The sequence below is a fragment of the Silene latifolia genome, chromosome 9 (genome assembly GCF_048544455.1).
Source record: "Silene latifolia isolate original U9 population chromosome 9, ASM4854445v1, whole genome shotgun sequence".
Lineage (NCBI taxonomy): Eukaryota > Viridiplantae > Streptophyta > Magnoliopsida > Caryophyllales > Caryophyllaceae > Silene > Silene latifolia.
The window spans coordinates 40,142,232-40,214,320 of NC_133534.1; the positions used below are offsets into that span (position 1 = coordinate 40,142,232).

Here is a 72,089-nt window from a genome sequence, read left to right on the forward strand (position 1 = left end):
CAATTATTTACCAAATAATAATATAATTTAAATAAGCATTATAGAATATATATTATTTACTTACTTGACCTCTAAACCAGTCAGGTAATTTTGTTTCAAATTTGTTCCAAATATCCTCGGCCATAGAAACCTCAGGATATTCTCTTTTGATGTAATCCTCAAACAACCTATTCAAAAATGCCGAATTAATTTTTGCATGTTTTACTATTGAAACAACATTTAAAATTAAATTTTTTTTCACCTACCTTTCCATACGTTTCAACTCATCAGAATCACAATTAGATAAAACATAGAGGTGTGCACGTTCATATTCGTTATCTTCCAAAAATCTTTTACGACATTTTACAGAAGTAGTGCCCTCATGATCTTGAAATAGCTCAGGCAAGGTAGAATACTTCGGCTTTTTCTGACCTATGTCAAGGTCTTTTGCCTTCTTGTCTATATGTTCTTCAAAGTAAAAAGAACAAAAATTTGCTATTTCTTCAAGCAAATATGCGTTGCATAATGACCCTTGAACACGAGCTTTATTTCCAATTTTTTGTTTCAAATGATTCAAGAACCTACAAAAAAATTGGTTAAGAATGAATGACATTAGGTAATAACCTTAAAAGGCTTCGTAAAAGATATTGATATTACCTCTCAAAAGGATACATCCACCTATATTGCACAGGACCACCCACTTTCACTTCATATGGCAAATGCATTGGCAGATATTCCATTGAATTAAAAAATGAAGGTGGAAGTATTTTTTTTCCAATTTGCAGATTATCTCGACAATATTTTTCTCGAGACTTGTTATTTTTTCAATTTGTACTGATGAAGTGCACAAGTCTCTGAAAAATTGACTAATCTCAGTTATGGCATTCCACTCATTTTTAGGGAGAAGGTGCCTTAAAGCAACCGGCAGTAAACGCTCCATAAATACATGACAGACATGGCTTTTCAAGTCATTTAGCTTCAACTCATTCATATCGACACATCTTCTCAAATCTGAAGCATAGCTGTCTGGAAACTTTAAATTACATATCCAATCACACAACACTTTCTTCTGCTCTTTTTTCAAAACGACTGAATCCACCTTTCGCGACCTTGAACAAAGTTGTAACATGTCTTTTTGTGTATTTGGGTTCAAGGTTGTCTTGTTTTTTCTATCCATCACTGTGTGAATTAGTTGTTCGAAAAAAAATTTCTCAATATGCATGACATCAAGGTTATGTCAAATTAGTAGTGTGCTCCAATATGGAAGCTCCCAAAAAATACTTTGTTTCCACCACCCAATTCGTTTCGCTTTAACCGTTCTCAATTCATGGTCAGATGCATCCACGATTTTTGGTAAATCTTTCACACATTCCCACACTTGTTCGCCTGATAACCTCGTTCCAGCAACATCGTTCTCTATTCTTCCTTTTCGAAAGTGGACCTTATCCTTGCGAAAAGTATGATCACTGTCTAAATATTGTCTATGAGAATCAAACCAACTCCTGAAGCCAAAACAATATAGTCTCTTTTTTCGTACAACATGGACATGCATTCTCACCACCAGTTGACCAACCAGATAATATGCCATAAGCAGGAAAGTCGTTGATCGTCCATAGGAGTGCGGCTCTTAAGTCGAAGTTTTGTTTCCTAGACACGTCATATGTAAACAATCCCGTGTCCCACAATTGCTTCAACTCGTGAATTAGAGGCTGTAAATAGACGTCAAGGTTTTGTTTGGGACTCTTTGGTCCAGGAATAATTAATGTTAAGAACATAAATTGTCTTTTCATGCATAGCCAGGGTGGTAAATTATAAGGTGTAAGCATCACCGGCCAGCATGAATACAAGTTCCCGAATGGCCCAAAAGCCGAGAAACCATCAGTGCAATGTCCAAGTCTAACATTCCGAGTCTCAGATGCAAAAGAAGGATGAAGATGATCAAAATGTTTCCAAGCCTCACTGTCACTTGGATGAGACATTGTCCCACTAACTCGGGGGTTTTCATAATGCCAACGCATTTGTTCCGCGAGGTTTTTTGTGGCATAAATTCGTTGCAAACGTGGCCCTATTGGGAAATAATTTAAGAAATTTTCGGTGACTCTTTTGCCATTTGCATTCTTTGCACTTTTCTACCTAGCTCTACGACATTTTCTACACTTGTCAAGAAGAGCGTCGTCCATCTAAAAAAGCATACATCCATTAAAACATGCATCTATCTTTTCATGAGGAAGTTGAAGAGCTTTGGAGACATTTTTGGTTTCATAGAAGTTACGCATCAAAATATGATCTTGAGGAAGAAGGTCTCCCATGAGTGACGTGAAACCATCTACACATTTATGGGCTAAGTTGAATTCACATTTCAGAGTGACAAGCCTTGTAGCCGACTGTAGCAATGAGAGTCGACATCCCTCGTAGATAGGTTGCTCGGCACATTTTAACATTTGAAAAAAGGCTAATATATTGGGATTTGGAGATTCATCAACCACCTCGGCATTAAGAGCTTCTTACCTAATTTGACCAATGCTATCGCGCAACGCATCCTCTACCATATCTCTATAAGGATTGTTAGAGGGCATTGCCATTTCCTCTTCCTCAACGGGGAATTTCTCTCTGTGACACACCCAATCATAATAGTTGTCACAAAAACCCTTTAGACCAAGGTGTTTTCGTACTTCTTGTTCAACTAAATACTTTTTATTTTTGCACTTACTACATGGACACCTAATTTCTTTAATTCTAATGAATTCGTCTTGTTGCTTAACATAATCAATGAATTTATTAACCTCTATTACGAATTCCTTTCTTAATTTTTTATTGGAATCCAACCTTTGATACATCCAGTTTCGTTCTAATCTCTTCATTGCAAATCTACATATATATTAGTAAATAAAAATTATTAACAACAACAACAACAACAACAAATACATTATTTAGAATGAATTCTCACTCTACATATGTATTCGGAGAACATTAAAGGAAATGTCAACCAAATTTTGTCTCATAACAATCAAGAAAAAAATTGAGTATTTACCACCTAAATGGCATAAAAGATTCAAAGACAGTCCCAAAACGAGGACTATTCAAGAATTACACCTAATGTGTAATCCTTGAATGGGTACTAGGTCAAAAATATATTAACAATCACAACACAAGCATAAGATGAATTAATATTTGTAAAACAAATACACACAAATGTACACAACTTATCAAAACAATCTTAATAATTACTAATAAACCTTATAAAACTAAGCAAAAGTAGAGTAAGCTTGCTAAAATTGGTTTAAACATCATAAATTGGCTTTTAACTAAACTAAATTAACTACCCTAATAATCCTAAATATCCTAATTGTCTTTTAATTAAACTAAATCATTTTAATAATCCTAAATTTAATTAAACTACGCATCCTAAAATTGGTTTAAACATCCTAAATTGACTTTTAACTAAATTAAACTACCCTAATAATCCTAAACATTCTAAATTGGATATTAATTAAACTAATTTATTTTAACAATCCTAAACTTAATTAAACTAAGCATCATAAAATTGATTTAAACATTCTAAATTGGCTTTTAACTAAATTAAACTATCCTAATAATACTAAATATCCTAAATTGGCTTTCAACTAAACTAAACTTCCTAATAATACTAAACATCCTAAATTGGCTTTCAACTAAACTAAACTATCCTAATAATACTAAGCATCCTAAACTAATCATAATTAATCAAAATAATAAAATAAATTAAACAAATCTTATATTAATTAAGACAAGGAGACAAGGGGAGGGGGGAGCGTACGGCAGGCAGGCGGCGGCAGGCAGTGGAACGGCGGCAGAAAAAAAGGAAAGGGGAAAGGAGAAGAAAGGGGAAAGAAGAAGAAAGGGGAAAAGGGAAAGGAGAAAGGAGAAAGTAGAAAGGAGAAAGAGGAGGATTGATGTGCGGAGTAGGGTGGTGGTGGTGGAATATGAGGGAGACGGGTTTTAGGGATTTTTGGGTAAAATAATTGAAGAGTGATAATGAGGGAGACGGGTTTGGCTGCTGCCCGTATAAAGAAACCCTGCGACAGAAATTCCGTCGCAAGAATAAAATATTAATAAAACCTGCGACGGAATTTCCGTCGCACGATTAAAATAATATTAAAGTTCCAACGTGTTGTGAGCTGTACAGGTGGACATTAAAAAAAGGCTGCGACGGAAATTTTGTCGCAGGAAAAATATTATTTTAATATAGCGACGGAAATTCCGTCGCAGACTTTATTATTATTTTAATATTGCGACGGAAATTCCGTCGCAGCCCTTCCCGCCATGTCAGAGAATTTGGCGGTCTGGGAAAATTTGTTGCGACGGAAAGTCCGTCGCAAGTCCGTCGTATGTTCTGTGGTCCGTCGCAGGTTCCGTTGCAGGTTTGAATTTGTTACGGGTTAATATTCCGTCGCAATGTGTCCGTCGCATCGAAACCTTTTTTTGTAGTGAATAAGACAACAAAATCAAATGTATCCTATCTCATCTCATTAGTATTCAAATCATAAGGAAAATATAGATTTACCCATCTAACCAACTTAATTAAATATATAGAGAATACTATATTTACACTATCTTGCCTTAGTCATATTTGTAATTTATTGTTAATATCAATCTTGATAAATTTATTACACATTAACAATGATGAATATATTAAAAACATCCACAAAACAATTTATCACTATTGAAAAGAGATTAAAAAAACTAAAGTTACAATTTAGTCAAGTTATATTACTACGAAAACGCGGGTTACTGGCGGGCAAAATCCATCCGTAACAACATTTTTCCGTCAGTAATTCGTTGATGATTTCCTTCACCAAAGTTCGACCACCATTCGCTGATCATTTATTCAATTGTCGACGATCTCAAGTGTCTTTATATACATTCGACAATGCCTAAAACAAACTATATAATACAAATGCTTGTCGAATTCTCCACTTTTCTTCTACTTCTCTCTTATCTCTTCATTTCTTGTCCATTTGATTCCTACACAACACAAAGTAAAGATATAAGAATTGTTGAAAAATAAATCAAATAAAATAATTAGGTGAAAATAAACAAACTTTTTCATTAATTTGTTTTTGCTAGGAATGTGCTAGAATTTTTATCAATTTATTTTCATTTATAGGTGAAATATTTTCATAACGGTAGAATATAAAAAGATTAGCACTAAATTATGATTATTAAGTGAAATAATGCATGATAAATAAAAGTGTGTAAATAAGATGAGTAGTTAGTCTATTGATTACTACTTTGCCTTTTCATTTTCTATTTTTACTTTTTTTTTAAAATAAAAAATAAAAAATTGATCAAACATGTAAATGTAGCTCGTCACGTGTTATTCTAGTAACTATTCAATCTAGGCTTTTTATGTTACTTTTCATTAATTTTTTATTAATTTGGTTTTGCTAGGAATATGCTAGAATATTTATCAATTTATTTTCTTTTATAGGTGAAATTTTTTCATAACGGTAGAATATAAAAAGATTAGCACTAAATTATGATTATTAAGTTGAATAATGCATGGTAAATAAAAATGTTTAAATAAGATTAATTAGTCTATTGATTACTACTTTGCCTTTTCCTTTTCTGTTTTTACGTTTTTTTAAAATATAAAATAAAAAATTGATCTAAAATGTAAATGTAACGCGCCACGTGTCATTCTACTAACTACTCAATCTTGGCTTTTTAGGTTATTACTAGTTTTGTTACCCGTGAAAATCACAGGTTATCTCTAGGAAAATTAAAAATTTAGATAGTTGATTTTTTTTTTTTTTTGAATATCAAATGAAATCGGAATTTATTTCATCATTGATACATATTCCTATTCTTTACTTTTGATCATCATCTAATAAAAATTCATAAATTTTAGAATTTGATTATGTACGAATTAGAAAACTTTAAAACCAAATTGAAATATTGAAGTTGTTAGTTTTATAAAAAGTGAATTTACCTGTGGAGTGTGCATGGCATCAAGAGTTAGCCACTAACCATACGACTTCACCACAAAGTCTTCCTTTCGTACCGCCTACAAAACAAAAGTACAACAAAAAACAATACACAAATTAGTAATTCGTCATTCAAAATTCAAGTTAAAGAAAATACTGCAAATTTTTACCACCCCAAATGATTGTTTTGGAGGAAAACAAATGAGACGATCTTAAATAGCAGAGGCTAAATAATGCTAATTTGGAAGTTAAATGATGTACACTAAAATTCGTGTTCACAAACTTTAAATGACATAAATATTAATTAGAAAAAAAAAAACAAATGCATTCAAAGGGTTTTATATAATGGGTTGCTTTATATAATCTTTTTGGTGGTAGGAATTATTGCAAAATTAGTATGAGAGTTAAATGGAGTAACGGTTAGGCTAGGTTAGGGAATTAGAAGAGACTTGTGAGAAAATTCGACGATGCCTTTAAGAAAATCATTGGACTTATGTGAAAATTATCGTGGGTTGAACTTAAATAATGGTTGAATATAAAATGTCATTATTTTATGTTTAAGAATATTATTAAGCTACTCATTTGTTTTTCTTTTCAAGTTTGTATAATTTTAAATAAATAAATAAATGTATAACTTTTATGAGCTATATTACTATGAAAAATGTTAATCGATTCACTAACATTTTTTTATTGTAAAATAGGAATTTTAATTGTAAATTAAGAATTTTGATGTGAATTTTGGTAAGTTACATCTTTTTTTTTTTCGAATTTTTAAATTCAACCATGAAATATAGTTTGTAATTTGGAAGTTCATGAGTAATAGTTATTAAATGGAGGATTAGTGAACGGAAACTATTGTAGGTTTAATAGCCATTATAAACTATTGATTCCCATCTTTTAATTTGCCTTTTCATTTATTTTTGAGTTATGAGTATTATTAAATAAGATAATTTATTAGTGAGGAGCTCAAGAGGTAAAACAAATAGGAAAAAAATGTTAATGAAAATTACTATTATTATTATTATTATTATTATTATTGTTGTTGATCTTAAATAGTGGTTGAAATAAAATGTCATGCCTTAATTTTAAGAATATTATTAAACTTCACAATTATTTTATTTTAACTAAAAGGGTTTGTATAATGATCTTAAATAAATAGATTTAGGTGTAAATTTTAAGTAGTACATTTTCAGGAAAGTTAAGTTTAACTTTTTACCAAAAAAAAGTATACAATATTTTCAACCAATATTTCATCATATAAAAATAAATTAAAAAAAAAAACTATCAAAAACTTTAATCAATTCATTAACATGTTTTATTACAAAACATTCAATTAAAATGTTAATTTTATAAGTCAATGTTATATTGTCAATTGTCATTAATCAAGTAAGCAATATAAATTAAAATTAATTAATATTAATCAATCTAAAAATGACATGTGGAATAAAATTAAATGGTATAAGTAGCCTTTTAACTATATAGTATAGTTGTCTGCGTGGAGAATGGTTAGGTAGGCGTATGTCAAACTTATCCAAGGTGGCAATGTGAATGTCTATGTGGCTTTTCTACATCCTACGTGGCTTTGTCTAGTTGGCATTTTTTAGGATGCCTTTTAATAATATTTTATAGATTCTTATTTAAGACAGACCTCATCCGTCTTAAAATGAAGAAGGGTTAAATAAATACTAAATCAGTAAATCACATGAAAAATTGCCTAAAAAGTAAAAAATGCCAAAAAATGTTTTTATTATCCTCTTATCATAGTATTTAGCCCGTTTTAAGATTTAAGACGAGTTTTCCGTTTTAAACAAGACTTTAATGAATTAATGCTTTATAAATAAAAAATAAATGGTTTCTTATCATCCGGCCAATCCATCATGGTCCGAGTCTCTCAATTGATGAGACATAGAGCATGATGATGACGCTCTGGCTGACGTGGGTAGTAGTCTAATATTTTATTTAAATTATTCTCTAATTTGTCGTGTTATATTACTCTAGTAAAAGTTGTGTGTATAAGTATTTATAATTCACAAATTTTGAGATCGACGCGCTTCTTAAGACGGATCAAATAGTTAAGATAAGACAAAGTAATTGTCTTATTTAGAGTTTAGACAAATGGTGTAATATTATAACCGAAAATATTGTCTTAAAAAAAACCAATTAATAATAATTTATGTAGTTGTTGTTGCCAGCTCAAATTTTCTAATAAAGGATCCCCGTACTCTAGCCTGGCAAAACCAACCAGACCCGACCCGAAAAGGTTGACCCGAGACCCGAAATCAACCTGAATTGCCGCACCCAAATGACACCCGAAGCCCGAATTAACCCGACCCGACCCGAAAATGACCTGAGCTTTCATGGGCCCGTAATAGACCCGACCCGAAATGTCCGACCCGAAACCACTCAACCCGATAATGACCCGACAAAATATAATTCTAATTGACCCCAAAAGACTTGAAATGCTTTTTTCTCTCTTAATCATTGACCTGAAAATGACCCGACCCAAAATAACCCGACCCACTTGACCCGAAACAGACCCGATCAACAAACCCGAAACAGACCCGGAATCCGAAATGACCCGGCCCGACTCGAGCTAACCCGAAAATTTGAGAAACCCGAAATGATCCGACCTGAATTAGCCCAACCCAAACCCGACCCGTTAACCCGATTTGCCAGGTCTACTGGTACTCTGAGTAAAGTAAAATAGGACCTAAATTTTGCATAAAACTAGCTATAAGGACCTAACATATTAATAAGGAGCTTTAAGGACCCATACTTCTATTTCCGTCAAATTTAACGGAAGTGGCTAGCTTTTTGTTTTCTTTGCATGGCTGTCTTTTTTTTTTTCATTCTTTCTAATTGGTCTTTATGTTTACAATTATGAAAAGTGGTCTTTAGACGGACATATTTAACCCGTTTATAACTTTAGACGGATAATGCCCGTTTAAAGTGAGATTTTGTGTGTTATATTTATTTAAGTGTATATTACAAAGTATTGGTTAATTTAAGTTTACTACTTCGGTCATTTTGATGAAATGCCATTTATTCCATTTTGACGTATTATTTATAATTGCACCATTTCCATTTTGAGTGTATTTTTGCAAGTAAAATTGTCTTACTAATACACATACTACACTTAGGGCTTTAGGGAGTGAGAGAAAATTCTTAGTGAGAGAAAATTCTTTCATCATTTTGAATGATTGAACCTAATAATGGTCTCCCGCCGGAGACCAATCCCGTCCTAATCACTCCATCTGTTATCAATTCTGCTTCTGAATACATTAGCCCTACTACTAAGACAAATCCCAAGAATGTCAAGAGGAAAAAGATGGATTTAGGTGAATTTCTTGCCACTCCGTCTAATCACCCTACTTCGTCCAATTCCTCCACTATCCTTCCGGCTAATAATAATCTCGTTGAAATCCAGAATATTCCGTCCCTATCATACAAAGATATGGTTCAAGGATTTGGTTCTGAATCCCATTCCTTAGACGGTATGTATGAGGATGATTTTGATACTGATTCGGAGGATGATGTCGAAATTAATGCAGAGGATGAAGATGAATCGTGTCCACGCATATGCCTTACTAAGAAGGAGAAAGCTATTCTTCGCAAACCTTGGCGTCATTCTCTCATTATAAAGATGTTTGACAAAAACATCGGATATCTTTCGCTAATGAGAAAGCTACAGGCAAAGTGGTCCATCAAAGGCAAGTTAACTCTTACGGATCTTACAGGTTCATATTATGTGGCACGTTTTTCGTCCAAGCAAGACTATGAATTTGTACTAACCCAAGGCCCTTGGATGATAGATGACCATTATTTGACCATTAGGAAATGGGTGCCAAATTTTTTGCCTTCGGAGGATAGCATCAAGTATTTAACAGCATGGGTCCGTATCCCAAACTTACCAGTCGAGTATTTTAACGAAGCTTTTTTGAAGAAGGTAGGGTCGAAGATTGGAAAGGTCATTCGTATCGATAAGAATACGGCCTCAGCTGAACGAGGTCAATTTACCCGACTGAGTGTTGAAGTGGATATCTCAAAACCTCTGTTATCGAAATTTCGATTATATGGAAAAGTTTATCCAATTCAGTATGAAGGTCTAAAAATGATTTGTTTTAAGTGCGGTAAGCTAGGCCATTCCTCCGAGTCATGTACGAAGGATAACCCTAAGGATAGTGGTATGTTTCTGGATGTCCAGTTTCAATCTCAAGGAGAGTCTAATTCAGTTTCGAATGATCAGTCGTTAGAAGCAGGGCTCCGTCCAGAAGAGCAAGCAGATTATGGCGAGTGGATGATGGTTAGAAAACCACCACGAAAGAAATTCCCTGCGAATTCCGGCAAGCAAGTCCAGAATGCAGCTGTCGAAAAACCGATATTCAACTTTGTGAATAATCCGAATATTCCGGGCTCGAGATTCGAGATTTTATCAGGCAATCAAAATAATTCCGAGAATATGCAAAATTCGAATATTACACACTATTCTCCATCCAATAATATTGAGGTAATCCCACAATCTATTCCTCAAAATCCCAAGATTGCCCAAAAGATCTCTAATTTGAATAACCGTACCAATAAATTGCTCTCCCAAAATCACTCCAATACAAGCTATTCCAAATTTAGACCAAAAAATAAAAACTTTCCTTCCCAGATCAATAATGGTGCCCCCACAAATATTTCCCCTGTTTTGAAAGATATCACTAATGTCCAAAAATTCCTTACACAGGAAAATCCTTCTATTATTTCCAAAAATTCTAAGACTAATATTACACAGGAAAATCCTTCTATTAATCCAACTAATTCCTTCATTTTCAAATCTAGCCCTACCTTGATAAACACTCCAACACCAAATTCCTCTGTATCAAACACAGAGTCCCCTGTTATTCCAGAGACAAATCATGGACCTGGTACCAGCTCCCCACGTATCATACCTATACAATCCTCTCCCACAACTACGCAACCTCCCCCAACATCCGCAGTTCGAGATGATCCCCCCTCAACAGAAAATCCTCATACCTCTATGGAGGGAGATGCCCGCTCCCTTTATGGGGGTGATGGTAATGGAGTGCCCAAAGATGGAGATAAAGCTGGAAACGATCAATCAGGAGTCCACGAATCTCTTAATAGAGATGTCGATTCCATGGAACTCTAGAAACATTCTCTCGCTTGTAAGTCGAGCTTATTTATCTGCTATAAATTATTGCCCGTTTTTAATGTCAGAAACTATACCAAGATTATGTCCGAATTTGGTTCCTATCAATTGTATGGTATGGAATATTCAAGGTACCGGGGGTAAGAATAAAATTACAGCCCTTAAAGAAGTGGTTAGAACTTATAAGCCTTCTATTCTGGTCCTCGTTGAAACACATATGAATGGTGAACACGCTGAGAAGTTACGAAAAGTTTTAGGTTATGACGGTCACTTTAGGGTTGACACTATTGGCTTTAGTGGCGGTATCTGGTTGTATTGGAGAACGAATGTGGTAGATGTGTCTCTGGTTACTAAACACCACCAATTCCTCACAGTTGAAGTCACACGACTAGGAGAGATCCCATGGTTCTTTACAGCAGTTTACGCTAGTCCGAATCCGTCTAATAGAAAGGAATTATGGTCGGAGCTCGAATGTTATGCACGGCAGAATAACCATCCTTGGCTACTAGCCGGAGATTTCAATGAGACTCGTACATTAGCTGAACGTCACGGTGGCGATGTTAACATGGCACGCCGTTGTGACCTTTTCAACAATTGGATCGAAAATTGCGAACTAATTGAATTAGAATTTTCTGGCCCATGTCACACGTGGGCAAGAGGTAATTCGCTGGAAACTCGACAAAGCGCCCGCCTTGATAGAGCACTTTGTAACAGTGAATGGAGTGTAATGTTCTCTGATGCTAGTGTCAAGCACTTGCCTGCGTTTCAGTCAGACCATTGTCCCTTATTAATATCTCCGAATGGCTTTGCTCCGTTAAACTCTGTTCAGAAGCCGTTCCGATTCCAAGCAGCCTGGCTAACCCACGAGAAATTTAGTGAATTTGTTTCGAACAGTTGGTCGCCTTCCAATAATATTGTTCACCAGCTCTCGGACTTCTCGGAGAAGCTTCAAAAATGGAACGAGGATGTATTTGGGAACATTTTTCGACTAAAAAGACAGCTTCTTGCACGCATTAAAGGCTGTCAACAGCATCTATCAATCCGTCGAACAAGCAATTTAATTAAACTTGAAGCAAATCTTCGGAAAGAATTGGATGAGATTTTGGAGCGAGAAGAAATTCTGTGGTACCAAAAGTCCAGAGTCGAGTTTCTTAAGGATGGGGATCGAAATACCTCTTATTTCCATGTGAGCACACTGGTTCGGAGATGGAGGAACCGTATCACCTCGCTCAAAAATGATCAGGATGTGTGGGTTAGTGATCCGGATGAAGTAAAGCAGCTAGCTGTTGAGTATTATAAAAAACTATATACGGATGATACGCCTCATGATGCCAGTTCTAATGTTCCTTATGATCTTTTCCAAGAATTCAATAACGAGCAATGGGATTGGATTACACGTTATTATTCCACCTTTGAAATAGAAAAGGTCATATTTCAAATGGGTTCGCTTAAAGCCCCTGGACCCGACGGATTTCAAGCACTCTTTTACCAAAAACATTGGGACACGGTGAGAAATGATGTTTGCGCCATGGCTATGAAGGCTTTGGAAGGTAAGGGACTGCCAACCGGGATTAATGATACTCATATCGTTCTTATTCGAAAGTTACGGGACCGGAGTATATTTCTCAATTTAGACCCATTAGTCTATGCAACGTGGTTTATAAAATCGTTAGCAAAGTCATTGCAAATAGAATTAAGAAAGTCTTACCCTTTCGTATTTTCGAAAACCAAAGTGGCTTCGTTCCGGAAGGCAAATCTACGATAATATAGTAGTGTTCCAGGAGACTATTCATACTATGAAGAAAAAAAGAGGAAATAAAGGGCTCATGGCTATAAAGATTGATTTGGAAAAAGCTTATGACAGGCTTAAATGGGACTTTATTCGAGATACTTTACTTGATATGCACTTCCCGACTCTAATGGTCGATACCATCATGGAGTGTGTTACTTCTACTACAATGCAAATTTTATGGAATGGCGAGCCATCTGAAAAATTCAAGCCCACTAGAGGAGTACGACAAGGAGACCCTCTTTCCTCGTACTTGTTCGTTATGTGTCTCGAGAAACTACAACAAGCTATAGATGTCGAGGTACGGGATAAGAACTGGAAGCCGATCCCTATTTGCAAAGATGGTCCATTAATATCAAATCTCTTTTTTGCGGACGATATGGTTCTCTTTGCGGAGGCAAATATTACTCAAGCACAGGTTATTAAAGAAGTTTTGGATCATTTCTGTCGAGCCTCAGGCGAAAAGGTAAGCACAGCTAAATCAAAGATCTTTTTTTCTTCTAATACTGCTGGGAATGATCAGGAGGATATTTCAAGTTTGTTGGGCTTTGATATTACGGATGACCTGGGAACTTATCTTGGTGTTCCGACCATTAATGGGCGAGTTACCCGTGCCACTTTTGCCCATTTAGAAGAAAAATTTAATAAGCGTTTAGCGGGATGGCAGACCAAACATCTATCCCTTGCCGGCCGTGCTACTCTAGTCCAGTCTACGCTCTCTACCCTAGCCAATTATAATATGCAAACGGCGAAAATTCCGAGGTCCGTTTGTGACTCTCTAGACAGGAAAACACGTAGGTTCTTATGGGGTGGAGATGAAGAGAAGAGGAAAGTCCATTTGATCTCATGGGAAACTATACAGAGGCCGAAAAACGCAGGAGGGCTCGGTATAAGATCAGCACGTCAATCCAATGCCGCCTTTCTAACCAAATTGGGATGGCGGGTTCTGACAGAACCGTCTAGTCTATGGGCTAGGGTGCTTCGTACTAAATATTGTAATGGTAGATGTGACGTCAATATGTTCCAACCCCGTCCAAATATGTCAAATGTGTGGGCCGGGATTACATCTCAAGCAAAAATTCTACAGAAAGGTGCCATGGTCGCAGTAGGTAATGGTCGTACAACTCTTTTTTGGGACCATGCTTGGGTCGACGAAGGATGTCTAGCTGATAAAGCTATCCTAAATATTCCGGAATCCATCTTAGGAGCAACCGTTAGCGATATGTGGGATGTTATGACGGGATGGAAATGGGATCTTTTTTCCAATTACCTTCCAAGAGAGGAATTACTTAAAATTGAGGCTTATTCGCTAGCAACCGAGCCCTACATCTAGGATGCTCTGTTCTGGGGTGGTACTCCCTCTGGAAAATTTTCTATCAAGTCCGCTCTCGTGTTTATGCGTGCCGATGAAACTCCACCTGCACCTGCTACGGTTGATTGGCATTTAATATGGAAGCTCCCCGTTCAACAGCGCATTCGTATGTTCATTTGGCTCTCATCCCATAACCGTATCATGTGTAATTATAATCGAGTTCATCGTGGATTGTCTGACGACCCTTTGTGCCCTAGATGTTTAACTGAAGATGAAACAACGGACCACTTATTACGCTCATGTCCCTTCTCCACCGAATTATGGATGCAATTAGGAATGCCGTTAGCGTATGATTCGTTCTTTTATAGCTCGTTTACTAGGTGGGTTTCGGATAATGTGCGAAATACCTCTGCCATTGCCTCTAATGACTGGCCTATGAAATTTGCTATAGTATGTTGGTGGATATGGAAATGGAGAAACAATGTCGTCTTTGATCGTGGAATTGAAAATCCGACTGATCCCGTTCGGTTTCTTCTTCAACAATTCGACACCTCTAAAAATGCCTTTGATCCCTTCTCTCTGTTTAGCAGTTCTCCTGGTACGGCTTATGAGGAAATTCTTGTAAGATGGCATCCCCCTCCTTTCGGTTGGTTTATTCTCAACACTGACGGTGCGTCTAAAGGTAATCCGGGCCCTGCTGGTTGTGGAGGAATTATTCGCGACGACACGGGTAATTTCGTTTCTGCTTATTTGTTCTCTTGTGGTGTATGTAATTCTATGAGAGCGGAGATGAGAGCTCTTCTAGCCGGATTGGAACACGCTCGCAGCCTCCGTATCACGAAGCTACTCGTATACATGGATAATAGTACCTGTGTGGATTTCTTTCAAAAAGATCATTTTGCTAAGTCATGGACTACGTCCTTTAGTCCAACAATGCAAAGAGTTAATCAAGCTTGGTGGGTGGTCCGTGAAAATTGATCACTCGTATAGAGAAGCCAACCGTCTTCGGGCGATTGGCTAGCGAACGAAGGCGTCACTTGACTCCATCGATTCTCGTCTTGTCCGTTCCACCTCATAATCTACGCTCAATTCTTCGTGAGGATGTCTTAGGTGTTTCTTTATCTCGTATCGTAGCTAGTTAGTTCGGGGCTTTTGCCCCTCTTATGTACCAAAAAAAAAAAAAAAACACTTAGGGCTTTAGGAGTGAGCAAAACCAGATATTGATACAGTCTTGACAATCGTATCGAATATTCGGTTTTAAGATCTCACTCTTTTAGTATCCTTATTCATTTTTCAATATTGTCAATACATATCCGATGCGGTTCTGAAGAAAACTGTATTATATATACACAAATTCAAATCATAAGAAATTCATATAATTCAAACCATATACCATATCGTATACGAATAAAAAAAAATCGTATTTATATTTCTGTTCACCCGTAACTACGCTACTAGTTATGTCCCTCCCTTCTTCATCTTACTTCTTGCTTATTAACTCCTCATTCTTTATTTTTTCGATTATCTTTTTTACCCCTCTGTTTTTTTATATATCATTTTTTATATTTCCAAATACTTATTTCTCTCTTCAATATCCCTAAAAATATTTTTGTATATATTAAAGTCAAAGTCCTACATCGAATATGTAAAACGCCATGTATATGAAAAAACGGGTGGAGTACGTTATATTTATGTTCAATAATCTGTGTGGAAATAAAACAATACGGAAACATATAATATTTACTCATTACTCGGATTTATGAAAAAGACGTAAATATCTCAGTTTAAAGTGTTAGAATGACTTGTACGAAATATTAGAGAAATTGAAGGAGAAGTGCTTTGACGAGAGTGGGTTAGATTTAAGATCAAATATTAAAAGAATATAATAAAAAAACATGGTGTACAAAGAATATAGTTTAGAACACCTAAAAGAATGAAAGAAAAAGGAGGAAAAGTTTAATTTTACCTGACCATAGAGTTTTGGGGAAACATAATTTGCTCGACATTTACCGGAAAATGAAGAAACTCAAGGGCAATTTAGTCAAACTATACTAACACCGTTGCAATTCTAACGGTTGTCCTTCTCACAGGTCCTTATTTGCTTCCTCTAATATTTTAGGTCCTTAAAACTACATTATCATAAATTTCAAGTCCTCAAAGTATTGTTTACTCATCCTCATATAGTTTAAACCTCGTTATAATTAGCTCTGCATGCACGCTTTATTGCCTGAACTGAGTGCTTGGCTAGTTGGGCATTACCTATCTACCTTTATTATTTGATTCCATTATTTCTAGCACTTTTTTTTCTTCATAGGGATATTATAGAAGGTAAAATCTTTTGTATTTCAATTAAATACAAACAATGATGTCATTGGAAGGGCGATTGTTTGTGTCGAAACAAGCATGGTATCGTAAGGTATCCTAGAAATTAAATCTTAACTAACCTTCTACATTTTGTGATTTGATTTAAATATGAAAGGCTCGAGTAACGGACGTTGAATTTTAGTCAATAATGAGTGCTAAATCATTTGTATACTTTAGTGTTCGGATGAATAATACAGTCTTATGCCGACAAACACATGAATATTCAAAGATACATATAATCGTCGTCCTACCGAGAGGTCTGGGTTCTTGTCTTGTCTAGTCCCATATGCTTTGTACATGTTATTTACCGAGAGCGTTGTGTCTTATATGCGAGTGTGTAATAAGTTTTTTTCTATTGAGCACTTGGGGGTGAGATGCATGCTAAGCCACCTAAGTATCGATATGATCGGTGGGATAGATGTTCTCATTCATACTTGTGGTGAGATGTAAGTCATGGGTATGAGAGTGACAATAATATTAGTAGTCACATCTATTATGTTGTTGTCCTATTGTTATCCATGTCACATGATTTTGATATTGGTTTACAATTGTGTTATCAATTGTGATCACATGTTGTATTTGTTGCTATCTTGACATAGGATATGTAATTATGTCTTTTACCGCTCATTCTTTATTTAATGTTCTCACATGATTCACAAGTTAATTCAAGTTGTATACTTGTTGCATACTTAGTTGCTTAATTATGATGTAATATAGCTGGGCGAACCTCGAGTTACTCCCGACTGACTGTGACATTCATTTTTAATGAATGAACGGGTTGCAAATTGGTGTTTACTTTGGGTTTTGACGAGTTAGTTAGCGAGTATTGTATTTACAACGATTGACCCTACTCGGTGTAGTTTAGTCTCGTGATTAGTATAGAATTTGTGCTTAATTAAGGGATCGAGATCTCTTGTATCATTTAAGTTGTATTTTGTAACTTTGAACCGTTCTCCAGCAGAGGTCTCCAATTCAACTGATCCGAATTTTGTAACTGCTGTGACCGTATAAGGGCCAGTCCACCTGGATTTCAGCTTACCAGGAAATAAACGGATACGTGCGTTAAAAAGAAGTACCTTATCGCCAATATGGAACTCGCGCTTGATGATTCTCTTGTCGTGCCAGCGCTTTGTTTTCTCTTTGTAGATCCTAGCATTATCATAGGCCAGCAGCCTAAATTCCTCCAGCTCATTCAGCTGTGTCATGCGTTTCTCACGAGAGAGGTTAGGATCCAAATTCAAATCACAAATAGCCCAACAAGACTTACGCTCCAACTCAACAGGTAAATGACATGTCTTAGTATAAATCAATCGGAATGGTGACATCCCAATTGGCGTTTTAAACACGGTTCTATAAGCCCATAAGACATCATCTAACTTAAGAGACTAATCTTTCTGTGATTTAGAAACAACTTTAGCTAAGACTTCTTTCAATTCTCTGTTAGAAATCTCAACCTGACCACTAGTTTGGGGATGATACCCCAAACCTCTACGATGTTGGACACCGAATTTAGTCAATAAAGCACTAAGTTGTTTCTCTTTAAAATGCATTCCACCATCGCTAATGACAACCCGAGGAACACCAAAACGAGGAAAAATAATCTTTTTAAACAGTTTAATCACGGCTTTTGCATCGCAATGGGGAGTAGCAATAGCTTCCACCCATTTGGACACATAATCTACAGCTACGAGGATATATTTATTACCTTGACTGCTCGGAAAAGGTCCTTGATAATCAATGCCCTAGACATCGAAAATCTCAACCTCAAGAATGCCTACCTGTGGCATCTCATGTCTCTTGGAAATATTCCCCGATCTTTGACAAGCATCGCACTCAGCAACAAAATTGCGACTATCTGCATGCAAAGTTGGCCAATAGAAACCAGATTGGAGTACCTTTGCCACAGTCCGGGACGGACCATGGTGACCACCATAGGCAGAAGAGTGGCAAGCTTCTAGGATATCCCTCACCTCCCATTGAGGCACGCATCTCCGGATAAGACCGTCTACGCATTCCCTGAAAACATAAGGATCATCCCAAAAGTATTGTCTAGCATCATAAGCAAACCGCTTCTTCTGCTGTCATGAAAGCTCGGGTGGTATCCTACCTGTCACAGCAAAGTTAGCAAAATCAGCAAACCACGGAGGTGGATAAGACCCTGAAGTAATAATAGCTAACAGACTTTCATCAGGAAAAAAATCATTAATAGGTAACGAATCCTCCCTTTCTGTCAGCTGCAGACGAGATAAATGGTCAGCCACCACATTCTCTACTCCTTTCTTATCTCTGATCTCCAAATCAAACTCCTGCAAAAGGAGTATCCACCTCAAAAGCCTCGGCTTTGCATCCTTCTTAAGAAAGAGAGTCTTCAACGCTGCATGGTCAGTGTAAACAACAACCTTAGAACCTAACAAATAAGACCGAAATTTGTCTAAGGCAAAAACTACAGCTAAAAACTCCTTCTCAGTGGTATAATAATTGACTTGAGACTCATCCAGAGTTCGGCTCGCATAGTATATGGCATTCAAAACTTTGTTCTTCCGCTGTCCCAAAACTGCACCGATCGCATAATCGCTGGCATCACACATAATCTCAAATGGGAGATCCCAATCAGGCGGCTGAATGATTGGTGCAGAAACTAGAGCCTCCTTCAACCTGTAAAAAGCTAAAAGGCACTCATCAGTAAACTCAAAGATAACATCCTTAAGGAGCAATTGTGTAAGTGGTTTAGCAATTTTTGAAAAATCCTTAATGAAATGCCGATAGAAACCAGCGTGACCAAGGAAACTCCCCACTCCTTTAACATTCACGGGAGGAGGCAATTGCTCAATCACCTGCACTTTTGCTTTGTCAACATGTATACCCTTATCAGAAATCAGATGCCCTAACACAACTCCCTCATTGACCATAAACTGACATTTTTCCCAGTTTAAAAGAAGATTAACATCAATACAACGATGCATGACTTTATCAAGATTAGCTAAACAACGATCAAAGTCATTACCATAAACTGAGAAATCATCCATAAATACCTCCATAATGTTCTCTATATAATCAGAAAAAATCCCCATCATGCACCTCTGAAAAGTAGCTGGGGCGTTACAGAATCCGAAGGGCATCCTGCGGTACGCAAAAACCCCCTGTGGACAGGTAAAAGTGGTCTTACTCTGATCATCCGGATGAATAGGAATCTGAAAGAACCCTGAATATCCGTCTAGAAAACAGAAAAATTTGTTAGAAGCAAGTCTTTCAGTCATTTGGTCAACAAAAGGGAGGGGGAAGTGGTCTTTCTTGGTGGCGGCATTCAACTGTCTATAATCAATGCACATCCGCCACCCTGTCACAACTCGTGTTGGTATTAATTCATTTTTCTCATTCTTAACCACGGTAGTCGCTCCTTTCTTCGGAACTACCTGAACTGGGCTAACCCACTTGGAGTTGCCAACTGTATAAATAATACCTGCATCGAGTAGTTTCATCACCTCGGCCATAACAACTTCCTGCATCTTCGGGTTCAACTTGCGTTGACCTTGTCTGTAAGGCTTGTGGCCCTCCTCCAGCTTTATCCTGTGCATACAAATATCGGGGATGATGCCCTTAATATCATCCAAAGAGTAACCTAAAGCCTTCCTGTTTTTCTTAAGCACACACATCAAAGCAGACAGCTGGTCATTATTAAGCTTAGCACTAACAATAGCTGGGTACCGCTCTGTATCATCTAGAAAAACATACTTAAGATTAGGAGTAAGTGGCTTACGCTCAGGCACCTTTACCTCTACAGCACAGACAGAATCAACTTCAATGGTATAGCAAGTGTTTACCAAATTCTCGTTGGCTAGGCTCAAGAGCATCTCATCTTCTTCCTCTGTGAGCTCGTAGCTTTCCATTGAGGCTACCAAAGCATCTGGCTCCTCAGCATTCTCCGCTATATTACCTGCACACTCATCTAAACTGGTTAGATCAGCTAAGGGATCCTTGGCTAAGGATTCCCTCCAATTATAATTAACAGCCCTGTCAACAGTATCAATGGAATAACACGTGTCATCATCAAGCGGGTTCGGTAGCCTTACGAGCAAGACTAAACTCAATGGTGTCATCCCCTACCTCTAAGGTAATGATTCTGCGTTTGACATCTATTACGACTCATTTGTATCTAAAAATGGTCTACCTAAAATAATAGGTATCTGACTGTCCTCTGCAATATCCAAAACAACGAAATCGACAGGAATAAAAAACTTACCCACTCGAACGAGCACGTCCTCTAAGACTCCTAAAGGTCTCTGAGTCGATCTATTTGCCATCTGAAGGGTAATATCGGTCACCTTTAGTCTACCAATATTTAGCCTTTCGCAAACAGAGTATGGTATGACACTGACACTTGCCCCTAAATCGCAAAGGGCCTTTCCAATTTTGTAATTACCTATAGTGCAGGGAATTGAAAAACTACCCGGGTCCTTTAATTTAGGTGGTATATTAATTTGCGAAAGAGCTGTGCATTCTTCCACGAAAGCAACATTACCATCATCATGAAATTTTCTCTTACGATTCAAAATGTCTTTCATAAATTTAGCGTAAGAGGGTACCTGGGTAATTAGGTCGGTGAAAGGAATTGTTACCTCAAGATTCTTGACCATTTCCAAAAACTTACCAAACTTGCGCTCCAGCTTAGTATTCTTTAAACGCTCCGGATACGGGACTGCAACACTGGCCGTAGGATCAGTGACCTTCGGCTTCCGTAAGTTTAAAACCTCCGTCAAATCATCAATAAGTGTAGAATCATGCAAACTAGTTGACGGATTTGCGTCCTGCACTGGAGACCCGGTCGATCGACCATTGGACTCGGTCGATCGACCAATCATGCTGGGCGTGAACAGTTTTTGGTCAGAAACTGTTTCTTCAGGAACCTCAGTATACCGACTGATGTTGGTGGTCGATCGACCACTTGTGCTGGGCATGAATAGTTTCGATCGAAACTTTTCCTCAGAATTCGGTCGATCGATCTTTGTTGTTGGTCGATCGACCGCCGGTACTGGCAATATAGTTCGTTTTCGCACCAGAATTTAAACTAGCCTCTTCATCATTTCCCGAGTCTCCTATTGGCTTATCGGGACCTTCATAAGAGAGGCCACTTATGAGATTAATGGCATTAATCGTTTCAATTGGTCCCTCACATTTGCTTGAAGAATTGGCGACTTGCTTAGCCTCTATATTCTCCAACTGCTTCACAAAATTCTTTGTAGATTCAATTCCAGCTGCTTCTATTTTCGCGACTTGAACCAAAAGAGTTCGGACCATTTCTCTCAATTCCGCGGTCTCATCTGAATTATGGACAGGAATTTCAACTCTTTCCTTGGAAGCTTCAGAGGTCTCGAGCTTCTCGAGACGGGCAGTAATAGAAGTTATGAGTGTCACAACGGCACTCGTTTCACCACTTTGCTTTCGCAACTTTCCACGCGAACTTCCAAACTCGGCTCTATGGACTGCCATCTCCTCAATAGTGTTCCAACCTTTATTCTGACCGGTATAAATTTGGAATCTACCATTCGCAGCTGCATCCAGGATGACCTTGTAATCATCATATAAAGCATTATAGAATAAGTTGCAAAGGTACCACTGCTGGAAACCATGGTGAGGGACAGCCCTAACCAAGCTCTTGAAACGTCCCCACGCTTCACAAAAGCCCTCATCAGGTCATTGCTGAAAATTTGTGATTTTACTTCTCAAGGCATCTGTCTTTGCAAGTGGGAAGTATTTCTTGTAGAAGGCTAATGCTAGAGATGTCCAATCTGTGACTCCCGCTGCTTCCCTATCAAGGTAGCGGTACCAATCTCGCGCCGAATCCTTCAAGGAGTATAAGATCATTATCCCCTTTACTTCATCCTGGGTCACCCAGTAAGTGTACAGTATGGAACAAAAGTAGTAGTCTGTGAAAATTTCCATGTGCTTCAAAGGATCCTCGTCCGGTAGACCAGCAAACTGATTTCGCTCCACTATATCAATATAAGAGGAACGAAATTCAAAGTGACCGGTAGTAGGGGTAGGTAACACGTGCCTCTTTGGAAGGTGCTGCTCTTTTGGCTGAAGATTGTCATATATCGTAGCCATATTCGCAAAACTGAGAGTACTCAAGCCTTCATCTCAAAAACTTGTCTTCTAACTGTGCAGAAGCAAAACTAGAAGCAAGAGTAAGCAACGGCCTCAAGGAACCAAAGTTCCTTGAGACAAGAAAAATAAACTAAAAATAAAGCAAACAGAATTACACCGTCTCCCCGGCAACGGCGCCAAAATTTGATACCGTCGTTTTGTATCAAAATTAAATTTATAAATCCGAACTAAAACTATAGCTAGTGATAGTAAGGGTCGAACCACAGAGAGACAAGATCAATTCTATTTGCTATTTTCAGTCTAATAAAGTAACAATTAATTGGGGGTTTTGAATTTGTTTGTTTCTAATGACTAGTTGCTAAAATATGAAATTTCTCAACAAGATAAAAAGAAGATCGGGAACTTCGGTTCACCATGGCTAAGGTCAGGTCACAAAAGGATAGTAGAGGTCTTGTAACAGTCTCAGGGAGAAAGAGCAAGCCTTTCGATCAATGCTCAAATACCTTATGGTCTTCTAATTCCCAAGAATTTCTCAAAGCTTTCGCTCAAAGGAAATTCCAACCAAATGAAAGCCTAACCCACTAATCTTTCAATCTAGCAAGACGGGTTTATCAAAAGGTAATAAGATCGATACGGAAGAAATCATACTAACAAAATAACCCTAATTTATGTCATGGCTCACCTTGTTCCCAATCAAGGCAATTAGCTATGCATGATTAAAACTACAACAATTGCAAACTTAAAGGCAAAGAATAAGATTGACATGATTGAATTGAATTAAAGACAAAAGACAAAAACTGAATTGCTGAAATTAAATTGGTAACAACAAGAATTGAATTAACAAGAAATTAAAGAAGAAGGAATTTGCATAAAAGCTTACTAATTAAATGATGAACAAAGTAATCGAATCCGGAATTCCGTCGTCTCCCTTTTCTGCCTCTAAGCTAGATCTAAAACTGAGTTCTTGAATATTGAAAAGCATAACCTAAAATTATTCTGCGTTCTACTGATAAACGATGCCAAAAGTTAATTACAAATTGGGCTTTTTAAAAGTCTAACACGTAAAATAAATCTCAGCCTCGAAACTTGGTCGATCGACTGAGTAGCATGGTCGATCGACCAGCCAGTGCAGTACAGATGCTCCTGCTGAACGTCCTCGGTCGATCGACTAAAGGGCATGGTCGATCGACCAACTGAGCTGTGTAGAAACACCTTCTTCTCTTCAAAACAACCTCTTCACTTCATGCACGCATCCCGAGGTGAGTGAGTCCGAACTCCCTTCTTCCAAGCTTCCCTGAAGTTGCCTCCGAAGAACGATTTAGGCTTGATTTAGCTCACTTCCACTCATTCCTACAATAAATCATAGAAATTGCAAAGTAAACCGTTTCGGGAGAAATAGTAGCCTTAAGCTAACGAATACGCATGGAAATACGTGCCAAAACTGCTAATAAAGTGTATAGAATATACACGTATCAGTACACAACCACCATACAATCGCACTACAAGTTCCACCATCGTACTCTAGATCTGAAAAAAAAAGGGACAAACCTCGACAACAACAATAACTCGCCACCACCGTGCACAACCTCCACACAACCGCACTACAACTTCCCCACCACCGCACTCCAAATCTGAAAGAAGAAGGGAGAAACCGTCATCAACGCCAGATCTGAGCACACATCAACGCCACTCACACGTGGCCGCCACTGTCATCTCATATTTCTAAATCCGAGTTTTTATTTTTTTAAAACTGATTTATTTTTTTTAAAAAAAAAAGTTAAATTGTTGATTTGTTGTTCGTTGCTTTTTGATGTATTTGGTTCTTTATGATGTTGATGTTCAGTGTGTCGTTGTTTGTTTGTTTTATATATATATATATATATATATATATATATATATATATATATATATATATATATATATATATATATATATATATATAGAGAGAGAGAGAGAGAGAGAGATTGGATTTGGTGATTTTGGTTCTTATGGTGAGTTGTGAGTTGGGGGAATCTCAACCACTAGATTATATTAGAGATGAGTGGCTAAGATCAAATCTTACATGTCATATAAAACTATTGTCATTTATTTATTTTTTCTTTTTTCTAATGTTACTTTTTTTTTTACTTTAATTTTTTTTTCTCTTTTTTTTTTTTTACCTCGTGTTATTATGCTTTTTTTTACCACTTTGATTTTTGTTTTCTCTTATGTTTTTCTTTAATTTACTCATTATGTTACCTTTTTTTCTTTTTCTTTTTGTACCGGATTTTTTTTACTTGAAATTTTTTTTACTTGAAATTTATTTTTTTATCTCGTGTTATTATGCTATTATTGTGCTTTTTTTTACCTGGATTTTTTTTACGACTTTGATTTTTTTCTCTTTTTTTTTTACCACATGTTATTGTGCTGTTATTGTTATTCCGCTGTTATTGTGATGTTATTCTGCTGTTACTTTGATTTTTTTTACGACTTTCATTTTTTTTCTTTTTTTTACGACGTGTTATTGTGCTGTTATTCTACTGTTATTCTGCTGTTATTGTGATGTTATTCCGGTGTCACTTTGATTTTTTTACGACTTTGATTTTTTTTTCTTTTTTTTTTACGACGTGTTATTATGCTGTTATTCTACTGTTATTATGTTGTTATTGTGATGTTATTCCGGTGTCACTTTGATTTTTTTTTACTACTTTGATTTTTTTACTCTTGGGTACTCCTGGGTAGCTACCCACACGGCATACCCAAAAAGCATTGATTGCTATTTAAATAAAGTCATGCTCAACATGTGCATATTCCAAATGCTACTTCATTGAAAACATGAATACACAATTTCCTGATCAGCACTCTATAGTCTACGCTTTACATGCAAATCACTCTTGAAGAACACCGTTGTTGAGAGGTAGAATTGCAGTACAAATCCTTAATTAAGTCAAATACATTCTTTTTGGAAAGAGTTTGGATCTAGCTAAAATCTTTCTTCCTAGGGAAATCAAATATCTGAGATCATATTTCAACTACTCCATCATATGTAAGTTCTGGTCTCTCTCATAAGCTTATGCATAAGTGATGGAACTATCTGGCTTCGACATTTACAACATAAAATTGCACGCGTACTGAACTTCACAAACAACCAACATTGACGGCACTGCTCCCTTCCACCATCATGACCACCAGCACCAACAACCAATACGACTACCTAACTCATCTCGATTCCTCATTCCAGCCGCGTTTGATGTCGGTTTCGCGCACCATTGAACAGCCAGCCCCAACACCACCAAGCACCACCAAGCACACCGACATCACTCTCAAAAGGAAAGAATAAGAGGAAGCATAAACACAAGCACCACCACCATCCACCAGCATCAGCCCCAACACCACCAAGCCCACCGGCACCTCCCACTGTCCCGGTTACCTCCGAGGATACATCACTTACTCACTCAACTTCAATTGACCCAAAACTGACCAGAAATCAGCCGCCTACATCTCACCCCCGCACCAAAATCAAGCCTAAATACCGAGACAACAATAATTCACGATCAATCGATTCGAGTTGATTTAATAATCAAATTTACGGGGATAAAATTAAGATTATTAGCGAAATTAGGGTTTCAAATTTGGGGAAAAAACTGGGTGAAAAATAATTGATTTGGATTGAGTGTGACGATAATCGATGATAAGATAATAAATTGATTTGGGGAGGTGGTAAGAAAAAGGATGAAGAAATAAAAATGAAAGAGAATAGAATAGAATAGGAGCGACTAAAAAATAAGAGTGACAGACTCAAAGTGGGGTCATGTTTGTAGCAATCTTATCCGTAGATTGGGTAAGATCTAATGGTTCAGATTTTTCAAACTCACAACTCACCATAAGAACCAAACTCACGAGATCCCGTCTCTCTCTCTCTCTCTCTCTCTATATATATATATATATATATATATATATATATATATATATATATATATATATATATATATATATATATATATAAAGATTGGTGGTTGCTTTTTGATGTATTTGGTTCTTTATGTTGTTCAGTGTGTCGTTGTTTGTTGTTTGTTGTTTATATATATATATATATATATATATATATATAAAGATTGGTGGTTGCTTTTTGATGTATTTGGTTCTTTATGTTGTTCAGTGTGTCGTTGTTTGTTGTTTGTTGTTTGTTGTTTATATATATATATATATATATATATATATATAGAGAGAGAGAGAGAGAGAGAGCAAAGCTCTTCTAAGTCCCTTTTTTTTTGAGTCCATAAGTCCCTCCCACAACCCTTGGATCATGCATGGTGGAAGGTTGAGATTGAAAGCAAAAACACTTAACACTAATGAATTCACTTCTCTCTCTAGTTTTAATAATACATTCACTAATTCATTATCATACACAATTAACACCATATTTTGTCTTATACTTCAAAGTTTATGAAAATTTTGTTAACATTTTTCCTGTTTCGTTTTTTTTTTTCGTTTTTTTTTTCGAGACAAGTTTTTCGATTTGTTTTTTTTTTTTTTTTTTTTTTCGAGACAAGTTTTCGACATTTTAGGATTTTACGAGTGTAATTCTAACAGCAAAAAGTGTAATTTTAAGAAATATTTTCGAGAATTTAGCGTTTTACAAGTTTAACTTCAATCTTTTCCGAGTGATTTTAACGAATAATATTTAGAATTTTTGTCATTTTATCACAAGTTATTGTAATTTAGCATTTTACGAGTGTTATTTTAATGACAAAAAGTGTTATTTTAGTCCAGATAAGTGTAATTTCAGTCCAATGAGATTGTTATTTTTAGTCAAGGAGAATGTAATTTTAGTCCAGAAAAGTGTAATTTTAGTCCAGAAAAGTATAATTTCAGTCCACTGAGAATGTAATTTTAGTCCATTGAGAATGTAACATTAGTCCAATGAGAATATGATAATATGACCAAGTCCTGAGAATATGACCAAGTCCATTGAGAGTATAACATTAGTCCAATAGAGCTAGGTGTAATTCTAACAGAAAATAGTGTAATTCTAACAACAAAAAGTGTAATTTTAGCAGAAAAAAGTGTAATTCTAGCAAAAAAAAGTATAATTTTAACAGAAAAAAATGTAATTCTAACAACAAAAAGTGTAATTTTAGCCGAAAAATGTGTTATTCTAGCAAAAAAAAGTGTAATTTTAACAGAAAAAAGTGTAATTCTAACAACAAAAAGTGTAATTTTAGCCGAAAAATGTGTTATTCTAGCAAAAAAAAGTGTAATTTTTACAGAAAAAAGTGTAATTCTAACAACTAAAAGTGTAATTTTAGTCGAAAAAAGTGTTATTCTAGCAAAAAAAAGTATAATTTTCACAGGAAAAAGTGTAATTTTAATGGAGGAAAGTGTGATTTTAACAGAAAAAGGTGTAATTCTAACAACAACAAAAAGTGTAATTTTAGCAGAAAAAGTGTAATTTTAGTCGAAAAAAGTGTTATTCTAGCAAAAAAAGTATAATTTTAAGAGAACAAAGTATAATTTTAAGAGAACAAAGTGTAATTTTAATGAAGAAAAGTGTAATTTTAACAGAAAAAAGTGTAATTTTAACAGAAAAAAGTGTAATTTTAATGGAGAAAAGTGTAATTTCAACAAATAATCTTAGATCTATTTAGTAGATCTAAACCTAAAATAAAAATATCTCACCAAATAAAAATAAGAACTAAGAACAAAAATATAAAGAAAATATTTCATATTTAGTAGATTTAATATTAAAATCAAAATACGGAGTATAATTTATAATAACACCACCAAAACTGAAAAACAAAAAAAATATACAAAAAAAAAAAAATGAAACGAGATCTGAAAAAAGGAGTTCACCACAACACCCGTACCACCACCGACATCCAACAACAACACCAACACCGACAAAAAAAATATAAACAAGATCTAAAAAATTTCAAAAAAAAAAATCTAGTTCATAATAATAATAAAAACAAACATGAAAAAAAAAAAAAATCAGAACAGAAAAAAAAAAAAAACAGATCTGAAACGGAGGCGGCACGACAATCAGTTGCACGCCATACACAACAACCGCCCCATAACTACCAAAAAACACCCCAAATCTGAGAATTAAAAAAGCAGGCCGAAAAAAAAAAAAAAAAAAAAAAAAAAAAAAAAAAAAAAACGCAAGAACCAGATCTGGTAAGGAAGAAAGGGGAAAAAAAAAAGAGAGCATGAGGAGCGTGAGTGGTGGCGGTGGAGTGGGGTCGTGTAAGGGTGGTGGTGGCGGCAGGAGAGGAGGCAGCGAGCGGCGGTGGGGGTCGTGTTAGGGTGGTGGTGGCGGCAGGAGAGGAGGCAGCGAGCGGCGGTGGGGTAGTCGTGGTCGGGTGTTCGTGGGGTGGTCGTGGTCGAGTGAGGGTGGCTGTGGAGGTGGCGGTGGGGGTGGGTGGTGCCCGGTGGGGAGGGTTGGTGAGGAAGAGTGGAAGATTTTTTTTTTTTAGGTTTTGTATTTGTTTGGTTTTTTTAGAGAGGAGAGGTTTTTGAGAGATAAAAAATGAGTGAAATTATGAGATATGAGAGAGAAGTGGTGTTTGGAAAAGTATATATATTAAATTAGTAGTTAATTAGGAAGAGTTAGTGATTAATTAGTATAGGTAGTGAGAGAGTGGGTTTAATGAGCTTTAATCCCTCTTTTTTGCTTTCAATCTCAACCCTCCATCTTTCTCATCCAATGGCTCTAAAGGGAACTTATGGACTCAAATGTAAGAGGTGAACTCTCTTGATATTTACACTATATATATATATATATATATATATATATATATATAGAAATAGGATCCTATAAGTCCATCCTTTTAGAGTGAGTCCTTGAGTCCTCATACAAGCCCTTAGATCTAATAAATGAATGGTTGAGATTAAATCAAAATAAAGGGATGAGATATAAAAGCCAACAAACCCTAACATCTTACATCTCCCACTCTCATTTCACTGCCTCCCCAACTCTCTCTCTCTCTCTCTCTCTCTCTCTCTCTCTCTCTCTCTCTCTCTCTCTCTCTCTCTCTCTCTCTCTCTCTCTCTCTCTCTCTCTCTCTTCTCTCTCCTCCTCTCCTATTCTCTTCCCCTTTAATCTTCATCCACCAACCCGGTTGTACCTCGCCGCCACCACGTTATGCACTATGCCGCCAGTCCTCTTCTCGCATCTCCTCCACCACGACGACCCGCCGCCGCCGCCACTGCCCTTCCTCTTCCCATTTTCTCCTCTTTTCAGATCCGTGTTTTTTTTTTTTTTTTTTTTTTTTGTCGCAGGCGGTGGTTGTTGGTTATTTATGGCAAAAAAGAAAAACGAGAGAAAGAGAAAGAGCGGTGGTGGCGGCGTTTTGAGTATCGTTCCTTTTTTTTTTAAAGATCCTTTTCAGATCTCGGTTTTTATGAGTTGGTGGCTTTTTTTTTTTTTTTTTTAAAAAAAAAAAACGAGAGAAAGAGAAAGAGCGGCGGTGGCTGCGACTTTTTTTTTTTAATCTTACATCATGTTTTAGTGATGGTGGGGAGTAGATATGGCAATAAAGGACGATGGTCGTGGCCAGATCTATGCTTTTTTACGTTTTTTTTCAATTGAAGAAGTTATAGATGGTGCCCAGAAGCGGTAGGGTGCGTGTTGTGGTGGTCGGTGAGAAAGGAGGGTGGTGGTGGGGGTCATGTTTGTGCACAAGTAGGTTTGGCTAAAGTTACACCCGTGCAGTACTAAAGTTACACTCGTGCAATACTGAAGTTACATTTCTGTCGGACTAAAGTTACACTTTAATTGGACTAAAGCTGTACTCTGGACTAAAGTTACACCCGTATCAGACTAAAGTTACACTTGTTCAATACTGAAGTTACACATCTGTTGGACTAAAGTTACACCCGTATCAGACTAAAGTTACACCCGTATCAAACTAAATACACTCGTAAATGACTACAGTTACATAGATTTAGTATTAAAATTATAAAAAAATAATCTATAATAAAAATTACATAAATTTAAATTTTTACATAAAAAATGACTTTAAAATATTAAAGTTTCATTCTTAAAATATTAAAGTTACACTTGTATAGTAGTAAAGTTACACTCATAAAGTGTTGAAATTACATAAATCGTTAAAATTACATAAATTCAAAAGTGTTAAATTACATCAATGATTAAAATTACATAAATTCAAATTTTTATATTCAAAATAAAGATGTATAACATAAATTCCAATTTTTATATAAAAAATGTTAAATTTTAATTAAAATTACACTCATAAAGTATTAAAGTTACATTCATACACTAAAGTTACACTCATAAAGTACTGAAGTTACACTCAAAAAATGATTGGCTAAGATTAGGACTTAGGGACTCAACCAAATTTGTGGACTTATAAGAACTCATCTATATATATATATATATATATATATATATATATATATATATATATATATATATATATATATATATATATATATATATATATATATAAAGATTGGTGGTAGGTGTTAATTTGTTGATTGGTTTGTTTTGTGTATACGGGTTTGTTTGTGACTTTGTGTCACGGTTTTTGTGTTGCTAATTTACACTTGTATTTTATTAAATTTACATTGATAGATCTAATAAATATATAGTAGATTTTGAAAAAAAAACGCATTATCATGATTTTTATTCTTAGATCTTATAAATATATTTATTATGCTCATATTTCTTTACATTTACACTCGTATTTAATTACATTTACACTCATATTTCTTTACATTTACACGCATTTTTCAGATTTACACTCACATTTTTTACATTTACACTCACATTTATTTACATTTACACTCATATTTCTTTACATTTACACGCATTTTTCAGATTTACACTCATATTTCGTTACAGTTACACTCGTGTTTCTTTACATTTACACTCATATTTCTTTACATTTACACGCATTTTTCAGATTTACACCAGTATTTCTTTACAGTTACACTCGTGTTTCTTTACATTTACACCCATATTTCTTTACATTTACACTCGTATATTTGTACATTTACACTCGTTAAAATTATATAGATTTGCACTCATAGTTTTTGTGGATATGAGTTGGTGGTGGAGGACGGCGTTGGTGGTGTTTGTTGGTAGTCAGACTAAATTTTTATTCGTAAAGGACCGAAGTTACACTTCTAAAGGACCAAAGTTACACTCAAAGGACCAAATTTACACTTAAAATACTACATTTACACTTGTAAAACATTACATTTACACTCGTAAAATGTTAAAATTATATAAATTCAAATTTTTCGTCACAGAAAATCAAATTTACACTCTTGAAATATTATATTTACACTCGCAAAACATCAAATTTACACTTGTGAAATGTTAAAATTATATAAATTCAAAATTTCCGTCACAAAAAATCAAATTTACAATCTTAAAATATTAGATTTACACTCGTAAAACATCAAATTTACACTTGTAAAATGTTAAAATTATATAGATTCAAAATTTCCGTCACAAAAAAAATCAAATTTACATTCTTAAAATGTTACATTTACACTCGTAAAACATCAAATTTACACTTGCAAAATGTTAAAATTATATAAATTCAAAATTTCCGTCATAAAAAAATCAAATTTACACTCTTAAAATGTTACATTTACACTCGTAAAACATCAAATTTACACTTGTAAAATATTAAAATTATATAAATTCAAAATTTCCGTCACAAAAAATCAAATTTACACTCTTAAAATGTTATATTTACACTCGTAAAACTGCAATTTACACTTGTAAAATGTTAAAATAATATAAATTCAAAATTTCCGTTACAAAAAAATCAAATTTACATTCTTAAAATGTTACATTTACACTCGTAAAACATCAAATTTACACTTGTGAAATGTTAAAATTATATAAATTCAAAATTTCCGTCATAAAAAAAATCAAAATTACACTCTTAAAATGTTACATTTAAACTCGTAAAATAACAAATTTACACTTGTAAAATGTTAAAATTATATAAATTCAAAATTTCCGTCACAAAAAATCAAATTTACACTCTTAAATGTTACATTTACACTCCTAAAATGTTAGATTTACACTTGTAAAACTCATTCAACATTACATTTATACTCTTGAAATCTGAAACTCAAAACTGATTAATTAGGGGCTAGAGAGAGAAAGAAAAATTAATTAGTGTATAGAAATTTGATTACTGAAATAATTTTTTTGTTAATTTCAATCTCAACCATCCATTTCAATCCAACCATCCACATTTTTTTCTTTTTCTTTTTAATAGTCCTTAATCCATCCCTTCTCCATCCATCTCAACCATCCATTTTCTTATCCAATGGCCCTTAGAGGGACTTAGGGACTCAATGGCATATGGTGGACTCATAAGAACTCACCTCTCTCTCTCTCTCTCTCTCTCTCTCTCTCTCTCTCTCTCTCTTTATATATATATATATATGAATATAGTGTTTAATTTATATATGGGTATGATAAAAGTTCACCTATGTACTGGTTTTTAGAAGTATTGAGTTGCTATTTTTTACCTTATTCATGTTTAAGTTGTTTTGTTAAGAAAAATTAATTTGTATGAAGACCGATTATGGAAGGGCTGTCTTAAAACTGTCATAAGTCGAGTTATAAGAATGATATTGCTGTGATTCTAAATTGAGGTGATAGCTTTCTTCTTACGATTCTAACGATAGGTCACACGCCCAAAATGACCAAGTAACGAGTGAGATATGAGTGTTAGAAAACCAGACGTTGTTGAGAACTGTGCCGGAACTCGGCCAAGTAGGGCCTACTTGGCCGAGTAACTTTCGTATTCGGCCGAGTAACCCGTATTCGGCCGAGTAATCTTCCTGTGACATTTTGGGTCACCTTAGGGAGTCGAGAACACGGCCGAGTGGTATAGTTACTGGACCGAGTGTCCTGTACTCGACCGAGTGTCATGTACTCGACCAAGTACGTCAAGTACTCGATCGAGTACCTCTTTGGGTGGTTGTTTTGAGTCGGCGGCTACGTTCTTTGATATGTTTTGCGTCTTAGGTCATGTGCACACGTATGTTTTGGGTCTTAAAGCATTCTTTTACATATATGACGGTCTTGATACATAAGTTACAAGATATTATGATGTGGAGAATGTCGGCTTATGAAGGATATGTGTTGGGTAGGGAGGACATGAGTATACGGGATTGTGGTGGATAGTGGAAAGAATAAGCGAAGTTGACGAGTTATTGAGATAAGGAGCACATTCTGTGAGCTATGGTGAGCGAATTAGTCGTTGGCTAAAGTGTTGTAGTGATGACCGTATATGGTCGAGTGATGATGAGAGAGGTAATGTAAATTCGATGAATGTTAGAAACAAAAGTTAAAATGGGGGATATGAAAATTATGGTAATTTGGGATATATAGTGATTTCTGGAGAGAGATGATTATGACGATGTTGGGTGAGGAGATGTGTAATGGAAGGTGGTGAAAAAAAAATGGTGTAAAGAGAGCTTAGTTCGAGGGATGCCGCAATGAGGATTTGTAGGTAGTAGTCGTTATGGAGATTTGTATTACTAGAAAGTGAGCCTAGTATATAATCATTTGGGAGGTCACAGGATGACGTGAATCTTGGTTTTCTAGAATTATCAAAAGAAGATGTAATCAATTAAGAAGAAATCATTGAGTGGGTGGATCTATCGGTGGGGAGTATGAGTGGGAAGCATGATAAGAGGGATTGTCTATAAGAAATTAATGAAAAATAATGATATAGGCTAATAGAATTTGGTTTTTGGAAGTAATGGGAAGAGAAGGATGATGGTAAGTTGAGTGAGTGTTCACAAAAATTAGGGGACACGAAAGTAAGTAATCGTGGGATTGTGTGATACTATCATGAGGGTGTAAGTAAGGGATATATATAAATTATAGGACGACTTGTTAGTCATGAGTTTTGAGGAATTTAAGGAGTAGGAAGTTGGTAGAGTATTTGCATGGTACGAGACTATGGTGGTGAGCTAGGTGACGATATAATCAAGGATAAAATTTGAATAGTTGTTGCGGTAATTTTTGTTGATGGATTTAATGTTCGTTATTCGGGATGATAATCAAAGAGAGGAAATGAATTGTTATATTTAGAGGTGATGGTAAGAAAGTAATTACATGAAAGATGGTTGTGTCGTAGTGTTGTCACTAGTGGTTAAGGATGATGTTAAATAGGCAAGTTAGTCATTCTAAAGAGGTTTATTTTGTGGAGTTCTGATTGGTATGTATGGTGTGAGGGAGTATAAGATGTAGATATAGGAGGTGTTTGCTAGTATTTAGGTACTTATGATATGGTTACGTTTGTCGGGTGGTGATAATTGTGCGGATGGGAGGACATGTTATGAAGGGCATGTGAGTTAAGCTCGGGTGAGAGATATCCATTATCAAGTGGTAACTTACGTGATCAAGATTGGCTAGTTATATTCGACTATCGGTCTATGATGTGTGTAAATGTTTGTGTGAGGTTCTGACCTCACGAGTAGTGGTATGGTGTGATAGTTATAAGTCGTTATCTAAGTGTTCTGCGTTATATGTTGTGTACGGTAACCTAATAAGATGATATTCAAAAAGTGGTAATTTGGGTGATCTGGAATGGCTATTTATACTTGTAAGGGCTTGTTTGGTTGCCCATTAAAATCATGGGATTTTAAACTTCCTAGGAAGTGTAAAACCATGATGTTGTTTGGTTGCCAAAATCATGGGAAGTAGAACTTCCCACATGAATCTACTTCCTCCATTATGTGGGAAGTCACTCACCAAGCCCCCCTTGGTCATTGAAACTTCCCACATGAATTAACTTCCCACATGCAAACCAAACACTTTTTGGGAATTCACATGAATTGGAAATTCATGTGAACTTGAAGTTCCCGGGAACTTTAGTTCCCTTATGCCAACCAAACAAGTCCTAAGTGATAGTGTGAAGTTCCGGCCTCATGAGTAATAGTATGGATGATACTCATAAGGTTGTTATCTATTTATTCTGTGTAACATGTTGCATTGTGATCTAGTAAAGCGGTTTTAAGGAAGTTTTCTGGTCAAAGAAGTTATACTGAGTCAGTGTTTATGGGATCGTATAAGTTGCGATGACTATCAATGTGGTTGTTGTGCCTCGGGTGGCAATCCGGGCACGGTACTTCATGTTGTGATACGAGTAATTTCGCGCTGCAGTGCGATTGTTGGTGGCGGTGTTACGATGTCGTCATCGGTTGTGGTGGAGTAGGCGGGATACTGATGAGACGAACTTTCGAAAGTATATATCAGTTATATAGATTGTTGTTTTGTTTACTCCTGTTTCCTGTCAGTGTCGGTCTGGGCATATAGATTGTTGTTTGTTTATTAATGTTTCTTAACAGTTTCGGCTTGGGAGTGAGGGTAGAATATGATATGGAAGAAAGTTGCGTATGTTTCCGTTGTTGTCATGGTATAGTGATATTCTGTTAATGTTACACAGTTGTGAGAGGTTGTTAGAGTATTTTCGATCTTGTTTTAGATGAGGCATTGGTTGACATAGTTGTGGCAAGAGTTTTTTGGAACGTGTGTGTGCTAAGCTGGAAGCGGCAAGTGGTTCGTGATCTTTATTGGGACAGTGAGTATAGGGAGTTGGGAATTAGTATTATATTAAGTTATAGATGAGTTTACAACAATAAATAGGAGAACTTGAGGATCTAGTGTGAGTGTGTGTAACAATTGTGGATCGTGAGTTATGATTGTGGGGATAAGTGCATGTATAAAGAAATATGTCATTTTGCGGTAATGTTGAAGAGATGGAGTAGTGGTTATGCTGAGGATTTTATGGTATAGGTTAGATGGAGTGCAGAATAATTGGAGGCACGAGAGATGTTAGGGAGAGAGAGCCTTGGATATGGGATGGTTGTCGGTGTTGAAGTTATAGTCGGTGATAGGTGATATAAGATGAGGATAAGGGGAAGACAACAACTAAGGATGAATATTTTATTATATTACAATGAGAGAGAATGTTTAACCTAGAGAGAGAAAGGAGAAAACGCAGTCATCTCTAGGTTTTGCAAATTCTTAATTCTGCTTGATTTCTTGATTGTTTGTCACAATGGTTAGGAAATCAACACGATCTACTGTTGCTAAACATTCTAGTCCAAACAAAAATAGGAATATTAATACTTTTACACCGTTACAATTGGAAAAAGAGACGGTTATTGGCAGGCCAAACGTGGAGGAAGGACATAAAACCAAAAGCATTAATGAAATTGAGGGGATAGCTCCCTTCTCCACGGAGGAAATACTGGTGGAGGATGTTGAGGACTCTGCTTCTGAGAATGAATCTGAACCTGAAAAGGAGAATTTGATAGATGATGAAGGAGAATGGTTTCAGAGGCATGGTAAAAAGATTATACAAATGATAGATGAGGAACTAGAGGAGTTGCTTCAATTGACAGAGGAGGATGTACAAGAGGAGATTACCTATTGGAAGCAGGCTGTGTATGGGTTTGTTGTGGGGGGTAATCCTCCATGGCAGATCCTTGAGGGATTCCTGAAAAGGATATGGAGTAAGTACTCAATTGATAAAATATCGTTCTTACCAAATGAAGTGTTTTTGGCACGTTTCCAAACAGCTGAAATGCAACAGGCAGTCTTAGGAAGTGGATATTTCCTATTTGACAATAAACCTTTAATCATAAGGGCATGGCAGCCTGACATAGATCTAGAAAAAGAGGAAATAAAATGTGTACCAGCATGGATTAGGCTTAAAGGTTTACCTTTGAAATTCTGGGGCCAAAGTCTTCCTAAACTTGCTAATCTGGTGGGCAAATACGTGAAAAGTGATGCTGCCACAGAGAGTAAAACCAGATTAGGGTTTGCTAGGATTATGGTTGAACTGAAAGTGGACCAAAAATTTCCATCGCATATTACCTTTCTGGATGAAAAGCAGAGTAAAATTCAGATACCTGTGGAGTACGAGTGGAAACCTAGCACCTGTAACAAATGCAAACAAATAGGGCATGAGCAAAGCAATTGCAGGAAAGGTTTAAACAAAGAGGTTAAGAAAATACAAAAGGTTTGGAGGCCAGTTCAAGTGAAGAAAACTCAGCCTGTGGTACCTGTCACCATAGCACAAGATATTAGTACTCCTTTGAATAAACCTCTATAGATAAGAAATGGGTCTATATCCCCTGTCAGACTCCCTAGACAGGGTGTTGATGTCAGCTCATCCACGCAAGATTCTCCTACTTATAAAGAGGTCTTGAGTGGACAGTGCTCCCCCAAGGATGGCAGTGTGCCTAATGGTAATGATCCTCCTAAATTATCTCATGATTAAGCTTGGGTTTTGGAATGTTAGGGGGTTGAATAGGGAAGAAAAGCAGAAATTTGTGAATAGTTTCCTTCATAAGAATAAAGTAGCAGTTTTTGGTCTTTTGGAAACAAAAATAAAAGCTAGCAATAAGAATAAATCTATGTATAGGGTTTTCCAGGATTGGAGTCTTACTTCTAATAATAATAAACATCCAGGGGGTAGAATTATTGTTCTGTGGAAGCCTCAATGGGTTAATATACATATCCTTGAGTATGATGCGCAATATATTCATATGCATGTCTTGGATAAGATAGGTAATAATCAGTTTCACTACACTATTGTCTATGCCTTCAATGGGATCAGTGAAAGGGAGTCTCTGTGGAGTAATATGAGTCATATAGCTAGGTCTATGAGTGGACCTTGGGCAGTTGGGGGTGACTTCAACTGTGTGTTAAATGCCAATGAAAGATTGGGGGGTGTAGTGAGTAGTGCAGAGTCTGATCCTTTTCAGGATTGCTTGGACACTTGCCATTTAATTGACAGTCAAGCTCAAGGGGCTTACTATACCTGGAATAATAAACAAGTACCTGAGGCCAGGGTCTATAGCAGATTAGACAGATTCTTGATCAATAGTGAATGGGCTGATATTTTCCCTCAGTTGTGTGCCAATTTCTTACCTGAGGGTACTTATGATCACACACCGTGTATAGTTGCTGGGGGGCATCAAGATGGACAGAGCAATCGTTCCTTCAAATACTTTAATATGTGGAGTACCTCTCCTCTTTTCCAGAATATTGTTGCTCAGGCATGGGGGCAAAAAATCAAAGGAACCAGAATGTTCAGACTTGTTTCTCGCCTGAAGAGCCTCAAGCCAAAGTTTAAAGATTTAAACAGGTCCCATTTCTCTGACATAGAGAATGCAGCTGAGCAAGCTATGGCTAGATTAACTCATATTCAGAAGCAGCTACAAGCATGCCCAGGAGATCTGAAGTTATTGCAGCTAGAGTATGAGACAAGTAAGTTAGTCAGCCACACACAGCAAGCTAACATGGAGTTCCTCAGGCAGAAGGCCAAGGCTCATTGGCTCACTGAGGGGGATCTAAACAGCTCTTATTTCCATGGGATGATTAAAGCTAGGAGACACCAGAATGCTGTTCATGAGATCAGGGACCACAAGGGGGTTTTACACACCTCCAAGATAGGGATCCAGCAGGCTTTTCTTGATTATTATCACTCCCTGCTTGGTTCTCAGAGTGCAGTTACTCCAGTGAATGTGCATATAGTGAGGAGGGGGAAAGTTTGTGATGCATCTCAGAGACAAAGACTTCTTGCTCCAGTCACCAAGGAGGAAATTAAAAATATTATCCATCAGATTCCCAATGATAAGACACCAGGACCAGATGGATATTCCAGTAAGTTTTATAAGGATGCATGGGGGATAGTTGGGGCAGATGTAACTGAAGCAGTACAGGATTTTTTTAGAACTGGCCAACTCCTCAAGCAGGTAAATGCCACAATGGAGACACTGATTCCAAAGGTAGATAGGCCATCCACAGTTCTTCAATTTAGGCCTATTGCCTGCTGTAATGTTATTTATAAATGCATTTATAAAGTCCTCTGTAACAGACTGGCTCTTATTTTACCTGAGGTGGTTTCACAAAATCAAGGGGGCTTCATACAGGGGAGGAGTATTATGGAGAATATCCTGATTTGTCAGGACATTATTAGGTTGTACTCTAGGGGAAATGTTTCCCCCAGATGTCTTTTCAAACTTGACCTTCAGAAGGCCTATGACACAGTGGAGTGGAGTTTCCTTAATCAAATGCTCAGTGCTCTAAAATTTCCAAGGACTTTTATTGGGTGGGTGATGCAGTGTGTCACTACAGCTACTTACACTTTGAGTTTGAATGGAGATAGCTTTGGTTTTTTTGAAGGGAAAAGAGGGCTTAGACAGGGTGACCCCCTCTCACCCATTCTTTTCACGGTTTGTATGGAGTACCTAACCAGGCTTCTTGCCTTTACCACAGAGACACTGAGTTTTCATTATCACCCTTTGTGCAAGCCTTTGAGACTCACTCATTTGATGTTTGCAGACGATCTCCTTCTCTTTTGCAAAGGAGATGTGCAGTCCATCATGGTACTTCTCAGGACATTCTCTACTTTTTCTATCGCTTCAGGACTGAAGATGAGTAAGGGTAAGTCTAATATGTATTTTAATGGGGTCAGAGAGGATATCAAACATGATATCCTCCAGGTATCTGGGTGTGTGGAAGGGAATCTCCCTTTTAGATACTTGGGAGTTCCCATCAAAACTACTAGATTGACTGCCCCTGACTGTGCTCCCATTATTGAGAAACTCATGACCAAAATCAGGGGTCTAGGCACAAGGAAGTTAACCTATGCTGGTAGGCTAGTCCTAATAAAGGCAGTGTTGAAAACTTATCATAACTATTGGGCACAAATGTTCATTTTGCCAAGTGGAGTTATAGCACGTATTGAAGCAATATGCAGGAATTTCCTCTGGGATGGGTCCACTGAGTACATGAGGACTCCTTTGGTGGGGTGGTCTAAAATCTGTAAGCCTAAATCTGAAGGGGGCCTGGGGCTTAAAGATGACCTAGTTTGGAACAGGGCTGCACTGGGCAAACTTTTGTGGTGGCTATATGCAAAACCAGATCACCTTTGGGTTAAGTGGGTTAGTCACACCTATCTTAAAGCTCAAGACTGGAAAGTCTATGTCCCGACACAAGACACCCTGGTGATGCATGGAGAAAAATTTGCAAAGTGAAAGATCTGCTTATTGACCCATATTTACAAAAGCAATGGGATAACATCCCTGGTAAAACTTATACAATTGCTAAGGGTTATGAATATCTTCGAAATAAAAATGAACAGGTCACTTGGTCATCCCTGGTCTGGAATCAAATGACTATTCCCAAGCACAGTTTCATCGCATGGATCTATTTTCATAAAGGTCTGAACAAAAATGAAAAATTGAAAAGCTTTGGGATAGACATTGATACTACCTGCCTTGTCTGCGGAGATGGGAATGAATCCTTGGAGCATCTAGTCTTCTCCTGCAAATACAGTCAAAGAATCATTAATAAAGTTGAACAATGGATGGGTGTCACCTTACCTCGCGACGATGTGATTGCATGGCGGAATAACATTCCTGGATCTCAGGTTAAGAAGGATACTATCAATGGAATTATCAATGCTTTGATATATTCCATCTGGAGCCAAAGGAATCGCAGCAAACATGAGTCTCATATCATCAAACCAGAAAAAGTGGCTACTGAAATCATCAAAGAAATGAAGATCTGGATAGCTAAAGTGGTGGCAAGGAGGAAGAAAGTGCAGGATAATTGGATCTTTGCGTTATGCGGAGCTTGAGATGCCGCCGCTGCCCTCTCACTCCTGATTTTTGTTGTTGGAAGGAAATAGGGTAGATTGTGTGTCTGTCGGTGTGAGTGTCGGATATTGTGGCTTGGGCCTTGTCTATTTCCTTTGATTGTGTTTGCGTGTTTAGACTGACCCATTGTTGGGTCGTACCAACACGGTGTATGGTTACGCTCTCTTTTTGATTTAATGAAAGCTTACATTTTATCAAAAAAAAAAAAAAAAAAGCTAAGGATCTAGTATTAGTCGGTTATGAGGACGTAACATTTATCTTAAGAAGAGTAGGATGTGATAAAGAGAGTTTGATGGTTGTGCATGTTGTAAGTATATTTGGAAGTTTGAGTCTTGGTGTAGAATAAAGGATGGATTTATGTTGTTGTTGAATTTATTATAGGTAAGGGCAGTTCTTATACTAGTATGGAGATTATGAGTGTGAGTATACTTCGATAGTGTTGACAGTTTGGGTGATGATGTTTAGGAGTATGAGTAAACTTCAAGGACGAAGTTCATTTTAAGGGTGGTAGAATGTAACATTCCGTTTTGTTGGTTAATCTTGTTTGGTGGATTGTCTTGGTATTGAATTTGCTAGTGAGCGTTATGGATGTAAGACAGAGTTGTCAACACTTATGTTGTTGGTATTCGATAGTATTATGGAGTTAGGTTAGTTATTCTATGGTTGATGTTATGTTGTGAGCTGTATTGTTGAGATAGGCGTTGTTGATTGAGTTAGCGTCGAGGATGTAGGATGAGAGTTGAGTGATGTTGGTTGGCTGAGTGACATGTGTGTATGCTATGTAGGTATGGGTTTGAACTTCGAGGGCGAAGTTCTTTTTAAGGAGGGAAGACTGTAATACTACGGTTTTCTGGGTTCTGTTACTCGGTCGAATAGGGCTAACTCTGCCGAGTAAAGCGTCGTGTGTTTTCTGGTCAGGCTACTGTCTAGGAACACTCAGCCGAGTAGTGTAATACTCGGCCGAGTACTCTCAGTACTCGACCGAGTAACCGGTCTGAAGGGTTATTTCCGCGGTTTGATTAAGGTGATTAGAGATTATATATAAACTTAGTTTACAGTTACTATTCATTCTATCAAAACCTAAACTACGTTCTTCACTCCTCTAATCACCCTAATCACTCTCAAGGCTATTGATCGATCACAAGTCTACACTTCCGTCTTTTATTCCGATTTCGTTGGTAAGTCTCTAGTTCTTTATAATCAGTTAATAGGTTGTCTTTTAGGGTTTTGCCCAATTATTGATTTGGGTTAATTTGGGGGAATGGTTTATAGTGATGGTATGTGATTATTGTGTGTAGGTGACGGTGTCATGGAGAATTGCTATTGACTACTTATGTGTACTTGGACTGCAAAAGGTAGGGTTTCCCTACTCATTTGATTGTATAATTAATTTAAGATGTGATGATTGTGATTGAATTGGCATGATTAGTATTGTTATCGGAATTATCTTTCTTGATTTTTTGAGTTGTGGTGGATTGGTTATGTTGGTGTGGTGCGTCCTCGGCTGAGTGGAGTCACTCGCGGGATAGATTCACGCCCTTGATTCGCCCCTTGTGGAACCCGCCACGAGGGGGATGTGCACATTAATGATCATGGGTTGTTGCTCGTTGCGATGAGCGGGATTTAGGTGGGCAATGTTGCGGTCCCCCACTGGCGGTGTGGATTATCTGTTGCGACAGTAATCTGGCAGGACTACACACTTAAGTGTGTAGTCAGATATGAGGCCTGATTTGAATTAGAGAATGGTTGTATGGTTGTGGTCTTGGCTGTTTCTTGTGAATTGCTTATCTTGATTATTCAGTGAACTGACCCCGTTGTGTTTTATAAAACTGTGTTGATCCATTCGGGGATGGTGAGCAGATTGTGATAGGTGATGATTACATTTAGCTGCGGGGACAAGGATGGGATGTCATCACTTTGAGTCTAGCTTCTGCTGTCACGAGTTTACATACTTTGTCTTGATGTATTGAGATTTATCTACTCTTGCTTTGGTTTACAGTTGAAACGATGTATTCACTAATCTTTATACTTTAATAATTGTTCTTGAATGGTTACCTTTGATATACTTACCTCGGGCAACTGAGATGGTAGCAGCTTGACATGTTAGGGTGGTGCTTGGTAAGACACCTTGGTATGTGGGAGTGTTACAGTAATGCCATATTCTTTTTGTGATAAGCTAAACATGGGAGTTTTAAAATGTACTGGTGTCACTTTGTAACTGGCGTATCGTTCTATAAAACGCCCTTTGAGATTTTTGGAGGATGTTCCGGTTAAAGTGGGTATGTTTTTCATTCCGGTTGATTTTATTGTTCTGGACATGGCCGAAGATGGCCAAATCCCAATCATTTTGGGTAGACCTTTTCTACATACCGCGGGTGCGCTAATTGATGTCAAAAATGGTAAGGTTACTTTGGAAGTTTATGACGATAAGGTCACATATAACTTGAATAGTGCCATGAAGAGTCCAATGTTAGAAGAGTCTTGTTATTCTATTGACGTTTTGGATATAGTTGATGTTGTCATAGAAGAATCTATACCTCGTTCTTTGGCTAATGATCCCTTGCTTGTTGTTGGAATAATTTGCAGGTGATGATGAGATTGGAAGTGATGAAGTTGATGCTTTGGAAATGGAATTAGATGGAGAAGAGCTATCATTGGAGGAAAGCTCACAATTTGTAGGTTTGGTTTCTAATCCTTAAGACCTTGAGGAACAAAAACCCGAACTTAAACCCCTCCTCTCTAATTTGAAATATGCTTTTAGATAATGAGGAAATGTGTCCGTTATTGTTAGTGTTAATTTGAGTGAGAGTCAATTAACTTCATTGCTTCAAGTTTTGACAGCTCACAAGAAAGGCATTGGATATAAACTTGATGATTTGAAGAGCATAAGCCCCGAGTTTTGCATGCATAGAATCTATATTGAGGAAGATCATAAACCATGTGTCCAAGGACAAAGACGACTGAATTCGAACATGCAAGAAGTGGTTAAGAAAGAGGTAATTAAATTGTTGGATACGGGAATTATATATGCAATTTCCGACTCTAAATGGGTTAGTCAGGTCCAAGTGGTTCCTAAGAAAGGAGGAACCACCGTAGTAAAAAATGATAAAAATGAACTCATTCCCACTAGGATTGTGACGGGATGGCGCATGTGTATGGACTATAGGAGGTTGAATTTGGCCACCAAGAAAGACCATTACCCATTACCCTTTATTGACCAAATGTTGAAAAGGTTGACATGTCATAAGTACTTTTGCTGCTTAGATGGTTATTCCGGTTTCTTCCAACTACCCATTCACCTGGTTGACCAAGAGAAGACCACATTTACATGTCCCTATGGTACCTTTGATCATCGTAAAATGCCCTTTGGTCTTTGTAATGCCCCCACTACCTTCCAACGTTGCATGATAAGCAGCTTTTCTGATTTCATTGAATCTATTATAGAGGTGTTTATGGATGATTTTAGCGTTTATGGTTCTTCATTTGATGCATGCTTGGCTAATGTGACTAAAGTTTTGAAGCGATGTGAAGAGGTTGACTTGGTGCTAAATTGGGAGAAGTGCCACTTCATGGTGAATGAAGGAGTGGTACTTGGGCATATTGTGTCCGAAAGAGGTATTGAAGTGGACCGTGCTAAGGACCAAATTATTGAGCAACTACCCCCACCGGTAAATGTCAAAAGTGTAAGGAGTTTCTTAGGCCATGCGGGATTCTACCGCCTTTTTATGAAAGACTTTTCTAAAATGGTCAAACCCCATACAAAGCTTCTTTTAAAAGATGCTCCATTTGTGTTTACTAATGATTGTCTTGAGTCTTTTAATAGGATCAAGAAAGCTTTGATCTCCCCAACTATCATCTAATTACCGGATTGTAACTTACCATTCGAGCTCATGTGTGATGCAAGTGACTATGTGGTAGGTGTCGTGCTAGGACAAAGGAAGGACAAGGTGCTCCATGCTATCTACTATGCTAGCAAAACCTTGGATGCAGCTAAAATCAATTATGCCACCACGGAGAAAGAGCTACTTGCCATTGTCTATGCCTTAGACAAATTCCGCTCTTACTTGATCGGTTCCAAAGTCATTGTTCATACCGATCATGCCGCTTTGAAGCATCTCCTAGCCAAACAAGAGGCTAAGTCAAGGTTAATAAGATGGATATTGCTCTTGCAAGAATTTGATCTTGAGATTCGAGACAAGAAGGGGGCCGAAAATGTTGTTGCCGATCACCTATCCCGATTGAAGTATGATCATGGAGGTATTGATATACCTATTGATGATTCTTTCGCTGATGATGCTTTAATGATGTTGGAAGCCAATAAACCTTGGTATGCCGACATAGCTAACTATCTAGTTTGAAAGGAGTTGCCACCCGACCTTTCATATCAACAAAGGAAGAAGTTCTTACATGATGCCAAGTTCTTCCTTTGGGACGATCCTTATCTATTCAAACATTGTTCCAATGGGATGTGAAAGGGGTTCTAGAAGGATGTCATTCTTCTCCTTATGGTGGTCATCATGGACTATACAAGACCGTTTCAAAGGTGTTGTAATCCGGATTATATTGGCCTACCATGTTCCAAGATGCCAAGAATTTTGTGATGGCCAATTATTCATATGCTCCTCTCACACCCCGACGGCACCTTCTTCACTTCTCCTCTCATTTTCTTTCATTTCTTCACCTAAAATCACAACAAAACACCATTTCCATCATCAAGATTCAAGGTTTATTCGTCATTAATCATCAACAAGTAAGTTTTCATCTCATTTCTCTTTGATTTCATCCATTATAATCAATTAAATCCCAATTTCTCAAACCCTAACTCAATTTGGGGTTTTTTGATTTGCCACTTACTTATGTTAGAAATTGGTTTTATTGTGTTCTATTATTGTTTGTAGGATAAATTAGTTCACTAGTTTGTTTTATTATGCTTGATTGGATGAATTTTTGCTTGTCTTAAGATGAAATTTTTGTCTTAAATTTTAGAAATTTCAGGGCTCCTAAGAAGTCTAGCAAGCAAGGTCCTTCAAAGAGGAGAAGGGGTGAAGCGGAGGCATCCAATGCTGCGGAGGATGTCGGAATGCGAGATGTACCGGAGTGGCATGATCCTACATTTCCAGATGTGATTTTTGCGACGAAAGCTCAATGGCTAAAATGGAAGTCCTTGAGAGCTAAGGGTATGAAAGCCACCAAATTCATTAATCATGATTCTTTAAAGCATATTGGTCTTGGTAAGCATGTTAAATCTATGTTTAAGGGTCTTGACATAAAATTTGCTTATACTATGAATTACAAAACCTTCCCCAAACTCACCCTTGAGTTCTTGAGCTCATTTGAATTTCATACTCTAAAAAGAAAGATTTTATTTATGGTGTAAGTTTTCGGTTGAGAAATTGCACATTTAGTCACCCACCCATTTTAAACCCAAAAATACATGGCAAGCCATTTCTAAATTGCCATTTATTGATTGGAATCATGTCCTCCACCAATACATTGAATACCCCACCATTCGTATATGGCAACGATTCATGGGTTGGACATTTTTGGGTAGAAATAAACCTCACTTGGTGAGGATATTGGAGGTTGAAATTTTGGGTGCATTCTAAATGTTGATGGTGATGAGAAATGGGGGATTAGTCTCCCTTACCAGTTTGCGAATCATTTGACTAAACAATGTAACCCTTCCACAACGAAATCAATAAATATAATTGAAGGGAGAGAAAGCTTAAAACGATAGAGAGAGAAAGGTTATTTTTTGTGCTCGGCAATGGCGAGACGCAGAAAAATTGGCTTCATTAATAATCAAACTACACGAAATAATAATACATCTTCTATTAGTAAATAAAAAATAGTAGTAATACGATACATAATACAGAACTGAGGGAGATTGTTGAAACGGTAAGTCCGGGTGAAAGTTCGAAGGCGGCTGAACTTCGTGCTTTTAACCTTGACAAAGAATTACTTTCGATTGCTCAAAATCATGGCACTGAAGATGAAGGATGGATAGAAGTTACCAGGAAACAGAGTGCATCACCTGCGATTAATTCTGGTAACAATCCAATTAAAATTGATTTAGCGGATGTGCAACCTGAGCTGGATTTCTGGTCCACTTCGGTTTTCTGTTACGTACTTAGAGCGAATCCCCCTGGTACTGTGTTGGGAGGGTTTGTGCACAGGTTTTATAAGCATTTTTCGATTGATATGGTTTCCTTTTTAGCAAATGGTGTTTGTTTGATAAGATTCCTGAAACCTGAGGACAAAGTGATTGTACTTCAATCTGGGCCTTTATTCTTTGACAGCAAACCTTTTATCATCAAAGATTGGCAGCCGGAGTCTGAATTTGTAAGGTAAAACCCGATACTGTTGCCATCTGGGTCCGTCTTTATGACCTAGATTTCAATTATTTGGGTGCAACTTTACCTAAAATTGCTGGGATGGTTAGGACTCCTATCAGTAGTGACACTACGACTAAGGAGAAGGAATTTTTAGGGTATGCAAGGTATTTGATGGAGATTAAAGTGGGTCAACCTCTACCCGAGTTTGTTGAATTCATAGATGAAAAGGGATATCTGCAGAAACAGCAGGTTCACTATGAATGGAAACCCCTTGTGTGCCCTCAATGCCATGGGATTGAACATGATCTGGACATGTGTAGGAAGGGTGAAGGAATTAGAAAACCTGCTCCTGTGAATAAGGTATGGAAACCAAAGGTTGTCCTTGAGAAACCTAAGGTGAAAGAGGTGCATCATTAGAAGAAATATATTATGGAGGGACCTCTACCAATAATTGACCCTGCATCTGTGGTGACACCCATGCCTTACCAGGGCTCCATACTTAATTCTATAACTCCTGCTAGAATTCTGCTGAAGAGAAGGATGTGTTCAGAGTGGCCCTACTTTTCTGGAGGTAGTAAATAACTCCTTGAGAAGGAACATTCTGAATAGTCTTGGGAATGGAAGGGTCTCCTTAAACATTCAACATGGATAACATAGGCTTTTGGAATGTGAGGGGCCTCAATAAATGGAATAAGCAAGGTGATGTTAAGTGTTTCTTGCATATAAATAATGTAGGTTTCTTTGGTCTTATTGAAACTAGGGTTAGGAGTCTTAATATAAATAAAGTTCAGCAAGGGCTAGGTTTTAACTGGAAGTTTCTTATGAATAATGACATTAAAGATAAAGGAGGATTTGGGTTCTCTAGTGTAACACCCGCGAATTTTCCATTTTGACATTTATAATTTAATTAACCATCTACTGTCTTATTTATATTTTAAATTATTTAATTTCATTAATTTCATTATTAAACATGATTTTTATAAATATTATATTTTTAAAACTTAAGTAATACAAAATAAATATTTTGGTCGGATAATAATGATAATAATAATAATATTTCCCGTCTTGAGTTGTAGTGGGCTTGAGACGTAATTTCTAGTGTATATCGACTCAATCTTGCATGTTGGGCCTAGTATGACTAATGGGCTCACATACTACTCTTTCCTCCTCATAAATATCATGAAGGAAACCCTACAACACACCTCCCTCCCCAATTTTTCAGCATTCATCATTCAACAACCATCACCATTTTTATACATTTCTCTTACAAATCTTCAAAACTCCATAACTTGCTCAATTCTTGTCCGAATCAAGTGATTTTCGCGTTTATCTCTTCCTCTAATCGCCCTCCATCTTTCTAGGTAAGAAAGGAACCTACTTTCCTCCATGTATAGGGTTGTCGAGCCATTTTACACACGGTACCCTTTTTCTAGTTTCGATTCTTAGTCTTAATTTGTGTTTTCTTATGTTTAGGAGAAAGATTAGTTAACCCGGAAGTGGATTCTTAAAAGGTAGACGAGTCTATTGTGGATTTAAGTGCAAAAAGGTAACGGTAATGGGTTACTCGACATTATGTCAATTTAATGTGTTTATATGTTGTGGTTTATTCTTGTGTTTGTTAAAGTATGAATCTTTACATGTTTCACATGTTCATTGTTGGACAAATTGGTTTTTGAAACCGTCTTATGGTTGTTTGACTAATTTCTAGTCTTTTGTCACATGTTTGTTCAATTGGATTAAATGGGTTGTTTACATATGTTAATTAGAGAAAAATCCGTCTTAATCATGCTTAGTTGACATGTTTAATTATGTCATGAGATCATTTATTGGATTAATATTGTAAATGATGAAGTTGGTAGTATGGTTGTTTTGAAATATGTCTTAAATTGTGATTTAGTATGTGGGTATGTTGAGATCTAAGCTTTTGAATGAAAAAGATGGAATCTTTATGTTGAGTTTACCTTATTAAGTCTTATTCATGAACATGGAGTACGTAATTTATGAATGTTGTAGGTTGTGGATTCTTGTTTTTAATTGTATAATTGATACTTGGAGGTTGATTATGTGTCCAACAATGACGTTGAAGCAACTTTGGGTAAAATTGGTGGTGTTTTGGTTGAATTTCTTCATTATAATGGTGTTATTTAAATTCTGGTGCAAATGAACCAAAGCTCATCCTTGACTGAATTTTTGGGAAGTTAAGTGTTTTTATACGTTAAGTGTTTTTATACGTTATTTTGCACGATTTACTTCATATGCTTCTTACTCTTCGTTCTAATGCTCATAACTGGTGCGGGTTTGGTCCCCACCCGGCTAGGAGTTCTCTTATGGTTTCTCTTCACTTATAACTTCTATTAATCATTTATTTAATTATGCATCCTTCTTATGATTGGTAAATGGTCAATTTAGGATTTGTTTATGTTATGATAATGTGAATTATTGTTGTTCTCTTTTGGACCCAAATGTGACGATTTACATTGTGTGACGACTTGACATTCCTTATTTATTTACCCTTGCGGACCTTGGGTCACGGTTATGTGCCATTGTTTCCGAGTTGGGTTATCCTTCCGCCTCTTCGGACCTTGGGGTACGGTTAGGTACCATGGTTCCGATTCGGGGTTACTCGACCTTGGGGCACGGTTAGGTGTCATAGATCGAGTCTTGGATGCGGATAGGTCACCGCATGTCGAATCGGGTGTCGCCCATCCCGAGAGTCTGGCCAGATTTAGACTAGGACCGTATTATGATCGTCGTCCTACCAGGAGGTTGGAGTCTAGGGGTTTGTCTCGTGAGTCCATACTACGTAAATGTCTTGCTTGATTATGGTCATTGGCGTGTCCTTATATACGAGAGTTCATGTCTCCTATGATTGTTTGTGAGAGTCTTGGTCCTATCGGATACTAGAGGTGAGATGCAAGCTTCTAGTTGCGATATGATCACCGGGATCGATGTTCCCATCCGTTCTTATGGTGAGATGCAAGCCATAAGTATGAATGCGACATTGGTAGCCACGTCCCGTGAAATGTTTGTTAAGAGATTTTCAAAGTAATGGCTATGGTTTCCATCCATGTATTTCCCATTTAATTGATCCGTCATTTATCTTATTCATATGATTCGATGACTAATCTCATATCTATGTTATATTTCCTTGAAATGCGTGTTTTTGTCCAAACGACCGTATTCGTGTCTTCCATATTTATTTAATTATCTCACATGAATAGTTGAGTCGAGTTAATATGAAATTGGTTGACTTAGTTATTCTACTCCCTTGAATGCATATTTAATATAATGTACCATGCTTATCTCATCATGAATGTAATATGCCTATCTCATTATGATTATCGTTTATATCCCCTTGTTCATTATTATTCAAGTATGATGTATGATCAATATGTTTAATTAAGTTCTTGCTTACTTGTATTTTGACATATTGTGGCTGGGAGAACCCTGAGTTACTCCCCACTGACTGTGGCGTTCATGTTTACATGAATGACAGGTTTGTGATGCAGATTATGGGGAAGACGTGTGAGCTAGCGAGAACGTTGACTCTTGGACTTTAGCTATCGTTTTCTTAGACTCACCTATTGTTAGACTTGTGCTTATTCGTGGGATATCTTTTCCCCAACGCACTTTGTTTTTAATTGTAAAACTTAATTATCTTACTTTTCATTTTCATTTGATAACTTATGGTGTATTTCACACTTTAAACTTTTAAAGGTTTTAAAAATCCCGTATTTTCCGCTTAGATTTAATAGTTCTTTTGATGCCCTATCGAGGGGTGTCACAGTTGGTATCAGAGCCTATGTTGCTCCCGACGCACACACATGTACCCCAAATTTAAACTTGAACTTGACCTTGAATAATGAATGAGAGATGGGTAGACTTAAGGACCTAAGGTGGTAGTCTGTAGTGTGTTTGCTCTTTGTTAGGTTCTAACATGTTTGTTGATTGTCATTTAATAAATGTTGTACCCTTGGATCAATGACCGTAAACCTACCAACGTGAAGATCAAGACTTGGTACCTTTTGCCAGAAATTTAAGATTTGTTCAACTTTGAAGAATGCTTCTACTTCCTCGAAGATGTTTCTCATTCTTTGTGTATCTTGCCTTATTATTTACTTCTTAATGTTTTCTTATTTTTCTAAACTCTCTTTTCTTTTCCTGGGGAGTTACTCTTGTACTCTCATAACTTGACCTTTGATCCTTGATAATCCCCCCTTAACGCCTATTGGATAGTACTCCTTCTTTTGAGGAATGTTGACCTTGGTTGAAAATTTGACTTCTGAGGACATTGTTGTGTTTGAGCCTTAACCCTGGTTTTGAGAGGTTGTGATGTTAGAAAGACTTAGGTAGTATGATGAGACATACTTGGTGATTCTTATACCTAGATCCTTGATAGAGTGAGTATATTTGATTGGTGGATTCTGTGTGTCAAGTGTGAGTTGCATTTGTTACTAAGGGTATAGAACTTGGCCTTGTTGTTTATGTTTGGGATCTGAAAGGCTCGGGAAGTGTACTCAGACGTGGTTTGGGATACTAGTGCTTAGTACTTGACTTAAAATGGATGAAATTGAATGGTGGATTTGAGGATGTAGGATTGACTTAGTAAGTCGAGTTGGTGATTGGCTTTCGTAGTTGCTTTGGATATGAGGGTTTAATGTAGATGTTACCATATGAGAAATGCTAATTGTGGGATTATTAGTTGGTCTAGGTGAGTGGTCTTGATTACTACCTGAGGCATGGTATGAGAGTGAGACTAAACTACGTTGTTGGGAAGTCTTAGCGCTTATTTTAGTAGCTAGAGAGGATAATAGTATGGTTGACACCAATTGTTAAGTTAAAGGACATAGTTCAATCTTTGGTATTAGAATGAGGGAAATATGAGGTGGAAAGGCGTTGTTACAACTAAGATCTTGTTTCCTGGGAACTAGATGATAAGTAAGTTCTAGGATTTTGGATTTGAAAGAATATTCCTTGGGATGTTGATGACCCTAAAGGATTGGTGACGTGATTTGATATTAGTTGATCCTTGAGAGTTCTTGAGTTGAGAGAGACTTAGTATTGAGAAGTCTTTGTTAAATCATTCTTTGGTTTTTAAAACATTGAGGTTGTGTCAAGTACTTGAGATAAAGAGATGCTGTTATACTTGAGTGGTGGATTTACTTTAGAGAAATCCTAATATGTGATAGAATAGGTGAACAAGGAATCTAACCAATTTATCAACCCTTAAGCGAGCGTTTATTTTACCTTGATTAGTCATAGAGGTGTAATCCTATAAGAGAGACTTGCATATAAGGAATGAGATGAATTGCCTTCACCCTCGTTTTTGGATTTGGTTGTTTGATATGGAGGTACAATATCCTAATAGGCGTGACCTTGTTAGAGAGAACCTTAAGTCTTAGGAAGCGTATGGGTTAAGCCTTGAAATCCTCCTTCGTACCATTGATCATCTTCCTTCCCTTCGTTCATACCTTGTTTGTATTTAATTCTTAAGTATAAAAGTTTACTTGTCATTCCCTTGCCTTGAATACCTCCCTAATTCTAATATCTCTTACTGATGTTGACTAGTTATCTTTATTGTTTGACTCCTTCAATCTCACATCTCGTCATGTTCCTATATCCCTTTGAGACTTCCTATATATAATTTCCTGACCCGGTTACTACTCTTTATTTCTTTAGTCGAGCGATGACGTTGTTGGCTACGTTGTAGAGTGAGTGAGATGCTCTTTGAGGATTCTTTGTGAACTTTTACTTCGTCGAAATTGGATTAGTGGAACTTGAGTTAAGTTGAGTAGGAAAAATTGTATGACAAACCTATTTACCTTTTGGTCGGTGGTCTTTATGATTTGGGGAATGTGATCATCTATGCTTGTGAATTCGGGTGTGAATAAGATTTTGTTTGGAGTGTTAGAAAATATAAAGAACTTGGGATTATGATCTTCGATTAAGGATTTTACCATAGTGAGAACTCCTGGTGGTTGATAGTTGGTTATGAGTGTAACTCTTTCAGTAGTTTTGATCTTGTTTCGTTGAGATCGTTTGTAAACGATTTATATTTGAGAGTTATGGAATCACAATTGCGGTGGAGTGCCTTGACCCACGGGGTAGCATAGGAGTAAAGTGTGTAAGTGTTTTGAGGAAATGCTTGGGAGTTATGTGGTTATGAGTTTTGTGGTTAGGAAGTTTTCGGAACCGTTCAGGATGACATTGTTGTTGGAGATTTGAGTACCTGGCGTTTCCTTGTTGTTTAAATTCCTTCCTTCTTTAAGCATAAGCATTTCCGTTCATACCTCTCTTCCTCGCTTCAACATGCTCCTCCTTTAAATTTGATACTCGTAACCTGTGAAACTCTGTCTTTGACATCCTTGTAATTTTGACTTCAATTCTTACCCCTAGGAAGTTCATCATAAGCTCTTTTGTTGGTTAAGTTTGAACCCTCTTAGCGTACCTTATTTTCGTGATATCTAAGTTCTTTTCATTTCGTACTATTTCTAAACATTTCAAGCTACCAGTTTTGATCCATTGTTAAAAGTTTATGTTACTTTTACGAAACCCTACCTATTTTAAAGGTTTAAAACTGGAAATTTGATTTAGTTGTCCTTTTGTTCTACAAGTATGACTCCTTCTTATTGATTTTTAATTGCTAAACCCGAGTTACTTTTAATTTTGTTCAATTTCTACCTAACTTTGATCTACTTATGATTTCTTTGTCAGAGTTTAATGTTATATTTTCAGGAATTTGACTTCCTTTTGAATTTAGAAATGAAACCTCTATTTCTATTTTGACCCTTGCAAAAGAAAATTTGAGTGAATTGCCTTTTTCTTTTGATTTTGACGTTGATCGGTTGTTAGAACTCGTTATTTGAAACGTTTAATAACTTGTCCTACGCTTGTCGACGAGTGACTTTTGTCTTAGATTTGTCTTTGACTTGGAAAGTTAGCGTTCTTGTGTGCACGACAAGAGCAATTTCGTTCCATGAATGAGACTTATACTTTTGAAAACTCTTCATTAATGTTTTTGAAAGTATTTTGATTTTCGATTTATACAAATGATTTGTTTTTGACCATATCTTCGATTTGGAATGTGATGTTCTTGAATGCGCAACGAGAGCACTTCCATTCCTTTGATGAGAATTTGGTCTTGTCGGAAAATTTTATTTGAAACTTTTGAAGGGATTTTGATTCTTACGATAAGTAAGCTTTTAATGTTTTGGTTACCGATTTCAAAAATTCCGGTTTTATTTTTATATGACATTTCATTTATATTTTCAAGTTTCGAGGACGAAACTTTTTAAAAGGTGGGGTGATTGTAACACCCGCGAATTTTCCATTTTGACATTTATAATTTAATTAACCATCTACTGTCTTATTTATATTTTAAATTATTTAATTTCATTAATTTCATTATTAAACATGATTTTTATAAATATTATATTTTTAAAACTTAAGTAATACAAAATAAATATTTTGGTCGGATAATAATGATAATAATAATAATATTTCCCGTCTTGAGTTGTAGTGGGCTTGAGACGTAATTTCTAGTGTATATCGACTCAATCTTGCATGTTGGGCCTAGTATGACTAATGGACTCACATACTACTCTTTCCTCCTCATAAATATCATGAAGGAAACCCTAGAACACACCTCCCTCCCCAATTTTTCAGCATTCATCATTCAACAACCATCACCATTTTTATACATTTCTCTTACAAATCTTCAAAACTCCATAACTTGCTCAATTCTTGTCCGAATCAAGTGATTTTCGCGTCTATCTCTTCTTCTAATCGCCCTCCATCTCTCTAGGTAAGAAAGGAACCTACTTTCCTCCATGTAAAGGGCTGTCAAGCCATTTTACAAACGGTACCCTTTTTCTAGTTTCGATTCTTAGTCTTAATTTGTGTTTTCTTATGTTTAGGAGAAAGATTAGTTAACCCGGAAGTGGATTCTTAAAAGGTAGACGAGTCTATTGTGGATTTAAGTGCAAAAAGGTAACGGTAATGGGTTACTCGACATTATGTCAATTTAATGTGTTTATATGTTGTGGTTTATTCTTGTGTTTGTTAAAGTATGAATATTTACATGTTTCACATGTTCATTGTTGGATAAATTGGTTTTTGAAACCGTCTTATGGTTGTTTGACTAATTTCTAGTCTTTTTTCACATGTTTGTTCAATTGGATTAAATGGGTTGTTTACATATGTTAATTAGAGAAAAATCTGTCTTAATCATGCTTAGTTGACATGTTTAATTATGTCATGAGATCATTTATTGGATTAATATTGTAAAAGCTGAAGTTGGTAGTATGGTTGTTTTGAAATATGTCTTAAATTGTGATTTAGTATGTGGGTATGTTGAGATCTAAGCTTTTGAATGAAAAAGATGGAATCTTTATGTTGAGTTTACCTTATTAAGTCTTATTCATGAACATGGAGTACGTAATTTATGAATGTTGTAGGTTGTGGATTCTTGTTTTTAATTGTATAATTGATACTTGGAGGTTGATTATGTGTCCAACAATGACGTTGAAGCAACTTTGGGTAAAATTGGTGGTGTGTTGGTTGAATTTCTTCATTATAATGGTGTTATTTAAATTCTGGTGCAAATGAGCCGAAGCTCATCCTTGACTGAATTTTTGGGAAGTGACATTTTAAATGTTGTAAAGTTTGAACTTCAGCTCATTGTGGACAACATTCATTTTAAGGTTGTTTTCTTATCAAGTGATCATCTACTTGGTTAAGTTAAATGTTTTTATACGTTATTTTGCACGATTTACTTCATATGCTTCTTACTCTTCGTTCTAATGCTCATAACTGGTGCGGGTTTGGTCCCCACCCGGCTAGGAGTTCTCTTATGGTTTCTCTTCACTAATAACTTCTATTAATCATTTATTTAATTATGCATCCTTCTTATGATTGGTAAATGGTCAATTTAGGATTTGTTTCTGTTATGATAATGTGAATTATTGTTGTTCTCTTTTGGACCCAAATGTGACGATTTACATTGTGTGACGACTTGACATTCCTTATTTATTTACCCTTGCGGACCTTGGGTCATGGTTAGGTGCCATTGTTTCCGAGTTGGGTTATCCTTCCGCCTCTTCGGACCTTGGGGTACGGTTAGGTACCATGGTTCCGATTCGGGGTTACTCGACCTTGGGGCACGGTTAGGTGTCATTGATCGAGTCTTGGATGTGTATAGGTCACCGCATGTCGAATCGGGTGTCGCCCATCCCGAGAGTCTGGCCAGATTTAGACTAGGACCGTATTATGATCGTCGTCCTACCAGGAGGTTGGAGTCTAGGGGTTTGTCTCGTGAGTCCATACTACGTAAATGTCTTGCTTGATTATGGTCATTGGCGTGTCCTTATATACGAGAGTTCATGTCTCCTATGATTGTTTGTGAGAGTCTTGGTCCTATCGGATACTAGAGGTGAGATGCAAGCTTCTAGTTGCGATATGATTGCCGGGATCGATGTTCCCATCCGTTCTTATGGTGAGATGCAAGCCATAAGTATGAATGCGACATTGGTAGCCACGTCCCGTGAAATGTGTGTTAAGAGATTTTCAAAGTAATGGCTATAGTTTTCATCCATGTATTTCCCATTTAATTGATCCGTCATTTATCTTATTCATATGATTCGATGACTAATCTCATATCTATGTTATATTTCCTTGAAATGCGTGTTTTTGTCCAAACGACCGTATTCGTGTCTTCCATATTATTTTAATTATCTCACATGAATAGTTGAGTCGAGTTAATATGAAATTGGTTGACTTAGTTATTCTACTCCCTTGAATGCATGTTTAATATAATGTACCATGCTTATCTCATCATGAATGTAATATGCCTATCTCATTATGATTATCGTTTATATCCCCTTGTTCATTATTATTCAAGTATGATGTATGATCAATATGTTTAATTAAGTTCTTGCTTACTTGTATTTTGACATATTGTGGCTGGGAGAACCCTGAGTTACTCCCCACTGACTGTGGCGTTCATGTTTACATGAATGACAGGTTTGTGATGCAGATTATGGGGAAGACGTGTGAGCTAGCGAGAACGTTGACCCTTGGACTTTAGCTATCGTTTTCTTAGACTCACCTATTGTTAGACTTGTGCTTATTCGTGGGATATCTTTTCCCCAACGCACTTTGTTTTTAATTGTAAAACTTAATTATCTTACTTTTCATTTTCATTTGATAACTTATGGTGGATTTCACACTTTAAACTTTTAAAGGTTTTAAAAATCCCGTATTTTCCGCTTAGATTTAATAGTTCTTTTGATGCCCTATCGAGGGGTGTCACATCTAGGACCCCTATCAGTTTACTGTTGTTGAAATTGGTAAAGAGCTTCAAGTCATACATATGAGAGTCACTCATGTGAGTACTGGTTTCACCTGGGTACACTCTATGATTATGGTTGCAATAAGGATCATGAGAGAAGATTTATAGACTTCTCTGAAGCAGTTAAGGAGTGGTTTGGTAGATCCTTGGCTCATAAAAGGGGATTTCAACAATGTCCTCCATTCTGATGAAAGAATAGGCTCCTGTGTTTCTTTGGCCGGGGTTAGAGATTTTTAGGACTGTGTTGATGCTTGTGGTCTCTATGATCTAGTCACTTCAGGAGCCTTCTATACATGGAACAACAAACAAGATGGCAGTGCTAGGGTGTTTAGTACAATTGACAGGGTCATGGCCAATGACCAGTGGATTGTTCATGGACCCTCAGGGACTATCACTTTCTTGCCTGAGGGACTATATGATCATAGTCTTTGCCTTCTGGAGCTGTGGCTAGATTGTCCAAGGAAAAAAGCCAGGTTTATGTATTTCAATATGTGGGCCAAGGATGATCAATTTTTGAGTATTGTGCAGCAGGAATGGGGAAAGCAGATTAGGCGGTGAATGAGTTTTCAAGTGGCAAAAAAATTGAAGAAACTGAAAGCTCCTCTGAAGAAGTTAAATAAAGAAGGTTATGGGGATATTGTCAATTCTGCTCAGGTTGCTAAAATGGTCTTAGAAAATATTCAAGTAAAGTTATATCAGGATCCAAACAATCAATTGATAATGGCTGAGGAAAGAGTGGTTGCAAAGGCTTTCCAGAAGTTGGAGACGGCTAGGACTCTTTATTTAACTCAAAAAGCAAAGGTTATGTGGATGAATTGTGCTGATGAGAATACACCTTATTTTCATAGCACTATCAAGGCAAGGAGAGCTCTGAACAAAGTCTTGAGTATCAAGGATAGGCATAGTCAGCTGTGTGTTGACAGTGATGCTATTGAGCATGCATTTTTAGAGTACTATGAAGGTTTGCTGGGTACTTTTGAATCTGTGACTATGGTTTGTATGGGAGTTGTGAGGCATGGGAAGGTGGTCTCTGCAACTCAAGTAATTGATATCTATAGGGCTGTCACAGGGGAGGAAATCAAGCAAGCTCTATTCTCTATTCCAATTGAGAAAGCCCGAGGGCCTTATGGATTCTCCTCTGGGTTCTTTATAGTGAAGGAAATGTAGATTCATATACAAACTAACATACTCATATATGTCTAAATTAATTTGTCATAAAATTAAAACGGATTTTATGCATGCAAACAATAATAAAATAGAGGAGAAATCATGTCCTTACTTTGATGATTTCGGTTAAATGGGCACAAGAGAGATCACCTTTCTCTCTTGTTCTTGAGCTTTTCCCTTATGGATGAACAAGATCTAAGTATAAGATCTCTCCCCAAGCTTTATACCCAAGGCTTCTCTTAATTTAATTAATATTACAAATACTAGTATAATATTAATCAAGGTAGAAAATTGAACCAAAACTTTTATAAAACACTTATATGTTTCGGTTTTTATGAGAGAAAAAGAGGAGGAAATTTCTTCTCACTAGAACATATATTTTGGATGATAAGTGGAATGAATAATAATGCATAACACTTAGTATATTATTAGGTAAAATTATAAGAAAAACAATGATGAGTTTTTCTTCCCAAAACCGTGTAAGAGGAGAGGTAAAGGGAAGCCAATGCATGGACTTATTTGTCTTCACAATGCACCATAGGCTTGCATGGCTACTAAAGCAAAACAATCATTATGTTTAGCTACTAATTAAACAATTAATTAGCTTAATCCTCTTCTTTTATTTCGGTCCATTTGGTAATATGGAATCCATATTATATTTGTCAATTGTCAATATGTCACATGTCATATGTGACATAAATTTGTTATGTAATTTTTAACGTATTAAAAATCAACGTATTAATAAAAATACGTCACATACAAAAATCGACTTAGTAATTTCATAATTACTTGTGCCAAAATATTTTACCATTTATAAATTACAACTGATTATATTTATAACAATTCATTCAATTTAATTGTTACATTAACCAATTATTTCATCCGAGTAATGATACAATTCAATTACTCAGACCGTATCTTATTTAATCATATTTCAATATGATACGTAAATTTTACTTCCAAAATCGTCCGTCAATTTTCAAGTAATTTAATTAACTCGCAACATTATACGATTAATTAAATAATCAATTAAGAGTGTTGCCCTATAGGTATGACCTAGGGGGTCAACTGATCACCACCGTCACACGACAGTAATGTCAAACTCTAGTCACCTAATCATTACCGATATATGTTGACCAGTTGACAAGAATAAAATTACTTCCCAATTGTATTCTTTATAATGAGATTTAAACATGTGATCATCATGATCAACAGTCGTGATCGCATTATTGTCGGAGGACACATATTCCAACAATCTCCCACTTGTCCTCGACAAGTGTGCGTCACCAATTCTCTTGTCCTATTACTATCTCCCACTCAATGCAAGGTGTCTTTCAGGTCGTACTTGCAAGTGATCATATCGAGAGTGGTTTCCTCGATCTGGAGAATAACTGATTGACCGGACTTATCTATCATAGATACTTTCCGAGCGTGGCCACGCATTTCGATTCATTACTCCTCGAGTGGCCCCGAGATATTGTTATAACTCGACTAGGGGTGGACAATTCCTATCGCACTCATTCCCTTCGACTAGCCACAGACATCATAACCCAAAATATGCCCATTTGACCCCATTTACGAAGGTCGTAGTGACACAAATCAAAGTTAATCAAATCGTGCCATCTTAGGCGAATAGTCTTTAGTCAAAAGAATCGACTCATTCGAATACTATAGTAGCTCTCGCCACGACCAGGCTATATAAATTTGCGTAACTCTATAAGCGGTCATTAGGCCCGACAAAATGTTCCTAACAGTCTGCCTATGTGATCGACTAGTCATCTCACATGACTCTATGGCACTTGAACTTGCCATCAATCGCATCACACTCTAGTCACTTCGAGACGTCACTTCATATAAGTAACTATGGGCAAAAACAATGTTAATCCATGTTCACTTTAACGGGGTTCAATTGTCTCTACAACCCGTTTGGATATAACAATGTACAAGGTGAGTTAATAATAACTCAAACGACAATTGTCGACATCACACTCGGGTAGTCAATATCATATTACAACCTTGTGATGTATATCATCAGTGTAAACACTTATTGATTGCAATAGAAGTTTAACATCCCATGTGTCCATGTGTTCAAACTTCTTACACTTGCAATTTCCTTCACATTCATGTTCTCATAGCATGAATCTTACCAAGTACACATCGAGGTTCCCGACCTTGGTTTCGGTTCTTTAACTTGAAAGAACTTTCTTATCGATTATCTCATAACGAATGAATTTGTGATGAATGATATAACTTGTACTGATCAAGTACTCCATCCACACACAATGCACTAGGTATATGTTTTGTAGAATCTTGCAACAATTGACAAGATTATTTAGCTTAGCACTTCTCACAAGTCCTAGCTTAACTAGGAAAGATTAATTTTTTGAATAACCTCTTATTCAACCAACCATCTTTCCAAAACTTCTCATTTCTCTTTCTAGGCTTGAAAGATTTGGGATTCTCATAAATCCTTATATGTGCTTGGATTTTCTACAATATGTGTAACCTCTTAACACACAATGGAACATTCCGTCAAGCACCGAAATCGTTCATCGGATTCTACTTGAGAATTCATGATGTTTCTTTTATGGCTCACAAATCAATCATCATGCTCTTACGCATACGATTCATAATTGGACATGTACATGATTATTCTAATGACGGAAACATTAGTTACTAATAATCATGAGATCAACCGTTTATAGGTTCAATGAACGACCATGACTGCTAATGGCAATTCCATTTTCATTTACATGAATAACCTATGTGAATGTTGATATGATGTGTATCTCTTAATACTAATCCAACATCTCTTGATGTAATTAGATTTATCGTTGTCCATTTTCATCCAGAATTGAAAACTCAAAAGCTTCTTTATGAAAGAAGATATTAGCTCGTCATTCCTTAATGAGTAATGAGTTTTATACATTCAAGGATGATAGCTCCCACTAAATTCCATGTCTTCACATGAGAATTCCCTAACTCCCACTCAATTCTGCACATTTCGAAATTGACTTCTCAATCGAAATTTATCAAGAATTGAATATAAATTGCATTGCCAAGTTATTTGGATAAAACCATATATGTTCCCATCATATCCTTTCAAAATACCTATTTTGAAGTGGTCTTATCTTAACCTTACGGAAAGAGATTTTAAATCTCCAATACACTCATGTCATAATGATGTGTAGTAATGTCATTTTCAAATATAAACAATATTTAGAATACATCCTTCGCAAATACCTTTTGGAAGGAGGTTTAACCATTTCATAGTGAGGTTAAGCATGACATCTGCGTGGTTAAAACTTTGGCCATTGAAGATATCGGTATATCAATCCTTGCAACTCGATCATAACTAGTATGTTACTATGATTAATTTAGGCTCTTAAGTAAATCTCAAGGTTGAAACTATTGGTCAAATGCTTCATAAACTTAGTCAAAAACTTGTTTAGACTTTACATTAGTCATTTTCTTCCAAAACTTTCTTTTGGTCTCCTCGTGTAGTTATCTTGAGAATATACTCTTATGTTTACTACACTTGGTCTCTTTAGTTATATCGAATTAACTTGAGACCATAGATCTCATCTATTCGGCATACTTATGTAAATAGATATACCTTCATTCAAATCATTTTCTCTTGCGTAGATCTTCATTTACACAAGTACACAATTTTATCTTGCCTTGTGTGTTGTGTCCTCATTTTTCTCCCACTCTATCTTTAGAATAAATACACTATAGATTCAAAGATAGCATATGAGACACAAATTAATGATGTTGAAGTATAAGGAGAACTATCTCATAGATAGACTAATAGATATTGATTTCATATGTGTACTTGGTGATTGACATACCTTTAAGAGAGTTCATAGACTCAAAATTGCTTCATAAATGATCATACACAAGCTTTTAGCATGTGGACATATAATGAAACCCGTCATTATATTTGTCTATTAGATCACTTTAAGTGAATAATCTTATGTTTCAAAACGCAAGCATTTAAAGATGAAATTTTAGAACATAAAGGATAAATGATAAAAACGGGTGACTTGGGTTGCAAACCAAGTCACCATTATCCAAAATACAACCCATTATCCAAAATACCTTTCCATGTCAAACACGGAAACTTAAAGTTCTAAAAATTCAAAACATAACTTAAAATAAGACAATGAAAAACAAAGCTCCATAAAAGCTATCCTTAGCTTCTCCATGGTTTCTCATGCTTGTTTTTCTTTTCCCTTGTCTTTGCTTGGTGGAGGCCCTATTTACAATAAAAAGGGAGATACATTATCACAACTTTGCATCATAATACCATAGTTGAATTTAGAAACATAAAAGAAGGTTAGTCATTTACCTACTGGAGTAATCTTTCCAGCTTTGATATCACCAAGGTATTTGGAACAATTTCTTTTCCAATGTCCCATGCCATTACAATAATGGCATTTATCAAGAGGACCCTTCTTGACTTTGGAGGTGCTAGCTTCACAAGACTTAGCTTTGGTGAATGTGGGAGCTTGCTTTTTACCCTTTCTTCCACTCTTCTTGAACTTCCCCTTACTCTTTGTGCTTATGTTAAGCACATCCTTGGGAGGGTTCACATTTAACCCCATGTCCCTCTCGGCTTGCACAAGTAACTTGTGCAACTCCTCAAGAGACACGTCCTTGTCTTGCATGTTGAAATTCACCCGGAATTGCACATATGCCTTGACTTTGGACAGGGAGTGTAGAATCCTATCTACGATGAGTTCTTTGGGGATTTCAACCTTTTGAATTTTCAAGGTCTCGACAAGCTCCATGAGTTTGAGCACATGAGGGCTAACCTTTTGGCCCTCTTTGAAGTCGAGATCAAAGAATGCCGCGCCGCCTCATATTGGACGATCCGCGGAGTTTGTGAAAACATGGTCACAAGTTTGGAGTAAATCTCATTAGCATTGCCCATTTTGAAGGCTCTCCTTTGGAGGTCCGCCTCCATCGCAAATATTAAGACATTTTTCATTGCGGCGGACTCCTTTTGGTAAGTCTCATAGGCTTCCCTAGTGGCCGCGGTGGACCTAGTGGAGGGTTCGGGTGGAGAGGCCTCGGTAAGGTAACGAAGCTTGTCGTCACCTTCGGCGGCTAATTTGAGTTGGGCATCCCAATCGGAGAAATTTGACCCATTCTTTTCAAGTTTACATCGATCCATAAAGGATCGGAGCCAGGATGAAGTAGCAAGTGGTGTAGCATTAGGAGTTGGAGTTGATGTTGCCATTTGTTATGAAAAAGAAGTGGTCTACAAAACAAAATATAAGGAGTAAAACAATTGTCGTTTTAATGTTACTCGTAAAAATGTATGATTTAAACAAGTTTTATGCATTTTCTAGTGACCTCTACCCAACTAGATAAATGATTCCAAGACCCAAATTCATATCGACTTAGGCACGGGGTAGCCGATGCAACCTTTATCAATATAACTCGGTGGATTAACCTTTTAATCGATTCTACTTTTAGAACTCTTGGTCGATAAAATTACTCTAATGTTTATCTATAGCCCAAAACACATCAACAAGGGCACGGGGTAGCCGATGCAACCCTTATCAATTACTTTTGTTGAGTTCAATCCAAATTTCGAATAAATGTGTCCATTATCCAAACCCACATCAACTTGGGCACGGGGTAGCCGATACATCCCTTATCAACATGAATTCGGTGGATTAACATTCATCACCCACTTCCCCTATGTAACAAGGTTTGTACCCCGGGGTAGCCGAGTGCACTCCCTCGCGAAATAGGTTTTCATGGTTTCTACTATTTGGTAAGGCTATGTCTCAATTTATTGTTTTAGCGAGAGGTCATGTCAATTATTATCTATCACGTTTTAAGTGAACTAAAGCGGTGAACTACGATAATTATAATTGACACGGTCGATAAACTCGATAAAAGACAATGCATGTTTAGTTATGGCGATTTAGCGATGCATGTGACATAAAATAAAATGCAAGCATAAAGATAAATAAATCCTAGTATGGCCTTTCCTAAAATAGAAAAACTATTTAACTATTACATATTCGGAAACCAACTCCATTGGTCCCTTGAACTTCGGTTGTGGCACGCATCTCGAGGTAACACCGTCTTTATGTATCGCCATTCTTGAAGAAATCCGTCGTTTGGAACTCCGGAATGAATAAAATTACATAATAAATTACATAATTTCCTATTATACATTTGTAACTAAAATAAAATAAATCTATGAAATTACAAAACGGTGATACGAGATCACAATAAAATTACAACCGAATCGATATTCCCATACATTTCGGGAAATACCAATTAAAATCTAAGGCCATACTAAGTAAAATTACATAATTCAAAAATTACATAAATTAAAATTATGACAATCATAAAGAAAATGCAGCATTATAATATGTATGAACATGCTCAATTTTATGCTAAATCGCCTTTAAATAGCCAATATCGTATATTACTCGGTTTTTACGGATTTGCGTGATTTCAACATTTTATAATCACAAAAATACATAAACTCATATTTATGCATAAGTTAATTACCCTAACCTCTTAGGACTCAAAATTTAGTCTTCACTAATAATTTGACCATAATTAACCCATATTTTATAAAATTGTTCATAAATGGACCAAAAATTACAAAATAAGCTATTAAACTTCAAATAAATCACAAAATTTCAAATAAATTTAAAATTTGAAATTTAAACTCATGAACATTCTGGAAAAATTCCATGACACTCATAATGTTCAAAATCTTAGGTTAAAAAATTTCGAAAATTTTCCGGAAAAACAATGTTGCGGTTTATCGTTTTTAATAAAATAATCATAAAAACATGGAAAAATTATTTTCACTAACTTTTCAATTTTAGATCTGAAAAATATAATAAAATGCAACATTAGACGTTTTTCTTAAGTCATAGATTATGTTTTATTAATTTTCAACTAATAATGTCACTATTTATGCTATTTTTCTTCAAAAATCCATAAATCATGCAAAAAGACTTCTTTATAGCCAATTATTTTACACACATCTTGTAAAATTGCATGTGACAACATATTAATTTTCTATGACCAGATTCGAAATTTAACTCATATTAACCTATTTTTCACCTAAATCCGAATTTAATAATGAAAAATTCATTTTTCGAACATAACGAGTCCAAAAATTATGAAAATTTACAGGTTATCTCAAAATAATATATGTAACAACATATCCAAAAACCAACTGAAAATTCGAAGTATAGCTAATTTTAGACCAAAAATGACATTTTTACTCATAAAATCACATTTAAATGCCATTATTGTAAATTATGAACAATAAAAATCCGAAATATTAACCAAAATATCCCACAACACTTTAGGACCAGAAATATTAACATGCATGTAATAATTTCGTGATATATCATAATAACACAAATTTTACAAGTTTTATTTGTTATTCTTATAACTCGGAAAAACTTTTAACCAATTTGCATGCAAACAACCGTGGCTCTTGATACCGATTGAAGGAAATGTAGATTCATATACAAACTAACATACTCATATATGTCTAAATTAATTTGTCATAAAATTAAAACGGATTTTATGCATGCAAACAATAATAAAATAGAGGAGAAATCATGTCCTTACTTTGATGATTTCGGTTAAATGGGCACAAGAGAGATCACCTTTCTCTCTTGTTCTTGAGCTTTTCCCTTATGGATGAACAAGATCTAAGTATAAGATCTCTCCCCAAGCTTTATACCCAAGGCTTCTCTTAATTTAATTAATATTACAAATACTAGTATAATATTAATCAAGGTAGAAAATTGAACCAAAACTTTTATAAAACACTTATATGTTTCGGTTTTTATGAGAGAAAAAGAGGAGGAAATTTCTTCTCACTAGAACATATATTTTGGATGATAAGTGGAATGAATAATAATGCATAGCACTTAGTATATTATTAGGTAAAATTATAAGAAAAACAATGATGAGTTTTTCTTCCCAAAACCGTGTAAGAGGAGAGGTAAAGGGAAGCCAATGCATGGACTTATTTGTCTTCACAATGCACCATAGGCTTGCATGGCTACTAAAGCAAAACAATCATTATGTTTAGCTACTAATTAAACAATTAATTAGCTTAATCCTCTTCTTTTATTTCGGTCCATTTGGTAATATGGAATCCATATTATATTTGTCAATTGTCAATATGTCACATGTCATATGTGACATAAATTTGTTATGTAATTTTTAACGTATTAAAAATCAACGTATTAATAAAAATACGTCACATACAAAAATCGACTTAGTAATTTCATAATTACTTGTGCCAAAATATTTTACCATTTATAAATTACAACTGATTGTATTTATAACAATTCATTCAATTTAATTGTTACATTAAACAATTATTTCATCCGAGTAATGATACAATTCAATTACTCAGACCGTATCTTATTTAATCATATTTCAATATGATACGTAAATTTTACTTCCAAAATCGTCCGTCAATTTTCAAGTAATTTAATTAACTCGCAACATTATACGATTAATTAAATAATCAATTAAGAGTGTTGCCCTATAGGTATGATCTAGGGGGTCAACTGATCACCACCGTCACATGACAGTAATGTCAAACCCTAGTCAGCCAATCATTACCGATATATGTTGACCAATTGACAGTAACAAAATTACTTCCCAATTGTATTCTTTATAATGAGATTTAAACATGTGATCATCATGATCAACAGTCGTGATCGCATTATTGTCGGAGGACACATATTCCAACATATAGATGCTTTTAGCTTAATAGGAGATGATGTGTGTGGTACTGTTCAAGAGTTCTTTAGAACTGGTCAACTCTTAAAGTAGTTAAATGCCACTATCCTCACTCTGATCCCAAACAAGGACTGCCCTACATATGTACTTGAATATAGACCTATTGCATGCTGCAATGTGATCTATAAATGCATCTCCAAATTCATTTGCAATAGGCTTGCTAGCACTCTTGCTGATATTGTGAGTCTTAATCAGAGTGCTTTTCTACAAGGGAGGGATATTGTGGATAATATAATGATATGTCAAGACTTGGTGCGCCTGTATAATAGTATGATCTACTCCCCTAGGATTCTAATGAAGATAAACTTGAGAAAAGCATATGACTCCATTGAATGGGAGTTCATTGAGGATATGCTGTATGCTCTTAAGTTCCCTGATATAATGGTGAATTGGATTATACAGTGTGTCTCCTCTCCTTCTAACTCTCTTTCTCTTAGTGGTACTCAATTTGGTTTCTTCAAAGGCAAGATGGGGCTCAGGCAGGGAGACCCAATGTCCTCTTTGTTATTTACTTTATGTCTGTAGTACCTTACTAGGATTCTGGCAGTGGTAACTCAAAGGCATGATTTTAAATATCATCCTATGTGTAGGGCACTAGGGTTGTGCCACCTTGCCTTTGCAGATGACCTGTTATTATTCTGTAGGGGTGATACTGGATCTGTCAAAGTTCTCATGAGAGCTTTCTTAAACTTCTCTTAGGCTTCTGGGTTGCATATGAATCAGGATAAGTCTGAGGTATACATGAATGGTGTTCTTAATCTGGAAGCTTAGGCTATCCTTCAGCTATCTGATTTTCAGGTTGGTCAGTTCCCATTCAGGTATCTTGGGATTGCTATATCTTATAAAAGGCTCACCAACTCTAAATGCAACTTTCTAGTGGACAAAATTGTGGCTAGAATAGGAGGTTGGGGGCAAAGAAGCTGAGTTATGCTGGTAGGCTTGTACTGGTGAGGTCTGTGCTCTCTCAGATGCACAACTATTGGGCCAGAATTTTCCTATTACTAAAGGGGATTATCAGCAAGGTTGATGCAGTGTGCAGAAACTATCTGTGGTCAGGCACTGATGACTATCATAAGGTACCTGCTATTGCTTAGGAGAGCTGCTGCTTTCCAAATGACAGAGGTGGTCTGGGCATCATGCAGTGTCATCTTTGGAACTTGGCTGTGATAGGCAAGTACACTTGGTGGATAGCTCATAAAAAAGGATACCTTGCCGGTTAAATAGGTTCACCACATCTATATGAAGAGGAATGAATGGTGGGATTATAAACCTACTCATAACTCTAGTTGGACTTGGAGACAAATGTGCAGGGCTAAGGAGGAGCTTCAGTCAGGATTCATGACTAATGGGTGGCTCACTAAAGATTACTCTCCTCATGGGGTGTATGAAAGGTTGATCAGAGATCATATGAAAGTCAAATGGATGCCATTTGTGTGGAAGATGCTATGTCTACAAAAGGTTAATTTCATATGCTAGTTGTTTGTGCTTTAAAGACTATTGACTAAAGATAGACTACTACGGTTTGGGGTGATCAGTGATGGGGTGTGTGACCTATGTGGTGTTCAACAGGAAACTCATTTGCATCTATTCTTTGGGTGTGTATACAGTCAGAGATGTTTAGCACTGGTACAGCAGTGGCTAGGTATCATATGGCAAGGAGACATGATTAGCTTATTCCTCTCATGGAGATGCCGTTCTTTATTGAAAAAGAAGGTAATCATGGCAGCTATAGCAACACTTATATATATATATATATTTTGTGCATTAACAGGAATTTAGCTAGGCATGATGGGGTGGTGCAGCATCCTGCTGCTGTCCTGCGTAGAGTTCAGGGGAATGTGAAAGGGAAACTCAATTTCTTGGATCATTGTACTAGTCATAGGAATGCAGTAGTCTGGCTTACTCAATTAGATTTAGTTTAAGCCTGAAAGAATGTGTCTGCTGAAGTATGATTGGAAAACATTGTATGGTGTTATGAGTTATTAATTAATACAATATACATTTCACAAAAAAAAATGATTAGTTAATGACAATAATCCATCCTAAGCCTCTCCTTCCCCATTTAATCCATACTATTAATTATCCCATATTATTCTTATCTTTACTATCATTTAACTCATTTTACACCAACCCCAATGTTGACTTGTTTTAACCGGTAAAACTTAATAATTAGCTGCAGGTTTCCTCCTATTTTTTACCCTTTCCCTCTTATTTTCAACTTTTTTTTTTGATACGATTATTTTCATCTTTCTGGGATCTTTGGTTCTTCCCCTCTTCTCTCTATCTTCTTGTTAATTTTTTCCCCCTTCATTTATCTTATCTCCATTTTTTTTCATGTTTTTAGGTAACCTTTAGGTAATTAAATGGTGGGTTCCTTTTTTTCTCCTTTTACCCCGAATTTATGACCTTACTTTCATTTCTTCTTCGTCTTTCTTCAATTACCATTCTCAATTAATCATTAAAGCACATTAACCATTTACTTACTCCCTTAACTCCTCAAGTCCTCAATAACCAACCACCACCACACCCATACCCACACCCACACCCACACCCACACCCACACCCACACCAATACCAACAAGGTACGTCATTTACTTAAATCTGAGAACATTAGATCTCGAATTTTCACTCAGCGGCGACGATGACGTTCACCATTATTCCTTTCATGATATGCGGCGGCGATTTCGAGGAGTTTGTGATGGTGGTGCGTGCAGAATTGATGATGCCAACGATGGAGTTTAATTGTAGATTGGGGGCAAAATGGTTCGCCGGAGTCGCTTAGGGATTGAGGTGTTTATGCGTGGGTTCGTCTACATCGGTGCTCATTGGTGGTGGTTACAGTGGAATTAGGTTGAGTTTGGGACTAAAGAGAAGGGTGGATAGGTTGGTAAATGTGTTGGTTAGTAGTGTGCGTAGTGACTTTGTGCTCTTGCTTCTAATCTTGCTGATTATTTCAAAATGCAAATAAAGTACAATGGCATAATTGATTGAAAATTGTTGGCAATAATATGATGAACAACACTGAAGGTAGGATCATAGCTAATGCAATGTATCACAGTAAAATGCAAACAAGGTACAAAGTGCTGCCACCTTAAGCTATAAGGAAAGTAAATTAATTATTTTGTATTTTAGTTTTTTTTTTTTTAAATTAGAGGAGTAAAATAAAGAAGTGACCTGTGTAACAGGTTGCCCTTCCAATGTATAAAAATAAATTAAATGATAGTAAAGATAAGATTAATATGGGATAATCAATAGGATGGATTAAATGGGGAAGGAGAGACTTAGGATGGATTATTGTCATTAAATAACCCAAAAAAAAAAGATGTAACCCTTCCACTAGTAAGAATGTCTTGGGTGGGTTGGTGACAAGGATTGCTAATAAGGTATGCCGCTTTAACCAAGAGACCACACATTTGTAACATGTCCTTTCTTCGGGGGAGGTGGGTGACTGACTAGATTATAAATATTTTCTATCTTTGAATGGGTTTAGAAAATCTCATCCTCATATGATTTGGAGAATTGGTAGAAATGACTCAATTAGTCTACCGGATGAGGTTTCCGAACTAAAAGCTTTAGTCCACACCAAACCCCGTCAGGCGGGTGCCCCCTTTGAAGAGGTTACCTATCACTTGCCTTTAAGAGGAAAGACACCCAATGCACCCACCATTGAGCGCCATGAAAGAGGTCGATCCTCTCATGCTCGCCATTCCACCTCTAGTATTGACATGATGGATATAATAAGAGACCATAGCCTTAATGTAGCCGCAATTCGTGATGACCAAAGACTTGCCTTACACCCCATTTATGATCACTTTGCTACGCAAGGAGTAATCCAACCCGAGGGCCATCACCTATCATTCTACAATTATCTCTCGGGTGGGTTTCCGTCTTCTTCTGGTTATAATGCAGGTACTTATGCGCCCAGTCTTGTGACACCCCTCGTTAAGGCAATGAAAATAAATAGTAAAATGCAGCGGAAAACACGGGATTTTTAAAACTTTTTGAGGCTTCTATTGAAGTCCAACGCGAGGTATCACCAACAACGATAAATAAGTATGGTTAGTTAAATTTAGGTTTACTGTTAGA

General features: G+C 36.4%; 2 protein-coding genes and 1 non-coding gene across 3 annotated transcripts; all 3 read left to right on the top strand.

Moving 5' to 3' along the window:
- The first annotated feature begins 22,185 nt into the window (after positions 1-22,185).
- LOC141603730 (small nucleolar RNA R71) lies at positions 22,186-22,294 on the top strand. The gene has a single exon (XR_012525588.1). It is a non-coding gene; the product is annotated as a small nucleolar RNA R71 (small nucleolar RNA).
- Positions 22,295-36,721: 14,427 nt separating this feature from the next.
- Positions 36,722-37,780, top strand: LOC141600913 (uncharacterized). Its single transcript, XM_074421170.1, has one exon. The coding sequence runs from the start codon at positions 36,722-36,724 to the stop codon at positions 37,778-37,780; it is 1,059 nt and encodes a 352-aa protein (XP_074277271.1).
- Positions 37,781-40,849: 3,069 nt separating this feature from the next.
- LOC141600915 (uncharacterized) lies at positions 40,850-41,317 on the top strand. The gene has a single exon (XM_074421171.1). The coding sequence runs from the start codon at positions 40,850-40,852 to the stop codon at positions 41,315-41,317; it is 468 nt and encodes a 155-aa protein (XP_074277272.1).
- Positions 41,318-72,089: the final 30,772 nt, after the last annotated feature.

Bases quoted from the DNA above. Each gene is read 5' to 3' on its own strand.
- LOC141600913 (XM_074421170.1), top strand. From the start codon at position 36,722: ATGGTTAGGAAATCAACACGATCTACTGTTGCTAAACATTCTAGTCCA.
- LOC141600915 (XM_074421171.1), top strand. From the start codon at position 40,850: ATGACTATTCCCAAGCACAGTTTCATCGCATGGATCTATTTTCATAAA.